Source organism: Mobula hypostoma, chromosome 3 (assembly GCF_963921235.1).
Source record: "Mobula hypostoma chromosome 3, sMobHyp1.1, whole genome shotgun sequence".
In the NCBI taxonomy this organism is placed as follows: Eukaryota; Metazoa; Chordata; class Chondrichthyes; order Myliobatiformes; family Myliobatidae; genus Mobula; species Mobula hypostoma.
Genome location: NC_086099.1, coordinates 77233648 through 77305736, shown reverse-complemented (window position 1 = coordinate 77305736; position 72089 = coordinate 77233648).

The following is a 72089-nucleotide window of genomic DNA, read 5'->3' as shown; positions in this document are numbered from 1 at the left end:
TTCAGTGTTAGTGTAGTGTGTTCTGCTGACATTGCTCGCAGTGTGTTCTTTAGATCCTGGAAAAACCTTTCTGCCAAGCCATTTGTAGCTGGGTGGTGTGTGTGCACATCCATCATGAGCAGTGAGGACTTCTGACACCCTTGGGTGGATGTGTTTGTTATTTGTTTGTCCTGAGGTAACTGATGAGTCCAATCTGGGCTAGGAAATATCTCCTGTGCATGGGGCAAGTGTGTAAAGGTTCTGTAGTTGAGGTGCCCGTTGCTCATTCTTTCTGCTGAAGTTGTTTCCTTTTGCTTCAACATTGCAATGCTTTTTATAGTACTATTTCATTCATTTACAAGAATGACTGAAACTGTTCCACAATGAACTTGGTATATTGTCACTGACTAAGTGTTTTGGAACACCAGTCCTTGAGAAGAGGCTTCTCAACATATCAACAGTGTGCAAGGCTGAAGTGGGGGCTTTTGGGAATACATCTGGCCACATTGTGGCTGCACCCACTACTACCAAGATACTAGTGCCCATGAACGATCGGACAGGTCAATACAGGCCACTCCCAGGGATAGAGGAGCAATGCTCCTGGTGTCTTCTGGACGTTTTGACATTCCAAACTGTGCATGACTAGCTGCTTAATCTGTTGATCTATCCCAGTCTACCAGACAAAGCTTTTGAGCCAACAATTTCATTTTGACCAAGCCCAAATGACAGGCATGTAGCTCCTTCAACACTTCAGCTCTTAATTTGGATGGTACAACATCTCTCAATCCCCACATAAAGAAATCCCTGTCAAGAGCAAGTTTATCCCAGCACCAGAAAAAATGGGGGATTTGGCATGTCTGCTCCACATTCCAGCACCTTGAGTTGTCATGGAGACCTGAAACAGTGTGGGGTCTCTTCTGATGTCCCTATAGATCATCTCTGCTGAAATAGCAAGCCTTTCCATTTGTGTTAGTGGGAGTACAGGAACAGGAGTGTCCTCTACAGGCAGTTTTTCAGGTATTTCCATTTCCAAGAGTAAATCGGGCAATCCATCAGCATTTCCATCATTAGTTGTCCTTGTGAATTTCATCTTGTAATTGTGTCCTCCAAGAAACAGCCCATCTCTATATTCGTACATCTGCCGTGGAACACTGTTCTGTGGATGGGAAATAGAAACCAGTGGCTGATCATTAATAATGAGGATATAAACTCGGTCCCATGCGAGAACAGGTTTCACCACAGACCAAACTCAGGACCTTTCTGTCAATGTGTGTGTAATTTTTCTCTGCAGCAGTAAGGGAATGTGATGCAAAAGCTATGGGTGTTCACTTCAATCAGTCATAACGTGACGACTGTACCTATACCATAAGGTGAGGCATCACAGGCAAACTTCACTGGATGATATGGATCCTAATGTGTGAGTACAGTGTCTAATGTCACCATTTCCTTTACCTGTTTGGAAATTAGCTCACAGAGCTTTGTCCTTTGTCATTCCGATCTGTAGTAACGAGTTCAAGGGGTGATGCACAGTAGCCAGGTTTGGCAGAAATCTGTTATAATAATTGACAGATCTTAAAAAAGGACCACAACTGTGATACATCTTTTGGCCTTCGGTCATCCACCAATCCTTGACTATTCTTAGCACACCTTGTACATCAATGGTGTGACCAACGTAGGTGTTACTTGATTTAAAGTATTCAAAACTGTTGTGTTCTTAGAACATCTTCTGGAATTAAGCTATATAGCAATAATTAACTTCAGCAATGACTTGCAGTAGCCAATCTTTACACCTGAACATGGATTGCAGATTAAATTTAAAATGCAGCCCTTGACAATAGTGTCCTGGAACTGTGGACATCAGTTACTTGAAAACCAGATAATACTGATTCACATTCATTTTGGGCGTCTGGAGTATGGATGTGGAGAAGGAGGTGTTAAAATTATATGCAATTCAAAGGAAGAATTGTAGATACATTGTAACTATAGAATTGTCCTTTGATCTTTAGCATAAAAATAATATAATGTAGGGTTGAACCAGCCTCTTCTCCAGAGAGTATCTCATTTTATTGAATAAAAGACTATATTTCTATCTATCATCTGCGTCTCTCATTGTTCGCATTACAACAGCATTGTGCTCTGAGCTTATAATCTAATCTTTTTAACACTGTTTTGAGATTTTGGAGTTGCTCCTTGTCATCCTAACCAGTAACAATGATGTCATCCACCTAACACTGAGCACCCGGCAGAATGCAGGGGTACATGCTACTCCAAAAATAAGCTTATTCCAGCAATAAAGCCCATTGTGAATGTTAACGGTGAGAACACTTTCGGCTTTTCTTCTGTCTCCATCTGTAGCTAGGCAACTAATCCGTCCACTTTGCTAAAGTGTTTCCCTCCAGAAAGATTTGGACTAGGTGCTGCAGAAGGTATCAGTCTACCTTCAGTACTGGGTTGATGGTGACCTTAAAATCACCACAGATCCTGACAGACCTATTCTTCATGGATACTGGGACCATTGGCATTGCCCATGGGCTCCACCAAACCCTGGAAAGAATTCCACAGCCTCTATGAAATCTAGCTCACTGGCTACTTTATCATGGATGGTCTGAAGGTAGATAAGTCACCTGGAGCAGATAGTGTAAAGCCCAGGGTCTGAAAGAGGTGGCTGACGAGATTGTGGATGCATTATCAATGATCTTTCAAGAATGACCAGATTCCAAAATGTTTCCAGATGACTGGAAAATAGCAAATGTCTCTTCAAGAAGGGAGAGAGGCAGAAGAAAGGAAATTATAGGTTAACTAATCTGATCTCAGCGGTTGGGAAGATGTTTGATTTGTTAAGGATGTGATTTCAGGGTACTTAGAGGCATATGGTAAAGTAGGTTGTAGTTAGCATGATTTCCTTAAGGGAAAATCTGTTGGAATTCTTTGAAGAAATAGCCATCAGGATAGACAAAGGAAGATCAGCTGATGTTGCCACACATGAGACTATTTAACAAGTTAAGGGGCCATGGTATTACGGGAAAGATTCTAGCATAGATAAAGCAGTGACTGATTGGCAGGATGAAAAGAGTGGTTATAAAGGGAGCCATTTTTAGTTGGCTGCCAATGACTAATGGTATACCACAGGGGTCTGTTGGGACCACTTCTTTTTATGTTATACGAGGGGTGATTGATAAGTTTGTGGCCTAAGGTAGAAGGAGTCAATTTTAGAAAACCTAGCACACTTATTTTTCAACATAGTCCCCTCCTACATGCACACACTTAAGCCTGATTTATACTTGTGTGTAGCCCTATGCTGTAGCGAGCAGGCATTGTTGTGCCTGCGTCACTCTGCAATTCACCACCAAAACACTAGTTGACGGTGGGGTTTCTATGCCACTGTATTGAGTTTCTTCATGAGAGACATGGACGAGGAAATGCATTTCAAATACTTTCGGATGTCGGCAGGTAGATTTGACGATTTGGTTCCTCGTATCCAACCATTTATTTCACATCAGTGCACAGACACAGCGGAGAAAAGCAACCAGAAATGCGTAGGAGGAAATGCGATGCTACCAAGCAGACAAATCACAGTTGTTGCGGTCTGTGTCGCCACTATGTGTGAGTTACTTTTTTGGGGAGGTGCATGTCACCCTACAGTGCAGGGTGCGGTGTAGGGTATGCGGTACCTACGGCATACATTTGACGCAGAAGTATAAATCAGGCTTGAGTCCAGCGGTCGTGGAGCATACGAATCCCTTCTTTGTAGAAGTAGTCCACAGCAGGGGTGCTTGATAAATTGTGGCTTAAGGTAGAAGGAGATGAGTTATACAGCTCTCATTACATGCACGTGCAGTCCAACTCTTTGAGTGAAAATGCAGAAAGTTGGAAGTTAATAACTCATCTCCTACTACCTTAGGCCACAAACGTATCAATCACCCCTGCTGTGGGCCACTCCTGGAGGTCCACGATGCTGACTTCTACAAAGAAGACTCCATATGCTCCACGACCGCTGGACTAAGCGTGTAAATGTAGGAAAAATGAGTGTGCTAGGTTTTCTAAAATTGACTCCTACCTTAGGCCATGAACTTATCAATCACCCCATGTATGTCAATGACCTAGATGACAGAATTGAGGGTTTTGTTGCAAAGTTTGCGGCTGACACGAATTTTAAGTGGAGGAGCAGGCAGCTTTGAGGAAGTAGAGAGGCTATGGAAAGATTCAGACAGATTAGGAGAATGGGCAAAGAAGTGGCAGATGGAATACAGTGTTAGGAAGTGTATGGTCATGTACTTGGTTAGTAGACATGAAAGGGTTGACTGTTTTCTAAATGGAGAGAAAATACAAAAATCTGAAATGCAAGGGGACTTGGATTCCTGAAAGGTTAACTTGCAGGTTCAGTACGTGGTGAGGAAGACAAATGTAATGTTAACATTCATTTAAGAAAAAACTAGAATAAGAAAGCAAGAATGTAATGTCGAGTCTTTATAAAGCACTGATGAGGCCTCACTTGGAGCATTGCGAGCAGTTTTGGGCCCCGTATCTTAGAAAAGATGTGCTGACAATGTACAGAGTTCACAGGCAGTTCACAAAAAATGTCTGAAACTATTTTGAAAAACAAGGAAGTTTGAGAGATGCATAAAAACTTTTACTTGTAGTGAGGCAGGCACTTATGACACGGTGGCATGATGACATATGCCACTCTCATACTTTTACATATGACCCATAATAAATTATGTAATCAACAAATAATACTTAGTCAAACAATATATTTATGATATTACTCAAATTTGACTGAAATATTAAATACATAACACTTATCATTTAGCAATGTATTTCCAAGGCTTTCCTTAAGCAGACTAGCACCTTTTTATCAGCACCTGATTTTTTTCACAGCAGTTTTTTTTGCACTCTCATGTGTTATTTCATACTCATCCCCTGATTTGTGTATATTTGTGCATGACAGTTCACCACTCGAAGACTGTGCTAGTTCAACATAACAATAAACATGATTTAATCCCCTACACCCATAAGCATGTAAGAGTGAACCAGATGTTTGTCTTTGCCTTCTTTTTGGATGTTAAAGTGAACTGTGACTCCCATATGTTGTTTAAAAACTTCCTAATTAAAAAGCACTCCTTTAGCACCAATTGGAAAAACCGCATTGTCTTGGTCTTTAGAGAATTAACACTGTTTTGGGATGAGTGGGCATCGCTAGGGCCTGAATTTATTGCAGCTGCTGGCACCCAGATTCACAGCTGTGAGCTCCTGAGCCAACCCTTAAAAAACACACCTATACAATTCTTTTGGCTTTCTTCCAGGTTTGGCAGAGTCCCGTTTTTTTTAACAAAGGATGTAACAGTGAACCTGAGAGCAAGGAACATGCTCTTTGACTAGCGGACAGTTTAGATGAATACCTTCCCAAAAGGAGTTAAGTCTTGTCAGGAAGTGGGCCACAGATAACCTTCAGGTCTATATGTGTAGAATTCAAGCAGAGATTTCTGGAGAGGTCTCCACGAGGAGACAATGTTCTTCACTTTATTGACCAATACCAGAAGAAATATTATGCCCTGACAGTACAGGTTAAGGTGATTTTTCACAGGCTAAGTTTCTTCAGCAGCCCTCTACTTCACTCACTCTCCGACACATACTTCACTTACTCCTGCCTCCTTTCCCTCTGCCTTTTGCTTTAGAAGTGACCCAGCTTCTCTCCCTTTCAAATGCTCCATAAGTTTATCACTCATTTACAGCCCTGCTTAGCTATATATTGTCTAGATGATCCCACTGGGGCTGGCACAGTAGTTTAGCAATTAGCACAATCGCTTTCCAGCACCAGCAATCATCATTTATGGTTTGATTCCTGCCGCTGCCTGTGAGGATTTTGTACGTGGGCTTTCTCTGGGTGCTCCAGTTTGCTCCCATATTCCAAAGTCATGCAGCTAGGGTTAGTGAGTGGCAGGCATGCTATGTTGGCATCGGATGTGTGGTAACCCATGTGGGCTGCCTGCAGCACAGCCTTCGACTGTGTTGGTTGTTAACACAAACTCAATGCATTTCACTGCATTTCCTGTCTGGCATTCCACCTGCATAAATAATGCTTTAAAAGCTACTATTGGGGTTGTTACAAAAGTTTAGAGAGACTGCACTTGAAGCATAGTGTGTTACCGGTTATGACATCAGAGGAGGTTGTGATTAAACTGGAGATATTATCTGATTTGGAGACTTAAGCAATCAGTAGCTCAAATAGTCAGGATGCACCACTGCTACCCACTCTCCATCATCGTCAGCATGGGTTCCCCCACCCTCAGGGTTCTGTGTTGAGCCCATTGCAGTACACTTTGCTCAAATGACTGCATGGCCAAACACCAAGTAAACACATTGTCAAATTTACCGATGTCATGACAGTGGTGGGGCTCATCACCAGCAACTATAAGACAGCTGACAAGAGAGGAGGTGGTCGAGCTCGAGGCATGGTGCCAGGCAAACAACCTCTTCCTCAATGTCAACAAGACAAAGGAAATTGTGTTCAACTGCAGGAGAACTCACTCCACTCACACTCCTCTTTATGTTGGTGGCACAGCAGGGGAAACTACAAGTATTCATACAATTCCGGTCCCCCCATTTAAAGAAGGGTGATAAAACTTTGCAGAAGGTGCAGAGAAGGTTTACCAGGATGCTGCTTGGATTAGAGGGCATGTATTATAATGAGAAATTGGACAAACATAGGTTGTTTTCTCTGGAGTGGCAGGGGCTGAAGAGAGATCTAATAAAGGTTTATAAGATTATGAAAGCCATAGATAGAGCAGACAGAGAGTATCTTTTTCCCAGCATTGAAATGTCTATTAACAGAGGGCATGTAAGGTGAGAGGGGGTAACTTTAAGGAGATGTGAGGGGCAATATTTTTGCAGTGAAAGGTGGGTGCCTGGAATGCACTGCCCAGGTAGTGGTAGAGGTAGATGCATTAAGAGATATTTAGATAAGCACATAGAAACATAGAAAATAGGTGCAGGAATAGGCCATTCGGCCCTTCGAGCCTGCACCGCCATTTATTATGATCATGGCTGATCATCCAACTCAGAACCCCGCACCAGCCTTCCCTCCATACCCCCTGATCCCCGTAGCCACAAGGGCCATATCTAATTCCCTCTTAAATATAGCCAATGAACTGGCCTCAACTGTTTCCTGTGGCAGAGAATTCCACAGAATCACCACTCTCTGTGTGAAGAAGTTTTTCCTCATCTCGGTCCTAAAAGGCTTCCCCTTTATCCTTAAACTGTGACCCCTCGTTCTGGACTTCCCCAACATTGGGAACAATCTTTCTGCATCTAGCCTGTCCAATCCTTTTAGGATTTTATATGTTTCAATAAGATTCCCCCTCAATCTTCTAAATTCCAAAGAGTACAAGCCCAGTTCATCCAGTCTTTCTTCATATGAAAGTCCTGCCATCCCAGGAATCAATCTGGTGAACCTTCTTTGTACTCCCTCTATGGCAAGGATGTCTTTCCTCAGATTAGGGGACCAAAACTGCACACAATACTCCAGGTGTGATCTCACCAAGGCCTTGTACAACTGCAGTAGTACCTCCCTGCTCCTGTACGCGAATCCTCTCGCTATAAATGCCAGCATACCATTCGCCTTTTTCACCGCCTACTGTACCTGCATGCCCACTTTCAATGACTGGTGTATAATGACACCCAGGTCTCGTTGTACCTCCCCTTTTCCTAATCGGCCACCATTCAGATAATAATCTGTTTTCCTATTTTTGCCACCAAAGTGGATAACTTCACATTTATCCACATTAAATTGCATCTGCCATGAATTTGCCCACTCACCCAACCTATCCAAGTCACTCTGCATCCTCTTAGCATCCTCCTCACTGCTAACACTGCCGCCCAGCTTCGTGTTATCCGCAAACTTGGAGATGCTGCATTTAATTCCCTCATCCAAGTCATTAATATATATTGTAAACAACTGGGGTCCCAGCACTGAGCCTTGCGGTACCCCACTAGTCACTGCCTGCCATTCTGAAAAGGTCCCGTTTATTCCCACTCTTTGCTTCCTGTCTGCTAACCAATTCTCTATCCACATCAATACCTTACCCCCAATACCGTGTGCTTTAAGTTTGCACACTAATCTCCTGTGTGGGACCTTGTCAAAAGCCTTTTGAAAATCCAAATATACCACATCCACTGGTTCTCCCCTATCCACTCTACTAGTTACATCCTCAAAAAATTCTATGAGGTTCGTCAGACATGACTTTCCTTTCACAAATCCATGCTGACTTTGTCCGATGATTTCACCGCTTTCCAAATGTGCAGTTATCACATCTTTGATAACTGACTCCAGCAGTTTCCCCACCACCGACATTAGGCTAACCGGTCTATAATTCCCCGGTTTCTCTCTCCCTCCTTTTTCAAAAAGTGGGGTTACATTAGCCACCCTCCAATCCTCAGGAACTAGTCCAGACTCTAACGACTTTTGAAAAATTATCACTAATGCATCCACTATTTCTTGGGCTACTTCCTTAAGCGCTCTGGGATGCAGACCATCTGGCCCTGGGGATTTATCTGCCTTTAATCTCTTCAATTTACCCAACACTACTTCCCTACTAACATGTATTTTGCTCAGTTCCTCCATCTCACTGGACCCTCTGTCCCCTACTATTTCTGGAAGATTATTTATGTCCTCCTTAGTGAAGACAGAACCAAAGTAATTATTCAATTGGTCTGCCATGTCCTTACTCCCCATAATCAATTCACCTGTTTCTGTCTGCAGGGGACCTACATTTGTCTTTACCAGTCTTTTCCTTTTTACATATCTATAAAAGCTTTTACAGTCAGTTTTTATGTTCCCTGCCAGTCTTCTCTCATAATCTTTTTTCCCCTTCCTAATTAAGCCCTTTGCCCTCCTCTGCTGAACTCAGAATTTCTCCCAGTCCTCAGGTGAGCCAATTTTTCTGGCTAATTTGTATGCTTCTTCTTTGGAATTGATACTATCCCTAATTTCTCCTATCAGCCACGGGTGCACTACCTTCCTTGATCTATTCTTTTGCCAAACTGGGATGAACAATTGTTGTAGTTCATCCATGCAATCCTTAAATGCTTGCCATTGCATATCCACCGTCAATCCTTTAAGTGTCATTTGCCAGTCTATGTTAGCTAATTCACGTCTCATACCTTCAAAGTTACCCCTCTTTAAGTTCAGAACCTTTGTTTCTGAATTAACTATGTCACTCTCCATCTTAATGAAGAATTCCACCATATTATGGTCACTCTTACCCAAAGGGCCTCTCACGACAAGATTTCTAATTAACCCTTCCTCATTGCTCAAAACCCAGTCTAGAATAGCCTGCTCTCTAGTTGGTTCCTCGACATGTTGGTTCAAAAAACCATCCCGCATACATTCCAAGAAATCCTCTTCATCAGCACCTTTACCAATTTGGTTCACCCAATCTACATGTAGATTGAAGTCACCCATTATAATTGCTGTTCCTTTATTGCACACATTTCTAATTTCCTGTTTAATATCATCTCCGACCTCACTACTACTGTTAGGTGGCCTGTACACAACTCCCACCAGCGTTTTCTGCCCCTTAGTGTTACGCAGCTCTACCCATATCGATTCCACATCTTCCCGGCTTATGTCCTTCCTTTCTATTGCGTTAATCTCATCTTTAACCAGCAACGCCACCCCACCTCCCCTTCCTTCATGTCTATCCCTCCTGAATATTGAATATCCCTGAACGTTGAGCTCCCATCCTTGGTCACCCTGGAGCCATGTCTCTGTGATCCCAGCTGTATCATAACCATTAATAACAATCTGCACTTTCAATTCATCCACCTTGTTACAAATGCTCCTTTCATTGACACACAAAGCCTTCAGGCGCTCTTTTACAACTCTCTTAGCCCTTATACAATTATGTTGAAAAGTGGCCCTTTTTGATGCTTGCCCTGGATTTGTCGGCCTGCCACTTTTACTTTTCTCCTTACTACTTTTTGCTTCTACCCTCACTTTACACCCCTCTGTCTCTCTGCACTGGTTCCCATCCCCCTGTTGTGAACTAACCTCCTCACGCCTAGCCTCTTTAATTTGATTCCCACCCCCCAACCATTCTAGTTGAAAGTCACCTCAGTAGCCCTCGCTAATCTCCCTGCCAAGATATTGGTCCCCCTAGGATTCAAGTGTAACCCGTCCTTTTTGTACAGGTCACGCCTGCGCCAAAAGGGGTCCCAATGATCCAAAAACTTGAATCCCTGCCTCCTGCTCCAATGTGAAAAAAATGGAAGGATATGGACATTGTGTGGACGGAGTAACCATTCTGGCCATATTCCTGTGACTGGATACCCAAACCACTCCATGTTTTTTTTTGTTTCTCACACCATTCTCTGTGAACTCTAGATACCTCTAGAAATCCCTGGGATCATCTGTTTCTAATGATACTCAAACCATCCTATACGGCACCAGCAATCATTCTATGGTCAATCATTTAGATCACATTTCTTCCCTATTTTGATGTTTGGTCTGAACAACAACTACACTTTTTTACAATGTCTTCATGGTTTTATGGATTGAGTTGCTGCCATATGATTGACTGATTAGATATTTGCATTAATTAGCAGGTATACCTAATAAAGTGGGTACTGAGTGTATGTTTCAATATTTTGATATACATATAGCTTATATTTATCTAATCTCTTAATCTTTATTCACCCTGCATCCACAACCTTGAGCTGACATGTGCAGGCATTTGTCCAAGGAACCCATAACGCTATGTCTACTCTACCACCTTCTATAATTCTGTTCTACTGCAGCCAAGGAAACAATTCTCCTGACTGGAAGAGACCCTCTGAAGCAAGGTGTGTTAAGGAGGGAGCCTCAGAACAGATTATTATTGAACCAAGTCTGAACAGCAGAAGCTTGTACAAACTCCATTGAGTACTCATTCATTACCTTTCGTAGTAGCTCACTCTTTAATTCGACATATATGCCAGCAGATACTCCATCTATAAGCAAGGAGTAGCTTGGTGATGAAGTACAATATTTGGGATGCAACACTACAGCAAGAAAATATGAGGTAATTTTTTTTTCTTTATATGCAGATTTTCCTAAAGGAAAAGAAAATGCAGCCCCAGATGAACAGCCAACGAGATCTGAGAAGTTTGGAAGTTGGTGGAAGAAGACACAATGGTAATGTTCAAGAGGAATTTAGATCGGCTCATGAACAAGCCAGGGATGGAAGAAATGACCCATGTGCAGGCAGGTCTTTTAATGGACTTGCAGAGGGGGGAGATGGCAGGAAACCAAACAGTGATAGAGGTGGTCACAACATTCAACAATGACTGAGTCAAAATTCATCAGGATACAGCCCAAGATGTTACATTTCCTAAACTGGTGTAGGAAGACCAATCTTTACTGGGCTTTCCTAGTGATGAATGTAACGGGCTTCTCCCATTTCAACGTGTTGATAATGTATTGACTCAACCACAGATGCAAACTGACCATTAATTTCAAAATTCCCCTCTTGGAAATAGGAGGTAGGAGGTTATCAGCAGAAGTCAATCCTCATTTCCACTGTCTTGATAGCATCATGTTGTTATGAGCACACCATGCTGCAAGATGGTCTTACCTCTCTTAGACAGCAAGTCACATCATTACTTGAGATGATGTTAACAACAGTTGTGTCATCCACAAACTTTAATATTTTAATAGATTTGTCTAGGGGGGTAGAGTCATTTGTATAAAGCGAGAACAGAAGGAGTGGAAGAATAGCCCTGGGGAGAGCCTGTGTGTATAGACATTGGATCAGATGACAGATAAATAGGAGCCCAGCTTTACGTGCTGCTTCTTTCCTGTCAGGAAGATCGTGATCCACTGGCAGATATTGTAAGGTACAGCCAAATGAGCTTGCTGTGGAGCAACTTCAGAACAATATTGTTGATGGCGGAGCTAAAATCCACAAACTAGATCCTTCCCTAGTGCTGGTGGAGTCCAAATGCTGAAGAATGTAATGAAGGTAGAAGTTTGCTGCATCCTCAACTGAGCTATTTGCTCTATACACAAACTAGCAGGTCAAGAAGAGGATCAGTAATGGATTAAAGTAGATGAACATTAGATGTTCAAAGGTTTTCATAACTACTGAAGGCACAACAACTGGCATATATCCATTAAGTTCAGGGTGCCACAACTATGGATTCGGCAGCGCAGTAGATACGGCAATTGCGCTTGTGAATTTGCATGTGTCAGCTAAGTATTACTTAATTGTGATAGTATTTAACTCCATACTTGTTGTCGTAGTGCTTGTCGTGACTTGGACAGAGCAGAGCAATGCTTCGCTTTTGTTTGCATCGGCCTTGCCTAAGAAACTGGACTGTCGAGTCAACTGACTCTGAAGACTCGTGGTATTCATTTAAAAATTAGATGTTCTTTTCAGCTGCAGTGTAGGCTTCATTTTCCATTTCAGAGTTTTAGTTAACGGCTCTGTTTGGCCTAGCATTTATTGTTTTATTTTCCCTTGAACACTGTCTGCGTTAAAGTTTTGTGAACTATCGATCCACTTCAGTGTCTCTAACTCCGCACTGGAGCCATATCCGAATCACAGTGACAGCAAGTCTCGACCACACACAAAGATGGACCCCGCAGAGAGAGCAGCTGACCTTGGCCGCGTGATTCATTGGTTGGATGGAAGACAAGTTACAAGCAATGGAATCTGTTCTCAGTGAAGTTACAGAGGCAATGAGGCAGATAATCTCGTGCCACCAAGCCCAGTCTCACTTGGAGGAACAGGTATGTCCCTCACCGCAACTGTTCAACAGCTCACCACAGACAATCGGACTTGGGTGTCTGCAATTTCCACACTCACGGCCGCCATGCATAAACTTACTGTGAACAGCCAGCATCAGCTGACAGCCATTAATGTTCTCTTCAATGCAATTCAGCAGCCTCAGGCCGCCTCAGTCCCACTCCCAGCATCTCGCAGGTCCTCCTTTTCTGCTTCCCCGACAATCTCTGCTAATAATGCTCCCACTCTCACGCCCGAACCAGAGCTGACTCCAGCATTCAGACCCCAACAGATACCCGTGTCCGTACAGGAACCGGGCATTCCACCTTCAGGCAGATATTCTGGTGATCCTGATGGCTGCAGGAATTTTATTACCCAATGTGAGCTGATATTCCAAACCCAGCCTGGTCGTTTTGGTGATGATGCGCGAAAACTGGCGTACATGGTCAACCTTCTTGATTAGATCTCCACTCAGCCTGTTCAATGCATTACAGGAGCAAGGATACCCTGCAGCCCGGTCATTCCGACATTTCATGGTGGAGTTAAGGAGGGTCTTTGATCTTCTAATATGGGGTCAGGAGGCTGCCCACCGACTCTTGGACCTGCGCCAAGGCAGAGGAACGATGAGAGCCTATGCAGTTAAATTCTGTACCCTTGCAGCAGAGATGGGTGGGAATGAGAGATCACTGATCACTGCCTTCCAGTGTGGAATGAATGCATGGGTCCAGCATGAGATCGCTGTCCGGGATGAGCAGGATAATCTGAATGATCTGATTAATCTGGCTATTCGAGTTGATGACCAGGTAACTGAGTGCCGCAGGGAAAGAATGTTTCAAACTTCTACGCACCAGCAGATCACCATCTTTCCTCGCACTCTCCCCCACCTTCATCTGATCACTGTAATTCCTCTGCCCCCCTCACCACACAGCACCCAGCCCACGGAGCAGCCTATGCAAGTGGGACGCATGCGCCTGTCTCAGAAGGAATGAGAATGGCGCAAGGGGACAGGTTCATGACTTTACTGCGGTGATCCAGGACACTTCCGGGTGACATGTTCCAAGAGTCCAGTGAAAGAGAATACCTATCAGCAGGGAGGGGAATCCTGATGGGTCGGTTCTCCCTTCAGTCAGCTTCCCCTAATTCTGTAATGCTCGCAGCTTCCTTGTCATGGGGGTCTCAGACCCATGAACTTAAGGCGTTTATTGACTCTGGTGCAGCCAGGAATCTCATGGACATCTCTCTAGATCAAAGGTGGGGAGTTCGAATTCAGGAGTTAAGAGAAAAGATCATCGTCAAGGGGCTGGACGGTCAACCTCTGGGAACTGGCTAGATCTACCTTTCCACCCAGCCCCTCCAACTGGTGCTCGAAGGCAACCATCATGAAGAAATATCTTTCTATCTGGTTAATTCACCTGAACTGCCACTGGTACTTGGTCTCCCCTGGCTATCCGATCATAACTCACGGATCGATTGGTCTCTGAAGGTAATCCAAGAGTGGGGACTGGCATGCCTGTCTACCTGTCTGGGTCCAGTTCAAGCTCCGTTCAATGAACTCTCTTCTGAGTCAGCTAAGGATGTGGACCTGTCTGGGATTCTGGCTGAATATGCGGATGTCCTTGAGGTTTTTAGTAAAAGAAAGGCCACCATCCTGCCCCCACACCGGCTATACGACTGTGCCATAGACCTCCTACCTGGCACTAGTCCTCCCTGGGGCCGGCTCTTTTCCTTCTCTCATCCAGAAATGGTGGCCATGGAAGAATACATTAATGAGGCAATGAGCATGGGGTTTATCCGTCCATCAAATTTGCCTGCAGGAGTGGGCTTCTTTTTTGTGAATGAGAAAGATGTTAAGCTCCATCCCTGCATCAATTATCAGCCCCTGACCTTCATCACTGTAAAGAGCCACTACCCTTTTCCCTTGCTGGCGTCTGTGTTTGAACATCTCCAGGGAGCAACCATGCTTTCCAAAATTGATCTGTGCAATGCTTACAGTCTGATTCACATCAGAGAAGGAGATGAGTGAAAAACTGAGTTTAATACCTCTAATGGACACTACGAATACCGGGCGATTCTGGAATGGTTCCAAAGAAATGGAAAATTGCAAATGTTGCTTCACTCTTTAAGAAGACACAAACATAGGTGGATGGGCCCGTAGTGTTGAGGAAGCAGAGTGTCTGCAGGAGGACTTAGCCAGATTAGGAGAATGGTAAAGAAGTAGCAGATAGAATATGATGTAGCAAAGTGTGTGGTCATGCAGTTTGGTCAAAGAAATAAAAGCAAAGACTATTTTCTAAATGTGTAGAAAATTCAAAAATCAGTGGTGCAAAGAGATTTGGGAGTCCTTGTGCAGGATTACCCAAGGGTTAACTTGTAGGTTGAGTCAGTGGTAAGGAAGGCAAATGTCATGTTAACATTCATTTTGAGTAGACTAAAATATAAAAGCAGGGATGTAATGTTGAGGCTTTATAAGGCATTGTTGAGACTACACTTGGAGTCTTGCAAACACTTTTGGACTTCTTATTTAAGATGTGCTGGCTTTGGAGTGGGTCCAGAGGAGTTCATGAGAATGATTCCAAGAATGAAATAATTGAAGTATATGGAGTATTTGATGACTCTGGGCATGTACTCGCTGGAGTTTAGAAGAATGAGGGAGCATGTCTTTGAAACCTATCAAATATTGGAAGACATAGATAGAATGGATGTGGAGAGGATGTTTCTTATAATGAGTGAGCCTAGTACCAGAGGGCACAGCCTCAGGATAGAGAGATGTCCCTTTAGAATAGAGATGAGGAGAAATTTCTTTAACCAGAGGGTAGTGAATCTGTGGAATTCATTGCCACAGGGGGCTGTGGAGGCCAAGTCACTGAGTATATTTAAAATGGAGAGTGATAGGTTCTTGAGTAGTCAGTGTTAAAGGTTACAGGGAGAAGGCAGGAGAATGGAGTTGAGAGGGATAACAAATTAGCCGTAATGGAATGCTGGAGTAGACTCAATCCCTAATTCTGCTCCTATGTCTTAAGGTCTTCTGATCTTATAAATCATCGCTAGCCCTTACCTCTACTCACAGATGGGATATTACATTTCATTTATGCAACTCTCACCAATATGTTATTTGCCACATTTATAATCTTACAGATGTTTCTGGAGATACTGGACAAATTCAGTGTTACAATATTTCTGATAGGCATCTGCTGCTGTAGTCAGGAAAGAGTTCACATAATTTCTTTCCTTTTTTTTCAGTGGTAACAGAAGACAAATCATGATCTCTCTGGTTCTAAATATTTCCCCAGTGCCACAGAAGCCACCCTTGCATCCTCGTGTGCTGTCACTGAACAAACTTGTTTCCCAGCAGTAAAGATGATTTTACTCTATGACCACTCAAATGTCATTTGATTCCAATATATCTCTTGTTGTCTGGAGCATAGTTGCATTGAGCTTATCATTCATGCCCTTCAAGATCATGTTAAACAACACTGTGACTTCTGGAGCTAACTCCCCTTGGGTAAGTGCGAGAAAGAAAATACCTCAGAAACCATAACTTTTATGCATCCCATTGATATAATCTTATCTATAGAAGGAAAGATGATTTATAGGGGATGATTTAAAGGTTCTAGTTAAAAGTATCAGATACTGAAACATCTGTTGAGTCCCTCAGCACAATATGTATTAAATGTCCTTTACACACCAGAACCATTGATGTTCTGGTCGTGATTTATCCACCTTAGTTCCTGAGTGCTCTGTCCTTTCCACTTATTCCTATTGAGGTGGATATACAACCCTTTGTGTAAAAAAGTTGCCCTTCAAATTCCTGTTAATTTTTTCTCCTCTGTTGTTTACCTCTTGATTTTCCCATCCTGGGGGAAAAACTGATTACATTTAACCTATCTCTGCCCATCATTATGCTATATACCTCTATATGATTACCTCTCTATCTCTTTTGTTCTAAGGAATAAAGTTCTGCACCATCCAAACTTACCCTATAATTCAGTCCCTTAAATCTTGGCAAAATTCCTTGTGTATCTTTTGCACTCATTCCTACTTAATAACATCTTTCCTATAGTACGATAATCAAAACTGAACGTAATACTCCAAGTGCATCTTCACCAAGATCTTGTGCAGCTGCATTAGGACCACCCAGTTATTCAAGTCTGTATCCTGACAGATAAACCCAACATGCTGAAAAGGTTTCTTCACTACACTGTCTACCTGTGACTCCACTTTCAAGGAATCATTGACTTGAACTCCAAGGTTCCACTGTTTTACAGGAATCCAAAACCCCATCTTACTTTGACATCTCACACTTGCATTAGACACCATTCGACATTCCTCAGTCCACTTGTTCTGCTAATCAAGATCCCCTTGTAATGTTTGGTAACTTGCTTCATTGTCCACAATACCACCTATTTTACTTGTGATCTACAAGCTTATTAACCACACTTGCACATTCCAAAATCAATATACATGGCAAATAACACAGGCCTCTAAGGCATATAAATATTCATAGGCTTCCAGTCTGAGAAACAACCTTCCACAATTAAACTCTGCTCCCTACCATCAATTCAATTGTGTATTCAACTAATCATATCTCCCTGGATTCTACATGGTCTAACCCAGCAGTACAGTCTACCATATGCAACTTTATCAAAGGCCTTATTGTTCCATTTAGATTGTATTTACCACTCTGCCCTGATCTACCTTCCTGGGCACACCACCAAAAAGCTCAGTTCAGATATGATCTTCCATGCACAAATCTGTGCTGACTAACCCTACACCTCCCCTATCTTTTCAGATGCATCTTATCCCACTTATCTATTTCATGCATCCAAAACCCCCTTCCAGTAATTATCCCGCTTATCCCTCAGAACCCCTTCCAGTAATTAACCTATCACAGATGTTCAACTTACTGGTGTATAGCTCTCCGATTTTTCTTTGCGGCTCTTTTTAAATAAAGTCACAAATGCACTACCTTCCAGTCTATTGGCATTGCACATATTGCTAATGATAATGCAAAATCAGACTCTGGATGAATGACTACTAGAAGACCATATATGAAATCCAGAAGCACACTTTCAAAGGAAGTCCCAATAAAGGTTCATTTCATTGTCAAAGTATGCATGAACAATACAACTCTGATATTCCTCTTCTCCATATAGCCATGAAATACAGAGAAACCAAGGAGTCTGTTGAAAGAAAAGACATCAATCCCTCCTCCCCAGTATGAAAAAGGAAAAGAAACAACACTCACAAATCCCAAATTCCCCACCGTCTCACTTTCACAAAAAATTGACAGACTGTCTGCATGGAAAACTGCAGTGGGAACATCAAAACCCCAAACCCCCAACCAATTCCCCACAAAAAACAGTACAGTAACAATAACATCAAACCCTCAACCCCTCCTTTGCAAAAAAAACTAGCACCAATAACAGCAAATCCCCAACACACTTACTGTACTTGCAGAAAAGAACAACTACAATAACATCAAACCTCTAACCCCCACTCTCACACACAAAAAAACAAACACAGAGAAAAACACTAGCAAGAACGTCAGACCCCAAAACCTCTCCTCCTCCCTCGCACAATACGTAACATGTCACCCACCCGCTAATCGGCACCAAGACAAAAAGTACTGAAAACTGAAGGAGACCAAAATACAATCCAATAATTACATAAATCTCAGAATTTTAAAAACATTTTCCTATCAGCATCTTGGAGAGCGGCCACACAAACCCAGTTCTTTCCTGAAGAGTGACCACCACGACAGGTCCAAACTCTGCCAACCTGGCTACTGCCGACCCTGTGGGGAATGACCATTGACCTCCTCCACATTCACCTTGATGTTTCAATCTTCATCAACACTTTGAAATGTAGTTATTCATGATGCCGTGCCTGATCTCTGGTCTTCTCCACAAGCCAGCTCGTGCTTTTGGTCCTCTCTGGGGACAGCTGGGTGCTAGACCATTTAATCCAATTCCAAACTGCACGTTACAGGTTGAAACAGATTCCAAAACACAATCAAGATGAAAAAACAAACAGAAGATGTAAAAAGTGAAATAATTGAAGAGATTGGCTATCTGAAGGGTGTCGCCCGAGGATTTGTTACTTGCAAGCGCCATCTTATCTATTAACGCTTAGCAATTAGGTTTAGATGATCTCTCGCATAAATGGTGTATAAAAATATTGCTACTTACGTAGTATTTCAAAATCCTTATGTTTTTGTATTTCTTAGAGTTCTAAATTTAGATTTTGATTTGAAAATTGGTCATAAATAGTCTGAATAATCTATCAGCATTGGCCATAGATTACTCCATGCCTGATACATTTGTAAAAATGTAAAAATATCATACCTGAACACTCATATGGAAATTTAATTTTGTTTCTCATAAAGGAAACATGGCTAGAAACAGGTGTCATTATTTTGCACTACGCAAAATTTAAATTTTGTATATTTTGCTTCAAGTATATCACAGCTGGCTTTCAAAATGCTTTTCAATACTTCTGACCAGTGCCATTTGTCTGTGTGATGCACAGATCAGTGAATTGCAGTGATGAATAAAGAGAAAATATGCAAGTCGATGAGGGCAAAAACAAAAAGTGTTCACGATTTCATGTAAGATTACAAGAGCTTACGAAAGAAACAATTCAGTGGTTCAATTTAATATCAGTGAATGTATATAGTACACTACCCGAAATTCTTATCTTCACAGTCATCCACAAAACAAAAGAAAACCTAAGAGAATGAATGACAGAAAAACATTAGAACCCCAAAGGCCCCCTCCCCTCTCCCATGCAAAAGCAGTCCTCTCCCTAACCCCACTTGTTCCAGCAGAAAGCATCAGCAACTCCCACCCCTCCCACTACCACTTTCAAGCAATCAATAGCAAAGCCGCCAAAGAGAACATAATCTATAGACTATCAAAAACTACAGTCCATAACCCAGCATTTCAACATGCCTCAGGCTCTATCTCTTTCACTAACAAGGAAGAGAGAGGTGTCACCCCTTACAGAGCAAGAGGGGTTATCACCAAACAGCTCACTGATATGATGTTTCTGTCAGCATCATCGCTTTTATTCGGCAGCAAACTCCTCCCCATTATTGAGAGAGAGATCACTCAAGTGCAAAGGTGTCTGATGATCGCACCCGCTATCTCAATGTTTTGATCTCCCATGATGCTTCAGTTGCTGACACTGGCAAAGGCCGCATCCTGAAGTGCACGTCTTCCAGGAGATATCAAAATCGGTCGGCTGGTGAGCTCCAGAAGTGAGAACCCACTGCCGTGAAGAACCGTAGTTTGAGTGCAGCTGTAAATCATGGTCTCCAACAGAATCCCAGCCACCTTGAAAAGGCAAAAAGAGATATTAAAGAGAGGAACTTAAGCTGTTTCGCAGATGAGCTCAAAGAAGTCTCCCTCTGGTGTTACTTTAGCCTGTACTCATTGTTGTTACAAATATTGATTTTACAGTTATAGCACTTCTCTTGTGACTTGTGTAATTATTTTATGTATTTGAACTTGCTCATTTTTCTGAAAAATAATAAAAACTGTGAAAGCATAATTGATCTGAGTCAGAATACAAAAAAAAATTCTCAAACTCTACATATGTTGTATCAAAGATTCAAATATTTAAAGTACATTTATTATTAAAGTATGTATACTGAGTACAACTCTGATATTCACTTACCTGCAGGCAGCCATGAAACAAAGAAATAACCATGGAACCCATTCAAGAAAACATCAAACACCTAACATGCAAGAAAAAAAAACAAATTGTGCAAACAGCAAAAATCAAGCAGACAACACAGGGAATATCAAAATTCAAACCAATAGTCCAATGATTTTCAGTATCACATGCTACTTTGCATCTTCCTCCTGAACTTTAAAAACTCACATTAGATTGAAAGTACATGGGCAGGAAACAACACAAGCATGAAGTTGATTTCAGCAGACTCTTACAGTCAGAAACGTCACAGAATAATTTGAAAATCTGGTATTGAGAGCAGCTGGCCAGCTACAATTTGTGCACCAGGGACAGAAGCAATAAAAAACATGAAGTTCAAAGTTCAAAGTAAATTTATTATCAGAGTACCTATATGTCACCATACACTACCCTGAGATTTTTCTTGTGGGCATTATCAATAAACCCAAGAAAATAGAATCAATGATAAACAACACACAACAAAAACAGACACATAACTAATGAGCGTGTTATGAACTGTATCATTTTAGAGACAAACCAGCAGCAAAGGATTTCACACTGAGTCAGGTTTTAATGTTAAAACCACTATCTTTATTAGTATCTACTTACAATACGGTAACTCAACCAAGATAAGCAAGTTAACAGTGTTATGTGTATATATGTGTGTAAATATAATTCCCAAACTATTGAGCTTGGAGGAACAAGGCTTAGAGTCTTGAGATGGTAAAGTAGGAAAGATCAGTAATCCACGAAATAAATGATGGGAGAGAGATATTTGTAATCCAGGGTGTAATGGAGATAGAAATTAAGTATGAAGTATTCCACAAGTTCCACCTCAGGTAAAACAAAGTAATATGCCGAAGATCTTGTCCGTAGAATCCTCTCTCTCTCTCTCTCCCTCCCTCCCCCTCTCTCTGTAAAAACCTGAAACAAACTCCAGCAGCCTGTGACTGACATCATAGTCCCGCCTCACTCAGGTGCTTAAAGTGACAGTCCACAGTAAACAAAACCTGTGGGTTTGTAACAAGCAAAAAACAACAAATTGTGCAAATGCAAAAAAGAAAAAAAAGACCTACATAAATAAATAAATAAATAATGCTGTGAAATCAGTTCGGTGTTGGGGCGAATGAAGTTATCCACTCTTGTTTAGGAGCCTGGTAGTTGAAGAGTTCCTAAACCTAGTGGTATGGGATAATAGGCTCTTGTACCTCCTTCCTAATGGCAGCAGAGAGAAGACAGCATGAACACGTGAAAATCTACAGATGCTCGAGATCAAAAGCAACACATATAAAATGCTGGAGGAACTCAGCAGGCAGGACCCAGGAGTCCTGAAGAAGCGTCTTGGTCCGAAGTATCGACTGTTTACTGTTTTCCATAGATGCTGCCTGGCTTGCTGAGTTGCTCAAGCATTTTGTGTGTGTTGCTGAGAAGAGAGCACAGCTCGGATGGTGGGAGTCCTTAATGATGGATGCTGCTTTCTTGCAACAGCACTCCTTGTAGATGTGCTCAATGGTGGGGAGGGCTTTACCTGTGATGAACTGGGCTGTATCCACCACATTTTGTAGACTTTTCTGTTCAAAAATGATATAAACATGCATCAGGTTATATTTTTATACTTTATACTTTATACTTTATTGTCGACAAACAATTGATACTAGAATGTACAATCATCACAGCGATATTTGATTCTGCGCTTCCCGCTCCCTGGATTACAAATCGATAGTAAATATTAAAAATTAAAATTATAAATCATAAATAGAAAATAGAAAAATGGAAAGTAAGTTATTGCAAAAAAAACTGAGAGGCAGATCCAGATACTTGGAGGGTACGGCCCAGAACCGGGTTAGGATCCGTTCAGCAGTCTTATCACAGTTGGAAAGAAGCTGTCCAAAATCTGGCCATACGAGTCTTCAAGCTCCTGAGCCTTCTCCCGGAGGGAAAACGACGAAAAATATGTTGGCTGGGTAGGTCATGTCCTTGATTATTCTGGCAGCACTGCTCCAACAGCGTGCGGTGCAAAGTGAGTCTAAGGACAGGAGATTGGTTTGTGTGATGTGCTGCGCTGTGTTCACAATCTTCTGCAGCTTCTTCCGGTCTTGGACAGGACAACATCCAAACCAGGTTGTGATGCACCCTAGAAGAATTCTTTTTACGGTTCATCTATAAAAATTAGTGAGGGTTTTAGGGGACAGGCCAAATTTCTTTAGTTTTCTCAGGAAGTAAATGCGCTGGTGGGCCTTCTTGGCAGTGAACTCTGCTTGGTTGGACTAAGTCAGGTCATTTGTGATATTGACCCTGTTCCACATGCACATCACTGATGTACATTGGGTCATGCAGTCCGCTACTCCTTCTGAAGTCAACACTCAATTCCTTCATCTTGCTGACGTTGAGGGATAGGTTATTGTCTTTGCACCATGCCACCAGGTTCTTAATTTCCTCTCTGTACTCATCTATAAAAAGAGGGATAAAGTTAAAATTTCAGATTGAAGATCCTTCTTCAGAAACAAAATATTAATTTTGTTTCCCGCTTTACCATGCTGCCTTATTCTGTGTGAGTTTCTGGAATTTTCTCTTTCTATTTTAGAGTTGCAACATTTGCAATATTTTTTTTTCATTTTCAGTGTAAGTATGGAATACATGAGAGATCAGATATCTGCTGTTCACACTTCATATCTGGCCCCTCAGATTTACACAGCCAGAGCTTGCACAAGTATCAAGGCTTAATTCGTTTGAGAGCAGCTGCCATCCTGCATGAAAAAGATAAGTGAAAGCAAATGGTTGTAGTTTTATTTCACAGTAAAATTGATTTACATAAATTGAACACATTTTAAAATGAATTTATTCATATTTTAAGAAAGTAATTTCAACTGCTTCCTGTGGTATGGCAATCACAGTGATGTCCCCAATGCACAGAGCGGAGGATGGCTGTAAAATGTTTTTGTGCCTGTGAGGATCCTGTGGGAAGCAAATGCAAGGTGTAGACTGGGCCAGTGTTTAGCAGCCAATCAAGTGCAGATATAATAATGAATCTTTTTCTTATTATTTTTTCAGGGCCAGAGATGTAATTTTTTTTACCTTTTTGTCTGACAAACCTACTTGCTTTTCACATATTTCCTTTTTATAGCTAATTGGTTGAGTTATGTACATGTTATTTCCACTATTTCTTGTTGTGTCATCTATCTATGAATTGCATCGATATGTTAAGCCCATTCATTTACAGGATGTTGTTTCGCTCATAATTCCCCTTCAGATGTCAGTACAGACCCACCTTCATGAGCCATTGCAGTCTCTGTTAAAAGAAACATGGAAAAAGATGAAGACATATGTTGGTGTTATATAGACAGAACTCGAATTTCAGCCTTACAACAATGACAAATCCAGAATATGCTTATAACTGTGTGGCTTGGAGAAGAAATTGTAGACTTTGTTTCTTTAGAATTCTGTCCTTATTCTTGTTAGGTGACAAATATTTTAAGCTTACGAGACTGCGCAAAGATTCTTGGCTGGTTGATGTAGTGAATCATATAGTTGGTGCAGACACGGTAACCGGTGTTTAAGGTGGTGGAACGAATGCCTATCAAACAGGCAACTTTGCCTTGGATTTTATTGAGATTCTTAAATATGGAGCGAACTGCTCATCTTGAAAATATGTGAACCTGATATATATCCTGATATTTGCCTTTTAGATGATGGAAAGATATTGGGATGTTATGAAGTAAGTCAGTTGCCACAATAACCCTATTATTGTAGCCACAGTATCCAGCCAGTTGGTCCATTTCAATGGCCTTCAAGGTGTCACTGGTCAGGAGCAATGTGATGATCGTATCACTGACTGTCAAGAGTGATTGGTTTGAGTCTCTCTTTTGGAAACAGTCATTGCCTGAGACTTATGTAGCTTAAATATTACAGCCACTTGAACGTTGTCATTGTTTTGCTGCATACAGACATGGGCTGCTTCATTGCCTGAGGAGGTGAAAATGCAATTTAACTTAGGCAAGCATCCCCACCTGTGATTATGGTAGAGGGAAGGTGATAGGGGAAGCAGCTGAAGGTGTTTGGGCCTATGATACTGTCCTCAGGAATTTCTGCAAGGATATTCCGGACTGAGAGTTTGGACCTCCAGCACTCAATTAGCCGAGTTATTACTCTAAGCTTTGGAACATTTTCCCTTTGAGTTCTCTTAAATAGGGTTTTTTGATGCCATAGTTGGTCTGATATTCATGGGAATGAAAGGGTTAATGTGTGAGGAATTTTGAATGCTCTTGGTCTGTATTTGCTGCACTTTAGAAGGATGAGGAAGTATCTCATTGAAACCATTTGAACATTTGAAGGCCTGAATATAGTATATGCGGAGAGAATGTCTCCTATAGTGGGAGAGTCTCAGAATACAAAGATGTCCCTTTAGAAGAGAGATAAGGAGCAACTTCTTTAGCCAGAGGGTGGTGAATCTGTAGAATTCATTGCCATAGATGTTGTGGAGGTCAAATCATTGGGTATATTTAAAGTGGAGGTCAGTAGGCTTTTGATTAGTAAGGACATCAAAGGTTTGCGGAGAAGGCAGGAGAATGGGGTTGAGAGGGATAATAAATCAGTCATGATAGATTGGCAGAGCAGTCTTGATGCCTAATATCGCCAATGACTTATGGTCTTATGATAATTAAGGCAGTTACTCTCATCTTAGCTCTTTGCTCCTTTTTGGAACCAAGGTTGTGATGAGATCTGGGATGAATTTGATCTGGCCAAACCAGTGCACATGTTATTGATGAAAGCTACTTGGTAGCACAATTAACAGATCTATTGTATCTGAATAGCTACTGAATTGATCTACTGAAACTATCTCTCTCTCAGAGTTATCTGTGAAATTATCTTCAGTTGAAAACAGTGAAAAACAAAAGAGAAGCAAAAGCAAGTGAGATTAGAAAGTAGAAAGTAAAGAAGGGGAGCCACATATTTTGAGAAAACAAAAGCAAAAGTCAAGAGCTGCTGTAATATATTATATTAAAAGAAATCTAAGCATTATGTGCCTGCCTTTATTCGAAATAAGATCAAAAACTACAAGAATTTGTTGAAGAAATGTGGAAAGCTCTCTTTATCAAACTTACTGCTTTCTGCACATATGCCTTTCTCATTTCTAAAAATACCCTCAAGTTGTCCATCAAAATTATATCTTCATCGCATCTTTTGGTGATTCTTTGGTGTTTTTGTTTCTGGTATATTCATTCCGAATCCTCTGCACTTTTCCTTCTCAAGGTATCCCAAATCCATTTTTCACTCAGCCCCTAGGACCGTATTCTGGATTATTTCCAACCCATGCATCCAAATATCTTCCAAATACTGTTATTCTTTTAATACTTTCAGTCCCATCTCCCCAATTTTGTTTCCTTGGGAAATAAAATAGTAAAAATATTTCTGCTTCGCGGAGCATTATTGCTACTTGATTTATGTTTGTATTGATTTTTTTCTTTCTGTTATGTGAGTTAAAATTAAATTAGAAGAAAATCTACTCGCTGGAACAGTTAAAATCATTCCCTTAGTAAATAGCAAAACTGGCCAAAATTAAGACATCATGGTGGAGAGTGTCCTTGATGCCTGCAGAGGTACATTAAACTGTCTTTGAGTGTAGACTCATTGCTTTATTATGCAATTTGATGCCAATGGCACTCTGGTAGATTGTAGTTGTAAAGGCAAGACACTGGGTCAGTGTAGAATGCATGAAGGCAATCAGTTAAGTCCAGGAGTGTGGACTTGGTCCAATAGCACCCTTGAGCTCACGTTGATTCTGCATGTTTTAAAAGTGATTTTGAGAACATCTTTCACATTCTTCTTGAGATTACTGATATAGTACTGAGTTGTTTTAGGAGTTTGGGGCCAGTTATATAGATGGACATCATAACCCAGCCACTGGAGCTGCTAGAGTGTGATCTGTGCCAGAGTATTGGGGATGTTGATCTGACAAAGGACACTTACATTGGTTGGACTGATCTCCAAATGAATTTGGCAGTTTTCTCAAATGCACAGTGCATGGTATATCTCCAATGCGTTGAGGTGATTTTTCATAACTTAGCAAGATATTCAATATATACAGGAGAATAGATATTCATATTCATTTACTTATTACATGTGTATCAAAACATACAGTGACAACTCACTATCCTGAAGGTTCCTCCAGCCCTCATCCTCACTGGCCTGCCGGCCCGACATTGGCCATGGATGTCCTTTCTCAAACATACACATCACTGGCTTTTGAGCACATGGAGGTCTAGGCTCCATCCTGACTTCTGATTCTCCCACACCCTTGTCTCTAACCCTAATATGAATCCTAACTCCCCTTCCTGTCCCCAAAACCATCCTGAAAACTTAAGACACAACTAAGTCTAAGCCATGATCTCAACAGACACCAGAGCTTGGAAGCATCTTGACTGGAAACAAACGGTTCAAAGATTTTAAGGTTACTTCTATTTGGTAAATGATGTGTTTGGTTTTGGCTTTGAATTCTTGGTCTTTGAACATCTTCTTCCTTGGGGGGAGGGCAAAGACTCTCCTAGAACAGTGCAGACTGTGATTAATTACATTGATGTCAGCTTCATGTTATGGAAATACTCTTTTTTTCCCTAACATTTCTTTATGAAAATCAAAAAGCCTGCAGTTATGTTAACCTGAAATAACAAAAAATGATGAGGGAAACACAAGGCAACATCAATGAAAAAGAAAACAGAATTAAAGTTTCCTGTCCAGGACTCTGTCAGGACTGGGAAGAAAGTAGAAGTTAGTCTAGGTAGGATGGTGTGAAACAAAAGGATTACCTGCAGTAGGGTGAGACAGGATGACATAATGTGGCTTGTAAAGAACATCTAAGGTTAATTGACTTCTCACTGTCCATGGAATCCATTGCCAATGGTCAGGCTGTGGATTGTGCTTAGCAAGACATTTAGTTTCCAGTCAAAAGTGACCACTGGAGTATGGATGCTGGGAAAAATGCGAATGTAACACCATTGTATTTAAGAGTAGGTGGTTATTGCCTGGCACTTTTGTAACATGGATGCTAATGGCTACATATGAGCCCATACCTAATTATTGTCTATCTTGTTGCAGGTACACATAGACTACTGCAGAGTTCTGAATGGAACTGAACATTGTGTAATCATGTGTGATCATACTTTTCTTTATTTCTCAATTCCCTTCAAATTCTAATACCGCTGCTAAGCTAATTAGCTAGTTTATCATTGCCAAGTTTTCGAGCAAGCTCCTCTATGAGAATGTTAGTTCAGATGTAGAGCAGACAGCTTGTGAATTGAGCATCTTCTTTGGTGGGGGTAGGATGCACTATGAATATTACAGATGTTTTTTTTTAAGAACACATTGGATGTGCCCTTTCTATACAACATGGTCACTAGATTACATGAAGATCACGATTATCCAATACTCCAGTGTGCTTGTATAAATAGATAAATCTTTCTCTCTAAAGTAGTTCTTTTATTCTATTGAATGCAAATTTGCATAGAAAGGTAGTGAATAGGTACCACCTCAACAAAAATGTTCTGCTATTATTTCTTATTCTCCCTGTGACAATGTTCCCATTTGTGAGTGTACGTAAGCAATGATTGGCTCTGAATGGAAGAAGTCACTCACCATTTTGTAATTGATCGTATGTTTTTGAGTATCAATGTCATGCAAGTAAGTCAGGCTCTCCCCCAGTTACTTTATATGCAGAAAGAACTGTTAGTTATGTGAAAATAGAGATAGGTATGGTAAGCCTTTAACTATGGTGGAGAGTACCAGCTATCCATGGATGGTGAGGAAAAAAATTACATTTTAGTCAATCTCCTTCCAGTAAGGCTGCAGCAAATCAAGTGCAAACTACTCAAAAGCTCAAATATGCAAGTCATTCACTGAATTGCTTTCATTGGCCAGTTGGAAGAGTACAGATGACAAAAGAATTTAATTTTTCCTCACTTTTAAATACCTTATTTAATTAGCAGAATCCTTCCAATTGACCCAATCAAAGAGACAATGAACTGTTAATACATTTTACTGACCTGCGATTGAAAGACTGTTTCTAAATGCATTCATTGCCGTCTATTACAGCATACAAAACCTATGTAAGCAGGGAATTGATGTAGCAAAGATCATTTGAGTAAATGTACTCTGACTGGGGAGAGCTGCATCTTGTGTCAACAGCCCTCTGTGTGAAACACAGGCTCTGCTCATTTTGTTCTCTCAATGATAATTGATGAAATACTAAATAAAGCTAGTTAACATTTTCTGCTCCAAATATTTTTTGATTATTAATTATTTAATATGTAAGATCAAAATGTTCTGTTTTAATTCTTTGCAGCTTAATGTTCAGCAGAATAAAATGAATTATACAGCCAACAGTACTTCATATATTGGCATATCTAATTTCTTATTAAAGCAGGTATTCAAAATGATGGCACATATGTGTAAGTTCCTCTTAAAAATATTTTATTAGACAAAGCTGAGGCACAGATGTCTATGAGCCACTAATGTGAACACAGTGATGCAGAGAATGTTGCAGAAGGTGAAAATCATTTTAAGTCACGCCGTTGCACAAAAAAACTGTTCCTAAGCAACATTGCTTGCTCTTAAGTCTTTGCAAAAAAAATGCAAAGCAATCAAAATCAATAAGTACAAGGATGAAATTTACTGCTGAACAGAGTTTCCAGCAAAGTAAAGCTTTCTTTCATGCCTGGTCCCTGTGGGAGTTCTAATGACTAAATAAGCACTTTTTTTTTCAATTTATGTCTGGTTTTGTAGATATATTAAATATGGATCTTTGTTAAGGAATAGCCTATCTCCATTGTTGCCTGGAAACTTAAGATTTTTCTTGACCAGTTCACCAAGGAATTATTGCTTTAATAGCAAGGCCATTCTACAACTGGAAGATACTGACTTGGAGAATTTCAAAGCTGACAAGGAAGTGGGTGCTGATATTACCAGTATAGTAGGTGTTTGCTCTACAGTTGGCCTTTATCATTATGGTGAACTATTGGTGGAAGAGAAAAACACACCAGCACATCATCTCTGCACAACTATATACCTCTCATATTCAAGGATGATTAAATTCCAAGCAAATCTTTGTCAGTTGGTCTAGGAGCCTTGATTATATCTGCAACATTTATTTCTGAGGAATATGAATTGCTAAAGTTGTTGATTTGACCCACAACACTGAGTATGCTACTCCTTCTTGTTCATTGCCTCACCAGTGTATGCATATAAGGTTAAAAGGTTTTCATACAAGTTCTCAATCCTGCTCCGTTTTCTCCCATAATGGGTTTTCCTTTGCACTGAGGTAACTCTTTCTTCAACCACTTCCAATTTGTGCCAGCTAAGCTCAGAGAAAAAGAATGCATTAAAGCAATGACTATTATGCTGGCATGTCATATGGATGCCAATACCCAAATCAATCCCTCCTCAACTATATATATATTCACAGTGAAAGGTCCAGAAGTTCTATGAACAGAGATAAGATAATCCGAGTGCACTTAAGTATATAGCTCAACTCAGTTTTGGTAAAGTTTTGTATCGCAAAATAGAAAGTAAAGTAGTCAGTTAGCAACTTCAACTGAAACTCCCCAAGTTGTTCTCCAAAACAAATGAGTTGCACAGTGGCTCATTTTCTGGAGTTACTACATCACATCTCCAACCAATCTAGGTTCAATCTTCACCTCTAGTGCCGACTGGATGGAGTTTGTATGTTCACCCTGCGACCACATGGATTTTCTCAAGACACTGCAGTTTACTCTGACAATGTGTAAGTTAATAGGTTAATTAGACACAAAAATAAAACCCTAATAGAATCCAATGGGAGTTGATGGGTATCAAATCAGATCAAATCAAGCTTAATTATCATTCAACCATATACATGGTTACAGCCAAACAACACAGTGTTCCTCTGGGAGTGGAGGGCAAGGTGCAAAACATACACAGCACATTCAAGTGAGAGAAGAAAACATAGTTACTTAAAAAAGACACATATATAATCCAAGACTCTGAGCGACATGCCTCGCAAATTGATGGTAGAGAGTTCCTGGAAAACAAGCTTGTTGTTCCACTGATTGAACACTAGAGGGTAACACCAATGAGAGAGGCCTGCCTCCAACTGAACATGGGCGACACGCTACACTGCCTCCAGTGTGTCCTCACCTGGGATGCAGCAGTAGGCAAGCCCACAGCTTGAGGTCCAGTCCTCAATACAACTGGGGCTACGCAGCTCCCATGCTGCCTGTCTCACCACCAATAAGGGAAACAGGCCTGCAGCATCTTGTATTATCATTTCCATCAGGGTCTTGCAATTGCAAGAGAAATATCCTAGATTCGCACACCAACTTCCATGCCTTCAAGTAGCAGGCAACAACATGGTTTGCACCCAGGTCAGTTCCTTGGAAACCCAGTCTGGCTCCTTGGAACCACTCACCAGCTCCTCTTCTATGACCTACTGGTCAGCTCCTCCTGCGACATGCTGGCTGATTCCTTCGCTACCACAGCCAACTACTCTGATCAACAAGCAGCTCACTGATGTAGTAGACTTGCTGTACCTGAAGGTCTTGTAGTCCAGTATAGACTTATGACATAAAGAACACATTCACAAAGAAAAAAAACACCTTTGGTTGGTCAGTCTCCGAGAGCCGTTACGCCCAAAGGGACCGCTATTCTCCCAGAAGTAGACAGAAGTATGTGAGGACAATAAAATGCACTAAAGTACATTTGGTGCAATTAAGTTCCCAAGGGTTGGTGCAAATTTCATGGGCTAAAGAGTTTGGTACTATGATGCATCCCTTTCTGCCTTTCTGACTCAAAATAGGATATCCAGCTGTAATAAACTTAAGAAGTGGATAAAAGAAATAAAGGCTTGGAAATGGATCTATTAATATACTAGAATACTGATCCTGTTCTTTCATTGAAGACTCAAAGCAATTAGTCTCTTGCAAAAAACATTTCAAGGTCTCTGCCCGATCATAAAAGCCAGGTTGGTGCTGAGTAATATTGATTTGTAATATAAATGTTTTTAATGATAAAACAAGAAAGAAGGGAGCAAGGCACTTTGTCAAGTTTGATTATCTGGATGTCCTTCTACACCTGACATATAAGCAGGGACTGAAGACCACTGCACCAAGAGGAGAGGAGAGTGAAGGTATGGTCAAGGGGGTCGGAGGACCATTTACAGGACTGGACAATATTCATCTTTGCTTCTGAATTAATATGCCATGGTCCACATTGACTTCATGAAGACCTGCATAGATGAGCGTGTACCTTTTGAACATAACAAGTTTTCTCAAACAAGAAGCCTTAGATGAACCAAAAGATTCATAATCGTTGAGGTCTAGAGCTATATTGTTCAAGACTCGCAATCAGAAATCCTGTTTGAAATGCTGATACAACCTACAGAAGGTCATCGTGAGAACGAAAAGGTAATTCCATCTGAAGTTAGAGACAGAATCGGATGCACAACAGCTGTGGTAGGGTTTGTGTGCCATTATTTACTGTAAGTGAAACCTAACATCATAACTGGCAATGAGGCTTCACTCCTCGATGAGCTCAACACCTTTCATGCATGCTTTGAAAAGGAGAATAATTCAATGCCAGTGAGAATCCCCACTGCATCCAATGATCCTTGCCTCGGAGGCTGACATCAGGGCATCCTTCAAGAGGATGAATTTTACCACTGCATTGGATCTCGGTGGTGTACCTGTTTGGGTACTGAAAACCTGTGCCAACCATATGGTTAGTGTGTTCAACCTCTCACTGCTGTGGTCTGAGGTTCCCACCTGTTTCTAAAGGTGCCCAAGAACAGGGTGAGCTGCCACCCAGTCACAGTCACACCTACTGTAATGAAGTGCTCTGGCAGGTTTGTGATGGTCAGAATGAACTCATGCCTGAGCAAGGACCTGGGCCTGCTGCAGTTTACCGATGGCTGCACTAGGTCTACAGTGGATGCAGTCTCACTGGTTCTCGTTCTGCTTTGGAGCACATAGAGAAAAGAGAGTTTATCAATTGCAGCTTGGTATTCAATATCATCATCCCCTCAGTATTAATCCACAAGCTTCTAAACCTGGGCCTCTGTATCTCCCTCTGTGAATGGAGACGGCAAGCATTAGAGATCAATGATTACATCTCCTACTCTCTAAAAATCAACACAATTGCACCTCAAGGATGTGAGCTTAGCTCATTGTTCTACTCTCTACACTCACACGAGGATGGATAAGCAGCATTCAAATGCAATTGTAAATTTGAAGATGACACCAGTGTTGTTGGTAAAATCTCAGATGATGGCAAGGAGGCATACAAGAGTGAGACTGATTGTCTGGTTTAGTGGCGTCACAACAACAACCTCACATTCAATGGTAGCAAAACCAATGAATTGATTATGGACTTCAGGAAGGGGAAATCTGGAGAATATGAATCTGTCCTCAATGAAAGGTCAGCAACGGAAAGGGTGAGCAGCCTTAAGATCCTGGGGATCAACGGCTCGGAGGATCTATCCTGAACCCATACTATTGATGCAGTAATGATGAAAGCCCTTCGGCTGCTCTGCTTCATTAGGAGTTTGAGGAGATTGGTAGGTCACAAACTTTTCTTGCACGTTTCTATAGATAAACAGTGAAAAACATTCTGACTGGCTGTGTCACAAGTGCACCTCAAGAATGTACGCTTAACCCATACACTCCAGACACTTATCCATTTCAACAATAGAGATGCACAATCCAAGAAAAGAACCCTGACAAAGCCTGTGGGGGCAGAAAGATTTCAATTAGTGAGCACCTGAATGGCAGTCATGTATGCCAACATAACTGTATTTCAGACACCAGAAATTACAGCCCAAAAGAGTTGAGATGAGAAACAGGACTCAAGGTCTCCCATTGACAACAGATATGAGCACAATGCCAGAAGCATTTATTTCTATTTTATTTTCTCTTCTCCCTACTTCCATAAGGATATCAAAGCAAACTAGGCAAGACTAGGGTGTTTCCATTGACCTTAGATTGCATCACTTTGATGGCTATGTGTGTGTGTGGCCTCCGACGGTCATGGTTGACCATGGGTACTGCGACTCTGGTAGTCACTGGTTTGTCGAGCAGCACTGTGCTATTGAGGTCAATCCTGGAATGGCAGGCTCTGCTACGGTTGCTGCATGTGTAGGGCGTTGTGCAATTGTTACCGGTAACTGCTGCTTCCCGTGTTTGTCCGACGCTATAAAGCAAAGCTGGAGTGGCCTCTCCAGGGCAGAGTTGATATGGAGATACTCCCAAAGCCTTTCCCATGAGCAGATGTAGATAGATAGATAGATAGATCGATGGCCACAGGCAGGAACGTCCTCCCGTGCCGCCCAGTGTTGTATCTCGGTGGAATATGGCCGAAGTCCAACAGTAAAAAGTTCAATACCCGGTCTACAAACACGTTCCTCGTTCGTAACATGACCCGGATTGCACCATCTGTTGTTAACCAGAACAGTAAGCACTCAACTCCTTTACGCTTACTACTGTCAGTGCACTTCCGGTCAGCCGGAACGGTCTGGAAGCCGTCCATGGAGAAGTTTTGATTGGATATGTCCTCGTGCAGCCCCATTCCAGTGAAACACATAACACTACACTCCCGAAATGTTCTCTGACGCCTGGCTAGCGCCGTGAACTCATCCATTTTATTACCCACTGAACTCCTCTTCTCCATAAGTCTCTATTGTCTCGACCCGGGCCTCTTTCCTCAACTTCGTGATCCCCCTCTGCATCCTCTGTGTGTTTTTCTCCAGATTTCAGCAGGGGTGTCTGCCGTTCTGCTTGCTACACCGGCCGGCATAAGCGCAAGCAGCTGGTCCCTGGAATAAACAATGCGACCATGCTTCTGTCCCGCTAATGAGACGTATCGGAATGTAACTATTTCCAGTGCTAGAAACCCAAATAAAACTCTCTCTACCAGCATGTTAGAGAGAGTGCAGCTTCGACGTGTTACAGTGAAAAAAAATACAAAAAATAACGTAAGTTAAAAAGTAAGAAGAAAGAAGTAAGAATACTGATTGGAACGGCTGTAACAGGCTGCATGCACAACCGGCGCATGCGCACTAATAACCACAAGGCAGCGGAGGTTTGAAATTGGAGTTTGTCCTCTCCTAGATGAGGTACCATTTGTGGTTAACGAGCCCCATCTGCCCAGAGCAACTGGTTTTAAGGTGCTAGTGGCCTGCATTTACCCCTTCTCCTGTCAGTGAGAACATCTCCACCGTGCATAAGAACTATGCCACACGTGAAGGCCAGGAGTTGGACTTGGTTGTCAAAGGCTGTTTGAGACTCAAGCTATGAACAGCATTTGTTTAGCAGTGGGAGCTCGTCCCCACTACCACCCTTCAGCTATGACTACATTTGGAGCCTTTGATGGCTAAGTTAATGGAAATTCCACCTGTAGACAGCCTCCAACACTTGCCAACCTTCATTGCACTTTTCTTTGTGCTAATGGCCTGATTAGGAATAATTAAAAACACCAATGATGGATTCCAGGTTGAATTTCTTGCTCCACTGTTAAGGTACCCTGAATTTGTTGCAGAAAATGATAGATCTTTAGTGAAGACACAAGAGACTGCAGATGCTGGAATCTGGAGCCACAAATGAAAGAAAACAGACTCAGTGTTGTTGCCTGAATAGTCAAGAAACTAGAATAAATTTGGTGAGACTAATTTTGTAATACAGTTCAATACTGTAAATTATCAATATTATATCAATATCAGGTTTGATTCTAAGATTATTACAGATTTTATAGAATTGGTGAATTTTAAATCCCTGGATAGTTGAGAAATTTACAGTCTAGTTAGACAACAGACAATAGACAATAGGTGCAGGAGTAGGCCATTCAGCCCTTCGAGCCAGCACCGCCATTCACTGTGATCATGGCTGATCGTCCACAATCAGTACCCCGTTCCTGCCTTCTCCCCATATCCCTTGACTCCACTATCTTTAAGAGCTCTATCTAACTCTTTCTTGAAAGCATTCAGAGAATTGGCCTCCACTGCCTTCTGCGGCAGAGCATTCCACAGATCCACAACTCTCTGGGTGAAAAAGTTTTTCCTCGACTCCGTTCTAAATGGCCTACCCTTTATTCTCAAATTGTGGCCTCTGATTCTGGACTCCCCCAACATCGGGAACATGTTTCCTGCCTCTAGCGTGTCCTATCCTTTAATAATCTTATATGTTTCAATCAGATCCCCTCTCATCCTTCTAAGTTCCAGTGTATACAAGTCCAGTCACTCCAATCTTTCAACATATGACAGTCCCGCCATCCTGGGAATTAACCTCGTGAACCTCCGCTGCATTCCCTCAGTAGCAAAAATGTCCTTCCTCAAATTTGGAGACCAAATCTGTACACAATACACCAGGTGTGGTCTCACCAGAGCCCTGTACAACTGTAGAAGGACCTCTTTGCTCCTATGCTCAACTACCCTTGTTATGAAGGTCAACATGCCATTAGCTTTCTTCACTGCCTGCTGTACCTGCATGCTTACTTTCAGTGACTGATGTACAAAAACACCGAAATCTTGTTGTGCTTCCCCTTTTCCTAACTTGACACCATTCAAATAGTAATCTGCCTTCCTGTTCTTGCCACCAAAGTGGATAACCTCACATTTATCCACATTAAACTGCATCTGCCATGCACCTGTCCACTTACCCAACCTGTCCAAGTCATCCTGCATTATCTCAACATCCTCCGCACATTTCACCTGTCACCCAGCTTTGTGTCATCTGCAAACTTGCTCATGTTACTTTTAATCCCTTAATCTAAATCATTAATGTATATTGTAAATAGCTGCAGTCCCATCTCCGAGCCTTGCAGTACCCCACAAGTCACCGCCTGCCATTCTAAAAGGGACCCGTTAATCTCTACTCTTTGTTTCCTGTCTGCCAACCAATTTACGATCCATGTCAGTACCCTACACCCAATACCATATGCTCTAATTTTGCCCACTAATCTCCTATATGGGACCTTATCAAAGGTTTTCTGAAAGTCCAAGTACACTACATCCACTGGTTCTCCCTTGTCCATTTTCATAGTTACATCCTCAGAAAATTCCAGATTAGTCAAGCATGATTTCCCCTTCGTAAATCCATGCTGACTTGGACCGGATCCTATTACTGCTATCCCAATGTGCCGCTATTTCATCCTTTATAATTGACTCCAGCATCTTCCCCACCACTGATGCCAAGCTAACTGGTTTATAATTCCATGATTTCTCTCTCCCTCCTTTCTTAAAAAGTGGGATAACATTAGCTACCCGCCAGTCCTCAAGAACTGATCCTGAATCTATAGAACATTGGAAAATAATTACCAAAGCGTCCACAATTTCTAGAGCCACCTCCTTTAGTACCCTGGGATGCAGACCATCAGGCCCTGTGGATTTATCAGCCTTCAGTCCTATCAGTCTATCCAACACCATTTTCTGTCTAATGTGAATTAGGTTAGACAGAAAGTGGTCGAGATGGTAGAGTTAAGCAAAATTTCAGAATTTATGAAGCATTCTGTTTGAGGGCAATGTGCCTGAGTCACTCGTTTACTGTTACTTAGGTTTCATTTTTAGAGTGTTGATTTATCAGCCCCTTTCATTTGTAGTATTATTAGGACATTTTAAAAATGTGCTGTTTCTCGGCCCGAAACGTTGACTGTTCATTTCCACGGATGCTGCCTGACCTGCTGAGTTCCTCCAGTGTTTTGTGCGTGTTGCTTTGACCCCAGCATCTGCAGAATATTTTATGTTTAGGACATTTTAAATCTTTGTTCCTGTTGAACAGGATTTATGCAAGAGCAGAGATATCTGGGTTTGCTTCTTTCTTACATTTCTCAGATTTTGGGACTTTCTTGAGTCTAGTTGGACTTCATTTGAGGGGCAAGTTTCTACATGGTGCATAGGCTCGTGAGCTAATTTGCTATATAGTTTACTTTCTTAATACACTGTATCTGTAAATGTAGTTTTCAATAGCAATCAGGCTCCTACAAATTGAGTTTACAGACCACAGAGAATTCAAGTGAATTGATAGAGCAACTGTTGCTTTTAAAATGAGGGAAAATGAGTGTGACGGAGAGCACGTGGTAAACACACTCCTCACACACGCGATGAGTGTGATGGAGAGCACACAGTAAATACACTCCTTGCACGCGCGCATTCATTCACACTCAAACATTGCCTTGATATTCTGCTGTCGTTTCCCAGCAGCCATGTGGCGTCCACTGGGCTGATGCTCTCAGGTTGAAGTTATGGTCCCTTTCCTGCCATACACAGCAGAATATTACATTTTGTTAGTAATGGGGATGTGTAAATGTGTATATGTTGTCTGTATACTGTACTTAAGGGAGAATACTTCTGTTTGTTTTGTAATATAGTTGTAACTACATTGTGGGGAGCATCATATTCTAATTGATGTGCAGTTTTCAGTTAACTTTGTTTTTTAAGCGTGTCACACCAGACAGTCAGCCATTCTTGTCTGGAGCGTGGTGTCAGGATTGGTCTCCTTTCGGATTAACCGGGCCATGATATGAACATTCCAGACTCGACCCTTTTTTTTTACAAGACCGAGTGGCTAGCTCGACGCTGAACCCAGCACGGAAGGAAAGCGTGCTCGGGGGGTGGCCCGACTTGGATTCGAACTCGGGAGCCTTCGCTCCGGAGTCCAGCGCTGATGCCATTGCCGGCACTTTGTTGGTAATTAAAGATGATATGTCCTAGTGCCTAATATGAAAGGAGTTCTTCACCCTCTGTATGAGAGACAGATAGGACTGCCAGGAGTTCACACTGGACAAGAATAAGTATGGAGCTATTATTGTGTTTTCTCGTAAATATCATTTTGTAAATGTTAGCATTTTTCTTTTCACTATTTTCATTAATTTTTGTAATTTTGATTTTTGAGACTTTAATCAACACACTAGCACCAAAGTGCTAAGTGATTCCAGTCATTTTTCTTTGCTAGTAACCCTCATATCTAAATAGTTTTCTTTGCCTTCACTGAAATATTTCTAAAATTATATTTCAACTTTGTCTTTTAACTTCTTACTGCTGATTACTTTTTGCATTTAATTTTACTTAGAGATACAGCATGGTAACAGAACCTTCAGGCCCAACGAGCCTGCAGTGCCCAAATACATCTATGTGATCAATTAACTTACTCACTTATACATCTTTGTAATATGTCAGGAAACCAGAGATCCTAGATAAAACCCAGATGGTCATGGGTAGAATGTACAAACTACTTACAGACAGTGGCAAAAATGAACTCAGTTCACTGCGGCTGTAATAGTGTTATGCTACAATGCCACCTCTGAATTTCTATACTCTCATTAGCAGATTCCCACTTCTATGGCTACTGTCCTGTTGTCTACCTTTTATGGGGTGTGATGAGCATTGGCATTGGGCACCTTAACCTGGTGGTTGGTTCATCCCTTAGCACCAGCATCAATTTATATCTTTGTAATAAAGAGTTATGATCCTATACAGAATAATATTAGTGACAAAGGATGTGGTCCATCAAGTTTAAATTCGAATTCAAGTTCAAGTTAAATTTGTCACTCAGTCATACAGCTAAAGGAAACAACATTCCTCTGGTGTGAAGGTTGAAAACACAATGCATACAGTCACACACAACACACAGTAGATATACTGTAGTTACAAAATAATATTAGAACAAGTCCCTGAGTGGTAAGGCCTGAAGATTGATGGTGGATGGGATGTTGGCCTGGAGCCAGGTTTCTGAAAGAACATTCTTGTAGCAGTTTCTCATCTTGCACTGGATCAGCTGTGGATGAAAGGTATCCGGCTTGACTTGTGCTGGGTCAGCCACAGATAAAGGCAATCTAGCTTGTCTTCCAGGGAGCAAACACTGGAGTGCAGCACCAATGGAGAGCCTTTGTGTATGTGCCAACCCTCAACTCATCACGGATTCCAGCATGCCCACCCTGCCTCTGTTACCTGTAGAGCCTCTTCCCCAAGTACCATCTCCCCCTCTGTCCCCATCTATCATCTATGACAACTAAATTTTATCTGCTTTTCATGGTTTTATACCCATCATGACAGATGTTATGTTTCAAATTTACTGAACTTGCAGAAGTGATCGTGTATGACATTTGCATGTTATATGTCTCAATTTCCATGTTAGATGTCAGAAAATGTCTCAAAACAATGTTTAAGTTACATAAGAATACATTTATCATACTGGAACCCCTGTTCTACCTGTCACATTATTGATGGATTTGGATGAAACTAATCTACTGGTTTCTTCAGCAGCCTCCAGAGCAAGCCCTTCAATGACCATTTCTTAGGCAACTCCATAGCATGAAGATCATGTCAAAATTTGTGCAGCGGAAGTTAGAACTCATCTCTGTGGATGTTTTAGAAAGGGGCCCCAAATTCTTATTTTAATGTTGAAAAGGGTTCCATCACAGTTTTTAGACAAAATAACCCAGAGAAAATTAGTATCAGTTGAGGGAAGTATGCAGATCAAGTATATGTCTCTACTCTGATGGCTTTGGGTTCTTTGTGCACAAAACCCTAAATTCTAAAGAAGATCTTAAGCCTTATCCAATATATATATATATCTACATGTACCCTCATTATAGGGAGGTTATCCTATATCGACCGACTCTTCAAAGGCTAGCTTTTTTTCCCTGTCTAGTCTCTGTGGTGAGGTCCATCTACTTGAGTGGTTGATCACCTTCCCTACCAAGAAGGAGATACTTCTGGCTAATGAAGTAGATTAAACATAGTTATTTTTTATTTTAATGATACAAGGTTAATTTATACAAATAGTTCTTAACACACATCTAACACTTGTAGTGGATTTCTGATTCATATAAGATATTGGAATTATGAAACAGTTACAAACTGCAACGGATGGATTTCCAAAGACTGGTAAAATTCTTATGGACTAAATGGATATACCAATGAGTTACAGACAAACAAGTTGTCTGTTGAAGAAAGCAACATCTGAGGAATGAATTCTAGGTATCTTTCCACACCCATTATGTCAGTCATTCTCCTTGTCATTCCTAAAAATCCCATCGCTTCATAATATTTATGTTGTTTTTTACTATATGACACCATTTGGATGTGATGTTTTCCAGATACCTTTGCTGGGACCAAGTAATTCACACAGGTGGTCTAAATGCTTCTGAGGAAAATGCAACAAACAACTTAGCTGTAGTTGCCTGTTTTAATATAGGCCCATTAACATTGCCCCACTTTCTTGCATTTGGCTGATGCATACAAAATTCACTTCATTTTGCAAACACCTCTTATCAGCCAGCCCAAATACCCTTTTAACTTCAAACTAACAGTTGCTTGCAACTTACCTTAAGAAATAAAGACTGGTGCTTGTTTACACTAAGGATTCGAGCAAGAAGTATTTGTAAGAAGTTTAACTTTGACACTAGCAACTCTTACCCTTTGGAAAGTTCGTGATGCTGTAGTAGAAAGCTGAGGTTAGCAATAAGCCTGTCAGGTTCTGTAAAGAGAATATCCATCACACTGCTTTGCTGACTTCATCATTGATATGCCTACTGTGTATTCTACAAAACAGACATAATACTACTGATTGAGATTCTTACGTTGACTTCTTTTTCACAGATGTTGCCTGAGCTGCCAAATGTTTCCAGCATTTTTATGAAAGTTGAATCATAAAAGGTGAATCAGGCTTATTATCACTGACATATGTTGTGAGATGTGTTGTTCTGTGGCAGCCATAAAGTATAAAATAAAAATCACTATAAATTACAAAAATAAATAAGCAAATAGTGCAAAAGAGAAATAGCGAGGTAGTGCTCATGGGCTCATTGACCATTCAGAATTATAATGGCAGAGGAGAAGATGCTGTTCCTAAAATCTGAGTGTGGGTCTTTAGGCTCTTGTTCCTCCTCACCAATGGAGGTAATGAGACAAAGGTATGTCCAAGATGGCGGGGATCCTTACTGATGGATTTTAGATTTCAAGCCTTTACACTTTTTTTGATTATTCTGAATTTTGCTTCACCCGCTCCTAACATTCTTCAAATATACGAAATTCAAGAAATTCTTTATGACATATTAGAAGTTGTGACATCTATCTGCCTTATAAAAATAAATGAAGTCATTTGACTTAGGGATAGTGGGTTCTCACATTATTTCCCCTCCAGCCCTGTAGCTGCCTGGGATCTTACTGTTTCTCTACTTCTGGTTTTTTGATCACAATGTATGTTAATTGCTCCATCGTTAGCTGACATGTCTTCAGAAACTTAGGCTTGAGCTTTCTGCTTCTTCCTTCCACTGTTTTGCTCTTCTCTCTCCTTTGTCCACTAAGTTGCTCCTTAAAATCTATCTTTCTATCCTTAAGTCTCTTAGTGACTTGGTAGATAAATTGGCTTGATAAATATTATAAATTATTTTGGAATGGTTGACCACACTGAAACTGTCATATCAATGCAAGTTATTAAAAAAAAATGACTGTGTATAATCTAAACTTTTTTTTTAATTAACACACACAAAGTGCTGGAGGAACTCAGCAGGTCAGGCAGCATCTATGAAAAAGAGTGAACAGTTGACGTTTTAGGCTGAGACACTTCAGCAGTCCTGATGAGGGTCTCAGCCTGAGATGTCGCCTGTTTGCTCTTTATCTATAAATGCTACCTGATCTGCTGCATTCCTCCAGCATTTTGTGTGTGTTGATTAGATTTCCAGCATCTGCAGATTTTCTCTTGTTTGTTTAATTAAGGTAGAGTTGCCATGGCTGACACCATTGTTTTGTGTTAATAAAGAGATTTTTCTCAGGATTGGTTTCAATGACATGACTCAACTTCAAGCAGAGTCCACTCAATCTAATCCTTATCTTATACACATGTCAGGTAGTTTCCCACTGTGAATATTGAAGACACTCTTGGAGCAATTTATGGGGCATATTTTCCACAGTTATCCCTGACACTTGAAAATTATATCAACATAAACATTCCATATTCAAGAGTTCATAAAACAGCAATGTGCTTTAAATGACTGCCACACAGTAAACTTTCATATTGTGCCTCTTGATGTTCAGGTTCACCCTGATTTGTTTAACTGATGATGTTACTCTCATATTTAATACTATGCCTGCTCATCACTAAAAAGAGCTGTGAAGAAAAATGCAATCAGTAAAGGATTAAATTGCAGGACTGCTTGTGAAATGTAAATAAAATTACAGTCAATGTATCACCAAAGTCAGCCGCAACTTTTTTTGAGCACAAAGTTTCTTTCCATTTCCATCCTTTAATTTAACTTTGATTGATCTACCTGGAGCCGCTGTGTCATGTAGTTTTCATTCCTTTTATATCCCAAAGTGACAGGTTCAACAAAAACAATCCATTTTAAGTGGGTGAATCAGCAGCAAAAATGTTCTCTGTAATGATTTATGTTAATTAGAGCTCTGTTCTTGATTTACAGGTGTTGATTAAACTTTAACCATTCATTTCATCCTCTGCAGATTTCATGAGAAAGACTCCAACTGATTTTGCTATGATCATGCTGGAAATTTACTAATGAAAATTGTGTCAAAGTACATTGCTTTGAGAATAAAACAAATTTTTCTGCATAATACAGTAGTAAAATTATAAGGAAATAGTTAAACTTAACAGATCTGCTTGAATTTGGCTTAATACTAAGTCTAAGAGCATAGAAGGTTCATCTATGTCTAAACAGGACCAACAACAGTAAAGCCAAAATACCATTTAACTAGATATTGAGTAAATACTTGATTTGTGCTACATTCTCCCTATTCTTTTCTGCTATTTTGTAAATTCATTAATTTAACAAATACATTAAGTTTGAATTTTGGCCAGGGAGGAGAAGATGGCGGCGCGACGCAGCTCGCAGCGGCCACTCCGGTGAATGATATTTGTTATTTGTCAAGTAGGGTGCCGTGTACAATCCTCATTTGATGGAGACAGACGTGAGAGCACGGAGGAACATCTGGTGAAACTTCTGAAATGCCTGCTTCGCTGCCACTGCTATTGTGTGACCCAGAATCTCTGGAGGGGAAGGCCCCGAGTCCTCAGCTTTGCATGTTGCTCGGCGGCTGGGGCAGGGTCGAAGCATTCGCAGAGATGATGCTCAGTGCTCAGTGTCGGAGGGCTGGTCGGAGGCTCGAAGTTTTCTGACAGACTCAGAGTCAGCTGCAGTCGAGTGCTTCCAATGCATCGGCAAGTTTGCGGCGCTTCCATCTAAGTGAGATAATGGGGATACCGGGACTTGAGACTTTTTACTGTTCCCATGGTCTGCTCTTTATCAAATTACTGTATTGCTTTGTACTGTTGTAACTATATGTTATAATTATGTGGTTTTGTCAGTTAGTCTTGGTTTATCCTGTGTTTCTGCGATATCTTTTTGGAGGAACATTGTATCATTTTTTTAGTGCATGCATTTCTAAATGACAATAAACGAAGACTGTGTGTCCTCATAATCTAATCTAATACTGGAACTTATCCCTTCAGTAAATAATTGTATTTTTCCATCTTTATACATGAAATTGTTAACACCATTTACATTTAAAGAACCACCAATCAAAAAAAGAACAGAAATATATAGAATAACATAAAACTAATCAGATCTCAATTCAACAACCACTCAGTGTAGGTTGATTTTGTGATATAGATGTTTAGTTCTTCTGTGGCTCATAACAATCAGGATATAAGCTATGAAAACAGTGGCAGAATCAAAATATTTATTGTTTTTATCACAGCAGAATTTTGTTTATTGATATAGTATTACATCTCTGTGACTTGGAACTGTCTCACTCAAACGAAAATCAAACATTCATTGCCATTGCAGAAGACTTTGGACTCTATTTCTCATTGCCTTAGTAAATGAGCCAGCCTAATCAAAGACTCTACTCACCCTGGACCTTCTCTCTTCTCTCCTCTTCCATTGGGCAGGAGCTACAAAAGCACAAAAATATATATCATTTGGCTCCAGAACAGCTGCTACCCCGATGATATAATATTATTAGTAGTACCCTAGTATGATAAATTGGACTCTTGACATCATAATCTACCCCATTATGATCTTGCACCTTAAAGTCCTGCACTGCATTTTCTGTGTTGCTGTTACACTTTATTCTTCATTGTTATTGTTTCACTCCATTGTACCTCAATGCACAGTGTAATGATTTGATCTGTATGAACAGTATGCAGGGAAAGCTTTTCACTGTATCTCAGTACACATGACAATAATAAACCAATGCCAAACCAAAATTTACTCACCTTAGGCCAATGATTCCACAGAGAACTCCAGTATATCTGTCTTGTGCTCCATTGTATTGCCATAAGTATCCAGAACGAGAGGCTGAAACACTTCACATCTGGCTCCTCAAGTTATGTCAGTCATGGCCAGGGTATACAGTAATTTCAATGGGGCTGCTGACTTTAATTGAAGAGTTACCTATATTTTATACTTCGAAGTATTTTTATTTAAGGTGTTTTATGTACAATTATAATTTTCTATTTTATTATCTGTTTCTGTTTGAACTAATTTTAAATATCTGATTATCCTTGCCATTTAATGAAGTTCAAAAGGCCTTCAAAGGCTATCATGGTGTGTCAAAGACAGATCTTATGAAATGCCAGAAAGGCCTTGTCAATGTTTGAGGTTCATTCCAGCTTAGAGGGCAGCCAGCCATGTCAGTGAGAGCCCCAACTTGATCAATTCCACAAGCTGTGAAATTGTGAAAAAAAACATAAAATGCTGTTGTCGGTGACAGACTGAATCATTCACAATCCTGTTCATTTTCAAAGTACATTTATTATCAAAGAATGTACAAATTATACAACTTTCAGATTTGTTTGCTTACAGGCAGCCACAAAGCAAGAAACCTAAATTAACCCAATTTAAAAATAAATAAATAAAGACCAAAACCCAATGCACAGAGAGAGGGAGAAAAGAACACAAATCAGGCAAGTAAAAGAAGTGAGAAACAACATTCCGAACCAAAATAAGTCCTTACATCCAAACCCCAAAGAGCCCAAAGTAGGCCCAACCCTCAGGATCAGTCCATCATATTAGCGGGCATGGAGCAGCCAGGGGCAGTCTTCATAGCCATGCAATCTTCATAGCCATGGAGACAGGAGTGAATACCATAGGAGAGCAAGTGAAATAGGCTGTCGCATCCAAACCCGATACTGTACCCTGTCTTTACAGTGTGTTGTTTTAATTGTCCAAACAGCATATGACACCTCACACTAGGATCCAGGAACTACAGCCATGAAAGGCTCCGGGCCTAGAACACGCCACCCAGGGCCCAGATTTCATTGCCTAGCCTGAAGCTGCTTTCGATTTCTCCAAATCAGCTTGGCAATCCAACATCACACCTGGGCTAGTTGTATGGGCATTGAAACTCCTCTGCCTCAGCTACTCCTCTTCAATGTGCCAAAAGCTCTCCTTATGAGCTTATTGACCTGTGACCCCACTTCCAATGAATTATTGAACTGTGCTCCCAGATCCCCTTGTTCTACCACACTATTCAGTGTTCCACAGTTTACTGTGTAAGAACTACCAAAGTGCAACACTTTGCACTTGTCTCCATTAAATTGCATCTGCCATTTTTCCAGCTATTGAAGATCACTCTCCAAGCCATAATAGCTTTCTTCCCTGTCCATTACACTCTCAATCTTGGTGTCATCTACAAATTAGCTGATCCGGTTAATCACATTATCACCTAGATAATTGATATAGATGACAAACAACAAAAGACACAGCATCGATCCCTGTAGTACGCCACTAGTCACAGGGCTACACTCAGAGAAGCTACCTTCTGCTACCACTCTTTGGCTTCTTCCACAAAGCCAAAGTCTAATTGAATTTATTATCTCATCCCAAATGCTGGGCGACTGAACCTTCTTGACCAACCTCTCATGTGGGACCTTGTCAAATTCCTTGCTGAAGTCCATGCAGACAGCATTCACTGACTTGCCTTCATCCACTTTCCTGGGAATTCCTCGAAAAACACTATAACAGTATCCTTGGAAGTGAACAAGTGCTACACCTGCTCCCTCACTACCATACAGGGCCCCAAACTGTCCTTCCAGGTTAGGTGGCAGTTCACCTGTGAGTTTGTTGGGGTCATCCACTGTATCTGGTGCTCCCAGCGTGGCCACCTTATACTCATGAGACCCAACACAGATTGGGAGACTGATTCACCATACACCAATGCTCCATCTGCCAGAGAAAGCAGGGTCTCCCAGTGGCCACGCATGTTAATTTCACATCCCAATCCCATTCCAACATGTCAGTCCATGGTCTCCTCTACTGTTGTGATGAGGCCGCACTCAGGTTGGAGGAGCAGCACCTTATATTCTATCTGGGTAGTCTCCAACCTGATGGCATGAACATTGATTTCTCTAATTTCTGTTGATGCACCCCCTTCAACGTTCCCCATTCCCATTTCCATCTCTCTCACCCTATCTCCTTACCTGCCTATCACCTCCCTCTGGTTCTCCTCCCCCTTTTCTTTCTTCCATGGCCTTCTGTCCTCTCCTCTCAGATTCCACCTTCTCCAGCCCAGTATCTCTTTCACTGATCAACTTTCCAGCTCTCTACTTCACTCCTCCCCACTTCATGGTTTCACATATCATCTTGTGGTTCTTCTTCCCCTCTCCCCACCATCTTACTCTGACTCCTCATCTTTTTTTTTCCAGTCCTGATGAAGGATCTGGGCCCGAAAGTTAGACTGTACTCTTTTCTGTAGATGCTGCCCGGCCTGCTGAGGTTCTCCAGCATTTTGTGTGTATGATAAGATTGGTTAGACCCTGCACACAGCCATGGTGACTATCCTTAATCAGTCCATGTCTATCCAAATACTTAAATATCTAGTCCCTTAGAATACTTTCTAATAATTTTCCCTCAACTCACTGGCCTATGATTTCCTGCTTTATGATTAGAGTCTTTTTTAAACAGTGGAACAATATTGGCTATCCTCCAATTCTCCAGATGATCTAAATATCTCTGCTTGGGCCCCAGCAATTTTTGAGCTTACCTCCCGGAGGGTCTGAGGGAACATCTTGTCAGGACCTGGGGACTTATCCACCATGATTTGCTTTAGGATAACAAACACTTCTCGTCTATAATCTGTACAGGGTCCATGAAGTTAATGCTGCATTGCCTTACTTCTATAGACTCTGTGTCCATCTCGAGAACAAGTACAAATACAAAAAAAAATCAAAATCTCCCCCATCTGTTTCAGCTGCACACATGGATTACCATTCTGGTCTTCCAGAGGACCAATTTTGTCCCTTGTTTTGCTGTTACCATAGAATTCCACAGGATTCTCCTTCACCTTGTCAGCTAGAGCAACATCGTGTTTTCTCCTGATTGCTTTCTTTATTAAGCGTTATCTTGCAGTTCTTATACTCCATAAGCATTTCTTTATTAAGTGTTATCTTGCATTTCTTATACTTCATAAGCACCTCATTTGTTCCTACCTGCCTATAGCCGCTAAGCACCTCGTTGTTTCACTTAGCTAGGGCCTCATTATCTTTTGAAAACCAAGATTACTATACTTGCTATCTTCACCTTTTACTGACATCAAGCTTCGTACTTTCAAAATTTCACTTTTGAAGGCCTCCCACTTACTAAGTACACCTTTGTAGAAATTAGCTTGTCCCAATAAAAACTTGACAGCTCATTTCCGATAAAGTCAAAATTGGTCTTTCTCCAGTTTAGAATCTCAACCTGCAGTGCAGAGCAGAGCCATCTTTTTGCATTTTGACTTTGAAGCTAATTGCACTTTAGTCACTAGATGCACCCCGACACCAACTTCTGTCACCTGTCCTGTCTCATTCCCTAACAGCAGATCCAGTACCACATGCTTTCTCATTGGGACTTCTATGTACTGATGAAGAACATAAGAAATAGGAGCAGGAGTTGGCCATCTGGCCCATTGAGACTGCTCTGGCGCTCAATAGGATCATGGCTGATCTGACCATGGACTCATCTCCACCTACCTGCCTTTTCCCCATAACCCTTAATTCTCCTACCATGCAAAAATCTATCTAACCTTGTCTTAAATATATTTACTGAGGTAGCCTCCACTGCTTCATTGGGCAGAGTATTCCACAGATTCACCACTCTTTGGGAAAAGCAGTTCTTCCTCATATCTGTCCTAAATTTACTCTGACAAATCTTGAGGCTACCTAGTTCTAGTCTCACCTACAAGTGAAAACAATTTTCCTGTCTCCATCTTATCTATCCCTCTCATAATTTTATTATGTTTCTGTAAGATCTCCTCTCATTCTTCTGAATTCCAGTAAGTACAGTCCCAGGCAACTCATTCTCTCCTCATAATCTAATTCCCCCATCTCTGGAATCAACCTGGTGAACCTCCTCTGCACCACCTCCAAAGTCAGTATATCCTTCCTCAAATAAGGAGACCAGAACTGCACGCAGTAACCCAGATGCAGCCTCACTAGTACCCTGTATTGTTGCAGCATAACCTTCCTGATCTTAAATTCAGTCTCTTAGCAATGAAGGCCAACATTCCATTTGCCTTCTTGATAGCCTGCTACATCTGCAAACCAACATTCTGCAATTCATGCACAAACTTTCCCAAATCCTTCTGCACAGCAGCATGCTGCAATCTTTTACCATTTAAATAATAATCTGATCTTTCATTTTTCCTTCCAGAGTGGATGACCTCGCATTTACCAACATTGTACTTCATCTGCCAAACCCTGTCCCACTCACTTAACCTATCTATATCACTCTACGGACTCTCCGTATCCTCTGCTCAGTTTGTTTTTCCACTCAGTTTAGTGCCATCAGCAAACTTAGATGCACTACACTTGGTCCCCTCTTCCAGTTTGTCAACATATATCGTGAACAGTTGCGAGCGCAGCACCAACTCCTGCGGCACACCGCTGATCGCTAATTGCCAACCAGTGAAACACCCATATATCTCAACTCTCTGCTTTCTATTGGTTAAATAATTCTCTATCCGTGCTAATACATTACTCCCAACTCCATGCATTCTTATCTTATAAGTATCCTATGTGGCACCTTACTGAATGCCTTCTGAAAATCCAAGAAAATAACATCCATCTGTTCCTCTCTATCCACTGTGCTTGTTATATCCTCAAAGAACTCCAGTAAGTTTGTCGAACAGGACCTGACTTTGCTGAATCCATGCTGTGTCTGCCTGATGGATCCATCTCTTTCCAGATGCCTCACTATTTCTTCCTCTAAATCCCTTGGACTGTTGGGCAGTCTAATATAATCCCATTAGTGCAATCATGCGTTTCTTACTTCTCAGTTCCACCCAAGCGGCTCACATGACAAGTTCACCATTTTTTCCTAACGGAGCACTGCCATGATTTTTTCCCTGTCTCGCAACACCACCGCTCATCCTTTAATCTTGCCCACTCTATCATATCAAAAACAATGAAACCCCAGAATATTAAGCTGCCAGTCCAGCCCCTCCTGCAACCAAGTCTCACTAATGGCTACAATATCATAAATCCTGGTGTTGATCCATGCCCTGAGCTCAACCACCTTTCCTACAATTCTTCTTGCATTGGAATATGTGCAGCTCGGGACACTAGCCGCACCATGCTCAACCTTTTGATTCATGACTTATTCAGAGGTCTTACTAACATCTGTCTCCACAATCTCTCCACTAACTGTTCTGGCACTCTGCTTCCCATCCCCCTGCAACTCTAGTTTAAATCCACCATGCAGCATTAGCAGGCATTCCTATTAGCATATGAATGGAACAGTTTGCAGTTCACCTGCAAACTGTTTCTTCAGTACAAGTCCCACCTTTCCTCGAAAAGATCGTAATGATCCAAAAATCTCATGCCCTCCTTCCTATACCAACTCCTTCGCCACGTGTTAAACTGTATGATCTTCCTTCATTCTGCCGTTACTAGCATGTGGCATGTGTCACAATCCTGAGATCACAACCCTTTAACTTCACACCCAACTCCCTGAACTCCCTATGCAGTACCTTGTTATTCATCCTACCCATGTCATTGGTGCCTACACGGACCATGATCTCTGGCAGTTCACCCACCCACTTAAAAAAACTGAGAACTCTTTCCGAGGTATCCTGAAGCCTGGCACCTGGGAGACGACATATCATCTGCAAATCTCTTTCTCACCCAAAGATCCTCCTGTCCATTCCCCTAACTAACAAATCCCCTATCAACAAAGCGTGCTTCTTCTTCCCCCTTCCTTTCTGGGTCACAGAGCACGACTCAGTGCCAGATACCTGACTGCAGTGACCTTCCTCTGCTTGATCATCCACCCCCAGCAGTTTCGAAAGTGATGTACCTGTTGTTGAGGGGGATAACAGCAGGGGTACTCTGCACTGACTGTTTAATCCCTTTCCTCTTCCTGACGGTCACCCTGTTTCCTGCGTCTTTCACCTTAGGTATAACTACTTCTCTATATGTCCTTTCTATTACCCTTTCAGACTTCAGAATGATCCAGAGTTCATCCAGTTCCATCTTCAACTCGTTAACACAGATAGCTAGAAACTGTTGTTGGATGCACTTCTAGATTAGACTTCGATCAGCACATTTACTTCTCCCGTTTCCAATAAAATATGCTGGATTTGCTGATAAAGGCAGGGTCACCTCCATGCCAGAGGGCTACAAGCATGTCCCCGTGCTAATGGGCACCTGTCCAGTTTGCCAAAGACTTACTGGTTTGTAGGTTAATTGGTCATTGCAAATTGTCCTGTGGTTAGGCTAGGGTTAAATCATTGGGTTGCTAAGCTGTACAGCTTGAAGGGCTGGAAGGGTTTTTTCTGCGATGTGTCTCTAAATAAAATACATTTGAAAAAAATCCTTTGTCTATTCCTCCTTTAGTTTCTCAGTCCACAGACATTAGCACTGTTATGGTGTAATTTTGAAAAGCATCTTTCAGATGCAATATTGCATTCACAGGTCACTAATACTGATCTTCCTATTCCCATGTATATCTCCTCTTTGTCTTTCTGCCCTTGGATCAATATGCACAATCATTCCTTTATTGTTTAAGTGTTCCTTCCTTCCACTCTACATCCTACATACCGACTTAAATTCTTTCCTATTTTAACCACCTCTCTCTCTCTCTCTCTCTCTCACACACACTAACACATCGACGCTTACACATGTTCATGGACAGGAAAAGGTATGAGATGGCGCAGGAAATGGGGAGAGCTTATCTGGACATTTTGCTCAGCATGGACTACATGAGCTGAAGGGGATGTTTCCTTGCCGTATGACTCTGCCTTTGCCTTTCTCTGGTTCTTAAATTTTACATGATCATATTTATTTTTCATTTCTAGTGAAAGGTAGTTAGCAAGGAATATAAACACAAGAGGTCCTGCAGTTGCTAGAAATCGAACGTAATTCACACAAAATGCTAGAGGGACTGAGCAGGTCGGGCAGCATCTATGGAAAGGAATAAGCAGTCATTGTTTTGGGCTATGGACTGACACATCAGAATAGAACTAGGGAATCTGACATGTTGGTCCTTGGCTTCCACTACTGCCCTGATGAAGCCATTTTTGGGTTGGAAGAGCAACTCCTCAAATTCTGTCTTTGTAATCTCTAACCTGATGGCATGAACATCACTTTAGGCACCTTCTGGTAATTTTTTCCCCTTCCCCTTCACTCTTCTTCAAATCCGCTCTCTGTACACTCACTTACCTCTTTACTTCTCCTCACCTACCTATCACCTCCCACTGGTTCCTCTCCTCCGTCTCTTTCTCAAGGTCCACTCTCCTCTTTTATCAGATTCCTTCTTCACCAGCCCCTTACCTTTTTCACCAATTGCCTCCCAGCTTCTTACTTCATCTCCCCTCCCTCACCCACTTGGTTTAACCCAGTACCTTCGAACTTGTAGTACTTCCTCTCCCTGCACTTTTTATTTTGGCTTCGTCCCACTTCCTTTCCAGTCCTGATGAAGGGTTGACTGTTTATTCATTTTCATAGTTGCTGTCCGATCTGCTGAATTCCTTCAATATTTTTCATGAGGCAGGAATATAATCTGTTTTATTTTCCATAGAGAACCTGATTTCTTAAATATTTCCATCTTTTTTTTGTTTTTTATTTCAGATTTCCAAATGAGCATAATATATCACTTTTATTAATATTTTAATGATTGCTTAATTGTATTCAAAATATTTTGGGCTTTTATTCTTTTATCATATAGATGACCAAAACAATTAACAAAAACTGCAACATGGCTTGACACGCAAAGCTTAGAACTTTCCAACAAGATTTTTGAGTGTTTCTTCCAAGACATTTACCTAGGTAGAATGAGGATTTTCATGGAATAAGGCACTAACTTGACATTTAATGCAGCAAATGTTTACACTATGAAATTGAAGTGTGCACTTGCAGTGGCATTATGAGGGCACTAAGGCAAACTAACATTTGGTTAGCAACAAGTCCACAGGTGATTTCCTTCAGCAATGAAATTTATGGATTAGACAATAATAGAGCGATGATGACAAGTGAGATTTAGTGAATTAGAGTCAAATCCTGAGCTGGAATTGAAATGGAGAGAAGGATTATAAAAAAGGAACATTAGCACATAATTTGCAATGCCTTCTCTTACTGCAAAACCTGAAGAATTGGAACGCACTTTCGAAAACACATAATTCCTGCAAATTATTTTATTTAAGATTCATATTACAGTTGTTAATTGTTGATACTTCCATCAAAAACAAAATCTGCTCTTGAACATCCACATATAGATTCAAAGATTCAAAGTACATTTATTATCAAAGCATGTATACAGAATACAACCCCGAATTTGTCTTCCCACAGACAGCCACAAAACAAAGAAACACCATGGAACCTGTCCAAACAAAAAATCAAACACTGATGCACAAAGAAAGAACAAATTGTGCAAACAGTAAGTGAAAAATACAGAATATAAAATATCAAACCACGAGGTCATTAAAAAAGTCTATGAATGTTCATTTAGTTTGGTTCAATTCAATTCAGCTCTGTGTCACTTGTTGACTATAGGCCACAGAGCCAGTCCATCCCAACAAAAGTCGCACAAAATAGCAATTAATAAAAGGAGTAACTAGAAACCAGAAACACATCATAACATGAACTATACAGTCCTATCCACAAACTGTGTCAATTAAACCTTGCCCAACACCCAGGACTCTGGTACTGTCCTTTGGCAGCATTGAGTGTCATGGAGAGAGAGAGAGAGAGAGAAAGAGAGAGAGAGACCGGTCAAATGCAGGCACCTTCCTCCAGCAGCAGTGAATGAGAGGGAAGGGGAGGCCAGTCAACTGCAGGAAGACAGTGCTGAACACCCACCCGCCTTCCACTCTTGTCCTCGCTAATTTCAATCTTGCTTGATGTTTTAATCAGTGAGATCTGCAAGAAATGGAGTCAATCATGGGCTTGTACCCCACCTCCAGGCTTCTTAGCCTGCAGGCCACACACTCCACTCGAAACCTTAGCAAACTCCCTCGGAGACAGCAAAGCACCAGATCACCCAATCGACCCGAAAACACATCATCAAAATGTAAATCACAGGTTCCAATAGTAGTGGAATCATATTTGAAAGAAGAAGAAGAAGAAATAAAAAACATAGCTTTGTGAAGGGTCTGAAGGGCATCACCATTGGTTGCATTGTTCGCTGGTGCCACTTAACAATAATAATAGCTTTTTCTATTATTGCGGATAAATCTTAATGCAGAAACTTAACATTATTTACAGGATCTCTGCATGACCTTTTCTTGGAAGATCTGATAAATACAACAATGTTCAGTCAATTAAAACCACGTTGTCGAGAATGTGATACGAATGTAATACAAATGAAATTGAGCACATATATTTACAAGACAAAATAATTGAGAGAATTTTTAGTACATTCAGTGTAGTGCATATCAATACCATTAATTAAAGGAAGACTTAGAAGCAATAGTACTCTCACATCCTCCCCAACAGAAGGAACAGTATCAGCAGGTTAATAGATTTCTATGCAAAAAAAAATAAAGTTACAATTCAGGAAACAAATGGTTAATACAGTTTTGATTCTGTAAATGGAAGCTTTAGTGTTGCACCTGCATTTGAAACAGCAGTGAGTCTTGATTGTCTAAGGATGATTACCACTTCCAGAACACTGGAAGCAAAGTGTACTTTCTGTGCTTTTACCTGAAATTATCCATTAGTCATTGTATAAAAGACTCAAATTTGTGCCAATCTTTGGATGTACTTACAATGTAACAAATTAAAAACCTGTGTATTATTGCAGCCAATGGCAATTGGAGCTCTTCTTTTAAAAAAAATGTGTTTTCCCCTTCCTTTGGATTCAGAGAAGTGAAGTAACCCATTGCAGAGAGCACTAACATTTATTTTACAGGCTGCAATGGATTACATCACTTTTTAAGAAAAGTATTTTTTTATTTATTAAGTAACAGTAAACTTGCAACAATATATCACTGTTAACTTCAAATCTTCAACTATGAAAACAATGATATATTAAAAAATTGTCAGCAAAGGATATTCATTGTAGAAGACAAGGGACAAGCTGATTCCCAAAATCAACTCTGGAATCTTTATGATTCCCAAGAGAAAGGAAACACTTATGATATAGTGTGATAGACCCATAGTTCAAGGACAACTTGGAGATCTCCCTTTCCCACTGTGAAATTTAATGGTAAGAATTTGAATACCAAGAATAAAAACAATGCAAGGTGTTTCTGCAGAACTTTCTACTTCTGCCGAATTTTGTACCAACTTCTCATGAAAAAGCAGGAGCAGCTTAGGAAATTCCTGGCCAATTAAAACCCAATGAAAGTAAGAATATTTCTCGATGTTATTCTCTGAACACAATGTTTCAATGTAGATTCCTTATAATACATCTAATTAAAAGATAATTTACACCTTATCTTAAAATAGCTTGGCTCTACATAAAAATGTGGATTTAGTCAGCTAAGTACGAATCCACTTTCGTCCTTTGACATAGTATAAAAATGGTACTTGTTGTAAAGCAGTACTTTCTTCTTTGACAAATAACTATTGTTACATTGGCTTTGCTTATCATTAGCTTATAATCATTGAACAGATTTAAGCTTCTATGGTTGTAGTCATTGATTCCTTTTTTTGTTTCTTTGAACTAATTGAGATGAAGTATGATTGTGTAGTGGAATTGGATCGTTTTCACTTTTGCAACCAATATCAATGTCAAGTGCCATGGATAGAAAATTCTTCATGAATGCATATGCAGAAGGCATTTGATTGATTTAGCATGATTTTAGAAACTTGGTACAAATGATCTAATGCAACAGAGAGAAATCAGAGGATCTTCGTGGGCTAGACTGCATCTTTGGAGGAAAATATACCATCAACACTTTGGGTCAAGATTGAAATGAATAAACAGCCCTATGGTACAAGATCAAATATCTGACATTTTCTGCAATAATTTTAACAGGACAAAGTCGATTAATTTACTCAGCAAAATGTGGCTATCCGAATCGAGGATTAAATCAGGTTTTAAATTTAATCTGAAGTTGATGATATGAAGTTTGATTCTTAGAATTACTTTTTTTTTTCCTGGACAGGGAAAGCAACTTTAAATGATTCCTTTTGAAGGTATTGAGAATTACTGTTTTTTTAACATTTACTGGTCCTTTCTTTTTGCTGAAGTTGGAACCAGCTGATTGATAGAATATGTAATATTTGTCTTAGAGTTGCAGAGACAGAGAGCACAGAACTAAGCCATATGGCCTTTTGGCTCCACACTATCAAACAGCCATAGAAACCTGTCAGCGTTGATATTTTCTGTTTACGTTTACAGTTCCTGATGCCATTTGTGGGAATTCTTCAAAGACTTTATTAACGTGTAGATGACATTTTCATATCTAGTGTTACACTTTGAATGTGGGAGCTACAAAAGAATGATTCTGCTGGGAACTCCTGTACTGAAATGTACAGTTGTACTGCCTTAGATGGATAGTCCATTTCTGCAACCTTATCTTTGGTTCCAACTATCACCAAGCATGCTTATGACAAGTTGGTCAGACGAAGGACGAAGGATTTTCTTGATAAAATAAAGAACAATGGAACCCTCTTTGAAGTGCTTCCTTCTTGATTTGAGCATAATAGCACTCATTACGTGAGTGTGTGGGAAACAAGAGTGAAGAGATTATCTTTCCTATCATCCACTATGTGACATATTACCGCACTTATAATATATGTGTGTCAATACACTTATATATCGCATGATAGTAAACAAGAAGTACTTCATTTACTATGCTTTTCTTGCATTCACTGTATTCAGTTTGCAGCTCCTTTTACACCATTTTTCCACATCCAGTTTATTGACATAAGTGGTGTTGCAAGATCTGAAAGGAAATTATATGTAATACTGTCTCATTCTGAGAAATAATTCTTATGTAATGCTGTCTCATTCTTAGAAACAATTCTAATTCTGCCACATTCTTCAGATTTTGGTGCATGGCTGTTGGCCACCATGCTTTTTGTTTCACTGGGTGTAAACCATTGATAATCAACTTTTAAATCAAAGATAAACAACTTCCCTTGCAAAAAAACATGCAGCAGCTCCATTCTAGTACATAGCGTACTATTGCATTCTCGTAAACACTTCAAACAGGCTTAGAACATTTTCTTCTGTTGTGCTCGTTACACAAATAATAATCTGTATTTTGCAAGATTAAGTCATAGTGGCCTGGAAAATCTTGGGTGAAGATTTGACTGCAGAGTAACTTTATGAATAGGTAGAGGCCCTTATTGGTGCTGATAGTCAGTAATTGTACTTTTGTTAACAATTAAATATGCATAGCCATGGGAAATTGACAGAATTTCTTTGTTTCTGCTTAGACTATGTACGTTGGGAGGTAGACTATGTATGTGAGGTTGGGAGAAAATATGTTCATCATCGATACACAACTCTGTGCTTTTGCTGTCTTCACAGAGCTTCACTATTTTACCTAGATTACATAAAATTATTGCATGTCCACTCAGTGATCAGTTTTTGTAAGCACATATCGTAGCGATTAATTTATTTCAGTAACGTGAACGGATAAACTTTGATTTGTTATAAGTTAATAAGTTCAAATTGAAGTTCACGTTTAATTGTCATTCTACCAGACACATGAATTCAGTGAAACGAAACAGCATTCCTCCGGGTGCCACTGTACCAACAGTAACACACAGCACACAGTACATATGGCACATATAATTACGATAGCAGAAAAACATAGACACATGCCATTAGGGAGATCTCCCTTAATCTCATATGAGCATGAGTACAAGTGGAGAAACAACTTGTGCACCTACTGCAGAGCAGCCAACTACCAACACACTGTGTCCAGAAAACGGGGTCTCCAGGTAGGGGCGAGGGGCTTTCTATCTGGCAAGCTCTCCCCGGCCTCTTGTTCCAGCACCACAGCCTGCCTCATTCTCTCTGTCCTCCTCAATACTCAGTCAGTTCAACACACTCAAGTGGATTCTGGCGCAGCAGGCAACTTTTTGGAGCAGATTCTGTGTGCGCAGTTTGGACTCCCTACTGAACCTCTCTCTCATCCCTTTAACGTCACAGACAATGATGGGCATCCCGTGGAGTCTGGAATGGTCAGAGCGCAAACACGGCCTATGATCAACTCACCCAACACTCCTCTCGTTCCGTGGAGATGGAGGAAATCCTCAACCTCGGCAAAGAAATTAATATTAGTTATTAATAAATCCAACAGTGAAACAAGAATTGTGGTGAACCTGTGGAATTCATTGCCACAGATGGCTGTGGAGGGCCAAGTCATTGGATATAATTGTATAAGCGCTAAGAGAGTTGTAAAAGAGCGCCTGAAGGCTTTATGTGTCAATGCAAGGAGCATTCGTAATAAGGTGGATGAATTGAAAGTGCAGATTGTTATTAATGATTATGATATAGTTGGGATCACAGAGACATGGCTCCAGGGTGACCAAGGATGGGAGCTCAACGTTCAAGGATATTCAATATTCAGTAGGGATAGACATGAAGGAAGGGGAGGTGGGGTGGCGTTGTTGGTTAAAGAAGAGATTAACGCAATAGAAAGGAAGGACATAAGCCGGGAAGATGTGGAATCGATATGGGTAGAGCTGCGTAACACTAAGGGGCAGAAGACACTGGTGGGAGTTGTGTACAGGCCACCTAACAGTAGTAGTGAGGTCGGAGATGGTATTAAACAGGAAATTAGAAATGTGTGCAATAAAGGAACAGCAGTTATAATGAGTCACTTCAATCTACATGTAGATTGGGTGAACCAAATTGGTAAAGGTGCTGAGGAAGAGGATTTCTTGGAATGTATGCAGGATGGTTTTTTGAACCAACATGTTGAGGAACCAACTAGAGAGCAGGCTATTCTGGACTGGGTTTTGAGCAATGAGGAAGGGTTAATTAGCGATCTTGTCGTGAGAGGCCCCTTGGGTAAGAGTGACCATAATATGGTGGAATTCTTCATTAAGATGGAGAGTGACATAGTTAATTCAGAAACAAAGGTTCTGAACTTAAAGAGGGGTAACTTTGAAGGTATGAGACGTGAATTGGCTAAGATAGACTGGCAAATGACACTTAAAGGATTGACGGTGGATATGCAATGGCAAGCATTTAAAGGTTGCATGAATGAACTACAACAATTGTTCATCCCAGTTTTGCAAAAGAATAAATCAAGGAAGGTAGTGCACCCGTGGCTGACAAGAGAAATTAGGGATAGTATCAATTCCAAAGAAGAAGCATACAAATTAGCCAGAGAAAGTGGCTCACCTGAGGACTGGGAGAAATTCAGAGTTCAGCAGAGGAGGACAAAGGGCTTAATTAGGAAGGGGAAAAAAGATTATGAGAGAAAACTGGCAGGGAACATAAAAGCGGACTGTAAAAGCTTTTATAGATATGTAAAAAGGAAAAGACTGGTAAAGACAAATGTAGGTCCCCTGCAGACAGAAACAGGTGAATTGATTATGGGGAGCAAGGACATGGCAGACCAATTGAATAATTACTTTGGTTCTGTCTTCACTAAGGAGGACATAAATAATCTTCCAGAAATAGTAGGGGACAGAGGGTCCAGTGAGATGGAGGAACTGAATGAAATACATGTTAGTAGGGAAGTGGTGTTAGGTAAATTGAAGGGATTGAAGACAGATAAATCCCCAGGGCCAGATGGTCTGCATCCTAGAGTGCTTAAGGAAGTAGCCCAAGAAATAGTGGATGCATTAGTGATAATTTTTCAAAACTCGTTAGATTCTGGACTAGTTCCTGAGGATTGGAGGGTGGCTAATGTAAACCCACTTTTTAAAAAAGGAGGGAGAGAGAAACCAGGGAATTATAGACCGGTTAGCCTAACGTCAGTGGTGGGGAAACTGCTGGAGTCAGTTATCAAGGATGTGATAACAGCACATTTGGAAAGCGGTGAAATGATCAGACAAAGTCAGCATGGATTTGTGAAAGGAAAAGCATGTCTGACGAATCTCATAGAATTTTTTGAGGATGTAACTAGTAGAGTGGATAGGGGAGAACCAGTGGATGTGGTATATTTGGATTTTCAAAAGGCTTTTGACAAGGTTCCACATAGGAGATTAGTGTGCAAACTTAAAGCACACGGTATTGGGGGTAAGGTATTGGTGTGGGTGGAGAATTGGTTAGCAGACAGGAAGCAAAGAGTGGGAATAAACGGGACCTTTTCAGAATGGCAGGCGGTGACTAGTGGGGTACCGCAAGGCTCAGTGCCGGGACCCCAGTTGTTTTCAATATATATTAATGACTTGGATGAGGGAATTAAATGCAGCATCTCCAAGTTTGCGGATGACACGAAGCTGGGTGGCAGTGTTAGCTGTGAGGAGGATGCTAAGAGGATGCAGAGTGACTTGGATAGGTTGGGTGAGTGGGCAAATTCATGGCAGATGCAATTTAATGTGGATAAATGTGAAGTTATCCACTTTGGTGGCAAAAATAGGAAAACAGATTATTATCTGAATGGTGGCCGATTAGGAAAAGGGGAGGTGCAACGAGACCTGGGTGTTGTTATACACCAGTCATTGAAAGTGGGCATGCAGGTACAGCAGGCGGTGAAAAAGGCGAATGGTATGCTGGCATTTATAGCGAGAGGATTCGAGTACAGGAGCAGGGAGGTACTACTGCAGTTGTACAAGGCCTTGGTGAGACCACACCTGGAGTATTGTGTGCAGTTTTGGTCCCCTAATCTGAGGAAAGACATCCTTGCCATAGAGGGAGTACAAAGAAGGTTCACCAGATTGATTCCTGGGATGGCAGGACTTTCATATGAAGAAAGACTGGATGAACTGGGCTTGTACTCGTTGGAATTTAGAAGATTGAGGGGGAATCTGATTGAAACGTATAAGATCCTAAAGGGATTGGACAGGCTAGATGCAGGAAGATTGTTCCCGATGTTGGGGAAGTCCAGAACGAGGGGCCACAGTTTGAAGATAGAGGGGAAGCCTTTTAGGACCGAGATTAGGAAAAACTTCTTCACACAGAGAGTGGTGAATCTGTGGAATTTTCTGCCACAGGAAACAGTTGAGGCCAGTTCATTGGCTATATTTAAGAGGGAGTTAGATATGGCCCTTGTGGCTACGGGGGTCAGGGGGTATGGAGGGAAGGCTGGGGCGGGGTTCTGAGTTGGAGGATCAGCCATGATCATAATAAATGGTGGTGCAGGCTCGAAGGGCCGAATGGCCTACTCCTGCACCTATTTTCTATGTTTCTATGTTTCTATGATATATTTAAAGCAGAGGTTAATAGGTTCTTGAATATTCTGGGTGTCAAAGGTTACAGGGAGAAGGAAAGAGAATTTGGCTGAGAAGGATAATAAATCGGCGTGATGGAGTGACAGAGCAGACTTGATGGGCGATATGATCTAATTCTGCTCCAATATCTCATAGTGACTGTGGTTTTCTGTCAAGGATCCAGTTACAGAGGGAGGCGCAGAGGCTCATGGTTTGAAGCTTGATTATTAATACTGATGAAATAATGGTGTTGAAGACTGAACTATAATTAATAAACTATAGTCTGTAGTATGTCTTGGGGTTGTCTAGGTGCTTCAAAGCAGAGTGGAAAGCCAATAAGATTTCATCAGCTGTAGAGCTGCTCTGGTGGAAGGTGAAATGCCGAGGATCCAGGTCCTTGCTCAGGCAGAGGTTAACAAAACTCCCAAAACTATTCACTATGGTAGTTGTGAGTGCTATCAGGCAATAGACGTTGTTTTTGCCCTGCTTTTCTTGACACTCAAATGTTTGCTGCTCTTCTGAAGTAGTCAGGAAGCCTAGACTACAGCTGTGAGAGGTTGAAGATGTCCGAGAATACTCCAACCAGCTGGATGGCACAGGTTTTCAGTGTCCTGACAGGTCCCATCACTCCCTGTTGGACCCGCGAATGCGTGGGTTTCCTCCGGGTACGCTGGTTACCTCTCAGAGTCATACCGGCTAGTAGGTTAATTGGTCATTGTAAATTGTCCCATGATTAGGTTAGGATTAAATAGTGGGATTGATGGGTGGCATGGCTTGAAGGGCCAGAAGGGTTGTATGTCAATAAATAAATAAAGAGATACATTGTCACGGCCTGGTGCCACGAGAGAGTTCACCCTCTTGGAGAATAGTCAGACATTGGCTATCAAGGCAAAGATCAAGGGATCACCAGATGCTGTGGAGATTAACACAGTGTTGTGATTCCTTTCAAAGCATACATTAAATTCATGAATTGGGCTCATTGAGGAGGGAAGCATGTCTGCCATTTATGCTGTTAGGTTTTGCTTTATACAATGTTGTGCATCCAATTCTGTCTTTGGCTTCACTTCACGTTCAATTTTTGCTCTCATGATGCCTTTCTGTAGATCATACCTGGACTTGTTATAGGATTCTGGATTGCCAGTCTTGAATACCAGAGATTGTGAACCATCTAGTTCATTCAGGGCTTCTCATTTGGGTAGACTCCGTATGCTCTCAAAGTCACACACTCATCCACACAGGGTCTTGACAAAGTCAGTGTCAGCCATGGCATAGTAATTCAGATCTGAGAATGAATCACTGAATATGCTTGAATCCACTAATTTAAAACCATCCTGTAAATGGTCCACCACTCTCTTGACCATACCTTTGAAATCCTCATCACAGGTACTGCATTCTTCAGTCTCTGCCTATACACTGGGAGTAGAAGTATAGTCAGGTGATCGGACTTGCCGGAATGTGTTTGTGGGTTGGCATGTTAAGCATTCCTAATGAAGGTGTATGGCCCATCTGGTTCCAAGTGTGACATGCCAGTGGTAGTTTTTCAGAGTTTTCTTCAAGCTGGTCTGGTTGAAGCTCCTGCTGTGATTGGGAAGGCATCAGGGTGCTTGGTCTCATGACTGTTAATCACAGTGCACAGCCCTTGTTCTCCTCTCTGTGGTCACTTTGCATTATCACTGAAATTGCTGCTGTTGCAAGTTTCAACTTTGGTTCTGCAAGCTTTTCTTTTGGTGAGTAGAACACCCAGCTGTCTCAAATATCCTAAACTGTGACCATTAGTGGCCACTGATTGGTCTCACCAGAGAGCTTTAGAAATAGGTGTCACAATTTCAAGCTTGGCTATGGCTCCCTTACTTTAGTAGGAACTACTCTATTTACTTGTGATAAGACCATAAGACCATAAGACAAAGGAGCAGAAGTCGGCCAATCGACCCATCGAGTCTGCTCCACCATTTTATCATGAGCTGATCAATTCTTCCATTTACTCCCACTCCCCCGCCTTCTCACCATAATCTTTGATGCCCTGGCTACTCAGATACCTATCAATCTCTGCCTTAAATACACCCAATGACTTGGCCTCCACTGCTGCCTGTGGCAACTAATTCCATAGATTCAGCACCCTCTGACTAAAAAGATTTCTTCGTATTTCTGTTCTGAATGGGCGCCCTTCAATCCTTAAGTTATGCCCTCTCGTACTAGACTCCCCCATCATGAGAAACAACTTTGCCACATCCACTCTGTCCATGCCTTTCAACATTGGAAATGTTTCTATGAGGTCTCCCCTCATTCTTCTAAACTCCAAGGAATACAGTACAAGAGCGGACAAACGTTCTTCATATGTTAACCCTCTCATTCCCGGAATCATTGTAGTGAATCTTCTTTGTACCCTCTCCAACGTCAGCACATCCTTTCTTAAATAAAGAGACCAAAACTGCCCACAGTACTCCAAGTGAGGTCTCACCAGCATCTTATACAGCCTCAACATCACATCCCTGCTCCTATACTCTATTCCTCTAGAAATGAATGCCAACATTGCATTTGCCTTCTTCACTACTGACTCAACCTGGAGGTTAACTTTAAGGGTATCCTGTACGAGGGCTCCCAAGTCCCATTGCATTTCAGAACTTTGAATTCTTTCCCCATTGAAATAATAGTCTGCCCGTTTATTTTTTTCTGCCAAAATGCATAACCATATACGTTCCAACATTGTACTTCATTTGCCACTTCTCTGCCCATTCTTCCAATCTATCCAAGTCTCTCTGCAGACACTCCGTTTCCTCAGCACTATCGGACCCTCCACCTATCTTCGTATCGTCAGCAAACTTAGCCACAAAGCCATCTATTCCATAATCCAAATCGTTGATGTACAATGTAAAAAGAAGTGGCCCCAACATGGACCCCTGTGGAAACCCACTGGTAACCGGCAGCCAGCCAGAATAGGATTCCTTTATCCCCACTCTCTGTTCCCTGCCAATCAGCCAACGCTCTATCCACGTATGTAACTTTCCTGTAATTCCATGGGCTGACTACGCACACTTCTCTTCCATGCCACCCTTGAGTGTCCGGTATATTGCTGATGTCTTCCTCAGTGAAGACTGATGCAAAATACTCGTTCAGTTCCTCTGCCATCTCCTTATTTCCCATTACAATTTCTCCAGCATCATTTTCTACCGGTCCTATATCTACTCTCACCTGTCTTTTACTCTTTATATACTTGAAAAAGCTTTTAGTATCCTCTTTGATATTATTTGCTAGCTTCCTTTCATAGTTAATCTTTTCCCTCTTAATGACCTTCTTGGTTTCCTTTTGTAAGGTTTTAAAAACTTCCCAATCCTCTGTCTTCCCACGAATTTTTGCTTCCTTGTATGCCCTCTCTTTTGCTTTAACTTTGGCTTTGACTTCTCTTGTCAACCACGGCTGCATCCTTTTCCCACTCAAAAATTTCTTCTTTTTTGGAATATACCTGTCTTGCACCTTCCTCATTTCTCGCATAAACTCCAGCCACTGCTGCTCTGCCGTCTTTCCCGCCAGTGTCCCTTTCCAGTCAACTTTGGCCAGTTCCTCTCTCACGCCACTGTAATTTCCTTTACTCCACTGAAATACTGACACATCAGATTTCGGCTTCTCTTTTTCAGATTTCACAGTGAACTCAATTATGTTATGATCACTGTCTCCTAAGGGTTCCTTCACCTCAATCTCTCCAATCACCTCCGGTTCATTACACAATTCCCAATCCAGTACAGCCGATCCCCTAGTGGGCTCAACAACAAGCTGTTCTAAAAAGCCATCTCGCAGACATTCTACAAATTCTCTCTCTTGAGATCCAGTGCCGACCTGATTTTCTCAATCCACTCGCATGTTAAAATCCCCCACAATTATCATAACACTGCCCTTCTGACAAGCCTTTTCTATTTCCAGTTGTAATTTGTAGTCCACAACCCTGCAGCTGTTTGGAGGCCTAAAAATAACTGCCATCAGGGTCTTTTTACCCCTGCTATGTCTTAGCTCAACCCATAAAGATTCTGCAACTTCCGATCCTATATCACCTCTTTCTAATGATTTAATATCATTTCTTACCAATAAAGCCACGCCTCCCCTTCTGCCTACCTTCCTATCCTTCTAATATACTGTGTATCCTTGGACTTTCAGCTCCCAGAGACATGCATCCTTTAGCCAGGTCTCAGTGATGGCCACAATATCATACCTGCCAATCAGTAGCTGTACGACAAGATCATCCACCTTATTCCTTATGCTGCGTGCATTTAAGTACAACACCTTAAGACCAGTATTTGATACTTTTCGCTTTGATTTCACTGCAACTTTATTGCACTGCAACTCATCCCAATGTCTACAAATTTGCCCCATCACCTGCCTGTCTTTCCTGACATCTTTACTGCTCACTATCTTAGATTTATTTCTGTTTTCCCCTTCCTCCGCTCTGTCATTCCGGTTCCCATCCCCCTGGGAAATTAGTTTAAACCCTCCCCAACAGCTCTATTAAACTTTCCCGCCAGGATATTGGTCCCCTTCGGGTTCAGGTGTAACCTGTCCTTTTTGAACAGGTCATACTTCCCCCAGAAGAGATCCCAATTATCCAAGAATCTGAAGCCCTGCCCCCTACACCAGTTTCTCAGCCACGCATTCATCTGCCTGATCCAACGACTCTTGCCCTCGCTAGCACATGGCACAGGTAGCAATCCCGAGATTACTACCCTGGAAGTCCTGCTTCTCAGCTTCCTTCCTAACTCCTGGGAATCTCTCTTCAGGACCTCCTCCTTTGTCCTATCTATGTCATTGGTACCAACATATACCAAGACAACTGGCTGCTCACCCTCCCCCCTTAGAATATTCAGGACCCGATCCGAGACCTCCCGTACCCTGGCACCTGGGAGGCAACACACCATGCAGGTATCTCTATCAATCTCACAGAATCTCCTGTCTGTTTCCCTGACTATTGAATCCCCTACGACTACCGCATTTCTCTTCTCCCTCCTTCTCTCCTGCACAACAGCACCAGGCTCAATGCCAGAGACCCGGTCACCGTGGGCGTCCCCTGTCAGGTCATCCCCATCAACAGCATCCAGAACAAGATATTTGTTGCTGAGGGGGATAGCCACAGGCGTGCTCTCCACTATCTGGGCATTTCCCTTCTCTCTCTTGACAGTGACCCAGTTTTCTGACCCCTGTAGCCTAGGGATGACTACCTCCTTGTAGCTCCTGTCTATCACCTCTTCACTTTCCCTAATAAGCAGTAGGTCATCAAGCTGCAGCTCCAGATCCCTAACAGGATCTCTGAGGAACTGCATCTCGGTGCACCTGGCGCAGATGTGGCCATCAGGGAGGCTGGAAGTCTCCCAGGATTCCCACATCTGACACCCTGAACAAAACACTAACCCTGCAGGCATGCTACCTAATTCTACAGGAATGAAACAGGAAAAATAAGTCTACTCACCCACTTACCTCACCAAACAGACGAACTTTTTAAACCATTAGCTCGTACCGTTAGCTGTGAGAGCCCTGCTGTTCCTGTCTGACCGGGCTGATTCGCGAAAGGGGTGGGGGAGGGAGAAAAAAAAAGAGTTGGCGCTTCGCTCTTGCCTCTTCCCGTTACTGCTGAAGCCTGTTGAAGCCAAAGCCCTACACTCTGCTCCCACTCACTCTGCTGCCCGCTCAGACAGCTGCCCGCTGTATAGGGTGGTCTCCTTTTTAAACTCTCCTCTCCGCACGTTTCTGTTGACGTCATGTGCCTGCGCAGTCTCGACCTTCTTGCACTCAAAGAAGTTTTTCAAAAAACTGCCTTCCTTCAGAATTCAGCTCCCACGACGTTCTGTCGTCCCGATCCAAAAGACAGCCGTTGGCAGCAACCTGCCTTTTTAAACTCTCTGCACGGTCCTGTTGACGTCATGTGCCTGCGCAGTCTCGCCCTTCTTGCACTTGAAGAAGTTTTTAAAAAAAATGCCTTCCTTCAGAATTCAGCTCCCACGATGCGCTGTAGTCCCGATCCAAAAAAAAAGAAAAAATGTTAAAAATCCTCTAGTTTCTTGGGTGACATTTGTACTGACACAGTAATTTTACATATGAATTCAAATGTCAGGTCGTGCATGGTCAACAGCTTCGCTGAGATTGTTCATCTACCAGCCCACAATTATCTCACAGGGCAGAATATTAAAAGGCAAAAACTTTGCAATGTAAGAAAAAATTATGTAATGAAACAATGCACTTTCTAATTGTCTTACCCTGTTTCTGGCCTCTCATCCCAAATTTATTGCTTTCAGCTAAAGGATTTGGATTAAAGTAATTATCTAGTTTCTGCACATCCTTAACCCAGATGCTTGTCACCTTGGTTGATGACTCAAAAAAGGCTGCTATGGAAGTGCTTCTGCCAGGCATGTTGCTTTCTCATGCTTGCTTTGTGCATCATTTTGGACAAATGCAATATCACCTATTCCTTCAAACTTCAGGATATTATTCACTTTAAAGAACAAGTCCCTTTACTCATTATAATACACAAATTGTTCCTCAGCACAATCGTACATGTTGATGCTCCCAATATATCCATTTGTGACATTTCAAATTTTGTTGTTAAGTGCATGTAGGTCCAATGATGAACCAATGCCACTGTCTCTTTCAGCTGTGGCTTGTTGTGCCTCGCACTTTCATCAGTGCACAAGGAGGCATCAGGCAAGCTAAATTCCAGGCATGTGGTCACAAGAAGATATTTGGAAGAATCAGTTTTGAAGTCAGTGAAGGAAATGGTGAACAACTTCAAGTTCCTGTGTTTTCAGCTTCTCAGAGGGTTTACCTGGGGTCAACACATTGATGTAATCACAAAGAAGATACTCAGTGACTACTTCATTAGGAGTTAGAGGAGATTCTTCCAAAGACTCTTGCAAATTCCTATAATTCTGTGGTGGAGAGCATTCTGACTGGGTGTACCACTGCCTGGTATGAAGGCTCCAACATGATGGATTGAAAGAAGCTATAGAACATGTAGATTCAGTCAACTCCAACACAAGCACAACCATTGCCACTATGAAAGATATCTTCAAGAACTGGTATCATCAGCACCATCTATCTTTAAAGACTCTCACCATTAAATAGGAAGCATGCCCTTTTTGTATTACAGCTATCAAGGAAGAAGTACAGAAGTTGTGACTCACTTTTAATAACAGCTTCTTCCTCTCTACCAATAGGTTTCTGAATGGTGCATGAACTCATGAATACTACCTGATTATTATTTTTCCCTTGCATGATTAATTTGTTTTGTAGTGTTCTATCCTTACACTGTACTGCTACTGCAAAGCAACACATTTCACATCATTTAAGATGGTGATAATAAGCTTGATTTCTGATTTCTGAAGCTGTGAACTCACTGATAGCTTGCCAAGTAAAACCAATTATTTATGTCTTTTACATTATGTGCATGTTGAGTATTCAAATCTCTGCTGCTGATTGCTCTATCTAGTCAGTGTTACATTGTTAGACTATAAGACCATAAGATATAGGAGCAGAATTAGGCCATCTGGCTATTCGAGTCTGCTCTGCCATTCAATCATGGCTGATCCTTCTGAATTCCAGTGAGTACAGACCTAGAGCCATCAAACATTCCTCGTATGATAAGCCTTTCATTCCTGGAATCATCCTTGTGAACCTCCTCTGGACCCTCTCCAATGCCAGCACACCTTTTCTAAGATGAGGGGCCCAAAACTGTTCACAATGCTCAAAGTGTTGTAAAAAAGGGACATCACCTGACTCTCTAATCCAATAGCATATACGGCCACATATATATTTACATGAATCGACACACTGGGCATGGTTTGTCTTCCTAAAGCTGATTTTAAAATTGAACTAGTTGCCCTCCATGTGACTTAACATGCTAAGAATTTTAGAAATTGTCATGCATCTCCTCAACAATTCTACTGTGCAAATGTCTCTTCTTGACATTCAGTTCTCTTACTGTAAATGAAACACTTAGTAGCCAGCTGTGTCGTATTTCCAGTGTAATGAGCTAAAATTTACTTGCATTTTCTCAAACCATTTTAGTAATCAAATGTGGAAATATTTATCATATATTCAGTCCGCAAGTAAAGGTCTTTAAAAGTTGAGGATTTTAAATGAAGCATGAGTTGCAGGGGAGGACATTTACTTTCTGACTGGCTGTGGGTGCCACAGCGAAAGCTGTTGTTCATTTTGAGGACTGAGCTTCATTCACATCTATCTAGAAAGCATCAACCCCAAACAGGCTCAATCATAGCTGGATTTAACTGGATAAGCCAGAAAAATGTAGGTCGAGGTAGAAGAACAAAATGGGGTAGTGGCTGTGTGGAGGCAGTACTCGGTCTGCTTGTGGAAGTTAAGGTGAGGAGCTCCATACATGGTACTTATCTTGTGAAACCTGAGGACCACTTCTTCTTGCCCTAAAAATCAGTCTTGAACACTTGTAACTTGGGTCTTTTTATCTCACTCAATTGACATTTACTGAGTAGAGCATTCATTGGATAATGAGCTATTCACATCATCCTATGTCCTATGTGATATCCATTACTTTAAGACCCCTGAGAATGGAGGAACCCTGATATATGTGTTTTGAAGAGACTTGTTTCAAATGGTGCTTCAGCTGCTGATGGACAAGGTGGCACAGGAGGGGAAGGGGAGGAATGAGAACCTAAGAATATAAGTAGAAGTGCCATTTGACCTCTTACTGCTCCTCCATTAGTTACATAGATCATGGGAGATCTGTGAACTCAGTGTCTTTTTCCTCACTAGCCCAATATAGCATGATTCCATTCATCATGCTGGTGTTTAATTCTACTATTTAATATATTGATTTTTGTTTGATGTGTGATAGTAAATTTTCAGTTTGCGTGGAAGAGGAATAAATTGTTTGACTGAAGATCAGGGAGAGTGGCAGAGAAATATGATGGCAGAAGAAGACTGGTTGGCCAAAACTGTGAAAAATGAACAAGAATGATTGTGCTTTAACAAAATAACATCGGTGGTGATGTCTGAGAGGATTTCAGCAATAAACTAAAATTATTTTTTGACTAATGTACAGAAGGAAGCTTTCACTTCAATCTGTGACCAGCATTTTTAGTTTTACCCTTCACAGCATTGTTTTTAATTTAATGTGAGTTAGCCATTTTTATGCATTTCATGATGCATGTCGTCCTACTCATTCCAAATGTGCTGCTGTGCCTGTTGGCATGTGTCTCTAATACACATTGCTTTGGAGTATTATTATGATTATTATGTGTAATACTGAAAATGTCATCCCACTAATAGTGTGATCTTTACCACTAATTATGTGTGGAGGAGTGAATCCAATGAAATGGTAAATGTATAAGGAAACATAAACTTCAACTTATTTATTTCTTAAGGGTTTCCTGCAATGTTGAAAATGTGTTTTGTTTTCAGTGAAGCAGAATTGTATGCTCACTTCCAATGAATTGTTTCATTTCACAGCGAACCTGGTGCAGTTGCTCATTTGGTAACCTAATGAATAAACTCAGACAATGCAACATGAATAATTGTACATGCCATATGAAATAATGAATGTCCCTTGCATTGTGGATTCTATGGAATGTCTATTACCACTAAAGTCCTGAGCATACCAGATGACTGTTTACATCTTTTATTTAAGAAAGAGCAAACAAATAAACCATAAAGGACAACATTTAAGCCAAAAATAAAGAGGAATTTGCCCTAGAGTGCAGTATCACATAGAGCTCATACACATCCAATGATACTATTTTGGGGACCAGCTTTTTCACATGGACTGGAGAAATTCAAGAACACTTCTCAAGAATGAATGCCACGGTACACTTATGGTACAATGCTACGATGATAAGCTGCACTTATTCATGCTGGGGGAGAATATGCTATTACATTCCTCACCACTACTAAACCCCCATCAACAGGATAGAACTTGTTTAAATAACAGGAAAGATTAGAAAGGAAGAAATGAAGGAAGTGTAAAGTAGAGTTCTCTAGAGCTGGTACTAGGACCATTGCTTTCCATTGTACAAATTAAAGCCATAGACTTGAATGTACAGTCCATAAAAAATAAGAGCAAAATTAGGCAATCTGACCCATTGCGTCTGCTCTGCTATTCAATCATGGCTAATTTATTTTTCTTCCCTCATTTTGTCCTGCCTTCTCCCTATAACCTTTGATGCCCTCACTTATCAAGAATCTATCACTTTCTGCTTTAACTATACTCATACACAGGGCACAATTTTCAAATTATGGAAAAGCAATTCTGAGCAATCCCATTTCTGGCTTTTTCTGTCAGCAGTTTAAAGATGAATTTATCGTACACTGTATTTTAAACTCTTGAGATTTTCTTTCATTCTTTACACAATCTTCACATCAGGATCTAACTGGCCAATTAGATTTGGAGTTCTGGATTTCTGTGGATTCCGGGATCTCCTGCTCCATCAGATATAGCCTCAAACATATGCCTTGCCCATGTTGGGCATGGTAAAAATTAATCTCAGCTTCCTGTCCTCAGGGTTATTCAAAGCTGCACATGCTAATATTGATCTCTGCCACATCTCATAGTTTGCTGTTCAATGGTCATGACAGAGATCCCCAAACTCTGCATAGAATGAGAAGAGACTTTATATACTAAATCTTCAGCCCATGGGAGCAGCTGGAATAGTCATAGGCTCTGCCAGCAGGCTTCCTACAAAGACTGGACTTTCTTGGCCTTACACAATCTCCACATCAGGAACTTGACCTATATTCTCTCAAATTCCATTCCACTGTCTCTCAAACTTCATTATTTAACATTCTTCATTAAGCAGAAAAAATTTACCTGCCTCAGCTGACATTCTGAAATTCCCTGCATGAAATCATTCACTTCTTCCTATCATTCTCCTGAATTTCTTCAAGCTTCAGAAAGTAGTTCTTACTTTACCTTTCCCAACAGTAC